Source organism: Phacochoerus africanus, chromosome 2 (genome assembly GCF_016906955.1).
Source record: "Phacochoerus africanus isolate WHEZ1 chromosome 2, ROS_Pafr_v1, whole genome shotgun sequence".
Lineage (NCBI taxonomy): Eukaryota > Metazoa > Chordata > Mammalia > Artiodactyla > Suidae > Phacochoerus > Phacochoerus africanus.
The window spans coordinates 106,080,487-106,152,575 of NC_062545.1; the positions used below are offsets into that span (position 1 = coordinate 106,080,487).

The 72,089-nt window shown below is 37.4% G+C and overlaps 1 protein-coding gene across 1 annotated transcript; it reads left to right on the plus strand.

Annotated features, from left to right (window-relative positions):
- The first annotated feature begins 32,876 nt into the window (after positions 1 to 32,876).
- Positions 32,877 to 60,197, plus strand: LOC125120745 (cell wall protein DAN4-like). The gene is made up of 3 exons (XM_047769185.1): positions 32,877 to 32,963; positions 54,713 to 54,877; positions 57,517 to 60,197. Exons 1-3 carry the CDS (start codon positions 32,877 to 32,879, stop codon positions 58,681 to 58,683), a joined length of 1,419 nt encoding a protein of 472 aa, XP_047625141.1. The 3' UTR covers positions 58,684 to 60,197.
- Positions 60,198 to 72,089: the final 11,892 nt, after the last annotated feature.

Below are 72,089 nucleotides of genomic sequence, written 5' to 3' on the forward strand. Positions count from 1 at the left end.
TGGCTTTCTCTGATTGGTTCTAAGTTGGGAGAGGAGGAAAAATTAGGAAAGCTGTCAGTCATTGGCCAAGTATTGACCATTCTAGGTCAAATATTTATTAAATGTTCTGATGGTAATATTTAGGTATATTAGGTCAAATAAATACATCATTTAAATTAATTTCACTGTTTCTTTCTATCTTTTTAATATAGTTACTAGAAAATCTAAGATGTATGTGGCTTTGAACATACAAAGTGTTGACCCATTTTATGAATATGTTTCCTCTTTAATAAAATAAAGAAAATAATTTTAATAGCATGTCCCCTTTACATTGCCTCATTTACATTACAAATATAAAGGTATTTGAAAAGGCTAGAAACAAATTTGCATTCATTTATTCATTCATCAAAATATGCAATATGTTTACTATGTTTCAGAAATTAAACTAGACACTCCTGAATAATTGTCTGCCCTTGCTTTTGCCAACTTGCAGAGCGAGAGACTTAAAGGGCAGTTTGTTTGGGAAGCATACAAAACTACTTAAACCCAAGAAAATTTCTTGGGAAAATGCTCTTGTAGCCTAATTCTCACAATTATATATCAATAACATTGTAATTCACTTTGCTAAAGCAAATAAAATCAGCATCCGAAATATCTGAAAATTCATTTTAGGAAGATCTTTAACACATTTTCATGAATCAAAACCCCTTTCGGTTCTGATTTTTTTTCCCACTTACAAGCTGTATGACCTTGATAAGCCCCTGAATCTTATGGGAATCACAGTCTTCTTCCCCATAAACTAGATTTACCTCATGAGATTGCTATGAGGATCAAGCAAGATAATATGCATGAAAAGCCAATATAAATATGAAGGGTAATTATAGTTATTATTAGAAACAATTATGACCATTAGGTTAAAATGAGGGTCCTGGGAATAGAGCAGTTTGGGGATCTAAAAAATAATTTTTAGCTTATATAGATTCTAATGGAACTAGAAAAAGCCAAATAAAGAAGCACAAACATGCATATTAAGATCTAACCCTTCATATGCTTCTAAATCATTTTTAAAAATTGCCTTCAAGATTGCAGTGAACCAGTTGATGACAGAAAACTCTTAGGAAGAAATTGTTTCAAGGCTGCATTTTTTATTAAAGTTATGGCCTAAAAGAATAGAAAAGAAAAGAAAATCAGTGCTCCTTGTTAATTCTGGTGGTCTTTGGATAAATTTTTGTTCTGTCTCTTTACCTAGCCATATAAAGATAATAACATACTTCACTATAAAACTGGATTACAAAAGGATAGATGTTACATGACAAGTTTAGGGTGTGTAAAGGGAATAGCTTCTTTCTAGATCTTCATAGTCCATTATGTTAGCTATATGTGGCTACTGAACATTGGATATGTAGTAAGTATAGAATACACACCAGATTTTGAAGATTTAGTATGAAAAAGAATGCAAAATATTTCATTAGTAATTTTTTGATATTGACTCATGTTGAAATAATATTTTTGAAGATATTAAGTAAAATTCATTATTAAAATTAATTTCACTTTTATTTCTGCTGTGGCATCTGGGAAATTTAAAATTACGTGTTGGAGTTCCCGTCGTGGTGCAGTGGTTAACGAATCTGACTAGGAACCATGAGGTTGCAGGTTCGATACTTGGCCTTGCTCAGTGGGTTGGGGATCTGGCATTGCTGTGAGCTGTGGTGTAGGTTGCAGACATGGCTCTGATCCCACGTTGCTGTGGCTCTGGCATAGGCCAATGGCTACAGCTCTGATTCGACCCCTAGCCTGGAAACCTCCATATGTCATGAGAGCAGTCCAAGAAATGGCAAAACGACAAAAAAAAAATTATGTGTTATATTTCTATTGGACAGTGCTTCCCAAGACTCTTCATAGTGCATTTTAAAAGCTCAAGTACTTGCCTGGATGAATTTTGGAATCCTTTCCCCTCTCCCCACATCCATCCTTCCCATTCCTTTCTTCTGGCAGGCATTAATGAAGCTGCCAAAGCAGAGATCTAGGCTAATCACCTGAAAAATAAGACCCTCAAATATTCTTTCCTTGTGGGTTTTTTTTTTGTTTGTTTTTTGTTTTTTTTTGTTGTTTTTTTTTTTTACTTTTTTTTCCTAGTTGGAGAGGAGACAAATTTTGGTTGGAAATAACTTGCGTAGAGTTCCTGTAATAGTTTCTTCTGTTAATAAATAGTTGGAAACCGTATGATGATTTCTTTTTGCAAATCAGTGGCTTTTAGTTTAGTTTGAGATCATCTGTCTCTGTTCATATGTGTAATGAACCCAATTTGTTAGTAGTTTTCCTGGCCTATTTCTTTTCCACTAGGTATTCCATTGAAGTACTTGTCTGACCATAGATCTGCACCAAGAATGGAATCTCATGACAGAAATAGTTATGAACACTTTTTCTTTTCCTGCTCCTTAACTAAGAAAAAGCAATAAAAGTAAAAGAGGAGCAGAGACTTATGGTATTATGTTTAAAAGTCAACAGAAGGAAGAAAGATGTTCAAAGTTATCTAGAATTCCTGCAAGTGAAATTCTCAATTTACTGGGTTTTGTGCACACAGTGTGCCAGGAATGGCAGTAGGCACTGATCTTAACAGACAAAAATTCCTTCCCTTATTCAGTTTATACTCTAAAGTGTGGAGATAGGCAATAAATAAAGTGTTAAAGTATAGTTTTCAGGAGTGTCATATAATGACTGTCTTGCCACCATAAAAGGGACATGTGTCAAAGATTGTATTTACTTCATTAATTAACAAAGGAACAAGTAAGATGTTAAAAGAACTTCAAAGATCATTCTAGAAGTTAGGTATTTGTAGCCAGTATTAGAACAAGTTTGTTTAATTAGAATCAAAACTGGTTAATGACCAAAAGGAACATATAATCAAACCTATAAACATTGGTTTCATCTGTCCCACTAGACCAGAAGTTGTTTGTATCTTTATCAGCAAAAAAATCTACAGTTTAGCCTCTGCTAACAAATTTTGCCTATTTTAAAGTTTTGGTTAATTTTCTGACACAAGTAACTAAGTAAAATATATAGTATTTTGTATGATAGTAATTGCTTTAGAGAAAAATAAAGCAGGTAAACAGATGAGTGGGCAAATATGTGTTTGTGTTCAACTTTAAATCAGGAGATCAGAAAGGACTTCTCTGAGAAATTGACCTTTGAATAAAGATGTGAAGGAAGTAATAAAGTAATAAGTATATCTGGTGGAAAAAAGATCCCTAAAAAAATGGAATAGTGAGCACAATATCCCTGAGATTGGAGTGTGATTGGCATGATCTCCAAGAATCAAGGAGGCCAATGTAGATGAAGTGAAAGTGTAGGAGCTGATGTCAGAGAATTTATGGTAAGGGGCGGGCCAGATCCCACTGAACCTTGTAAACCAATATAGTGACTTCGAGTTTCTCCTTGATGGAGATGAGCAAATAGTGAGTGATATGATTTGACTTCCATATTAACAAAATTACTCTGGCCGCTATACTGAGAATAAACCAAGGAAAGTTAAGAATGAAAGGAGGAGAACCAATAAGAAATGATAGTATCTTGAACCATGGTGATGGTGCAGGGTTATGAGATGTAAGATTGAATTTTAGATGTGTTTTGAAGAAAGAGCCAAAAATACTTGCTGGTGGATCAAATATGGGGGATCAATGATGAAACCAGGGTTTTTGGCCTAAGAACTTGGAAAAATAGGATTGCCATTAGTTGTCATGGGAAGTGATGTCTTTAGCTGAAGGCCATGTAAAGATTCTGAGAAAATAACTAACCAGTTATTTTATTTTTATTTTTTTTGCTTATTCTATCTGAGGAATACAAAATGTAGATTAACAAATTTTGTTAGGCCAAAGTCTTCAAGGGAATTTGTTTTTGTTTTTGTTTGTTCTTCCTTTTTTGTGTGTTTTGTTTTGCTTCACCTAGTCATCTTTCAAAAGCCAAAATGAACAAAGGTCAAATATCAAAGAGTTGATGTCCCTTTTGTCTAGGAGAAGAAGGGGAAAAGGATGAGAGGGAAAAATTCAAAGTCTGTTTACTCATGTACATTACTACATAAGTAACATATTAAAAAACAGTGTATGCTTATTATAATTAGAGAAGATATTCAGAATTAGAGTTCTAAAAAAAGGTAAGGACAACCTCCCTTACTCCCATCCTTTAGGGTAAACTGTTAGCCATATGTTGTATATTCTTCCACACCTTTATCTATCCTTACATTTAAATGCTTCAAATATATACACATTAAAAGTGGAATAATGAGAGTTTCCATTGCGATTCAGTGGTTTACGAACCCAGTGTAGTCTCCATGAAGAAGCGGGTTTGATCCCTGGCCTTACTCAGTGGGTTAAGGATCTGGCATTGCCACAAGCTGCACAGTAGGTTGCCGATGCAGCATGGATCCAGTGTTGCTGTGGCTGTGGTGTAGGCCTGCAGCTGCAGCTCCGATTCGACGCCTAGCCTGGGAACTTCCATATAGGGCAGGTGCAGCCATTTAAAAAAAAAGAAGAGGAAGAATCTAGATTTTAAGCAGAATAACATTTTGTAGTTTTCACTTAATATATCATTGACATCCTTCCCAGGCCATATGTAGGGCTGGACAGAATTGATACATGCCTATGGCCATTGGCGAGCTGGAACCATGTCCTTCTACCTTCTGAGATCTGTCAGCATGTCTTTCCAACTCTGCACTGAATGATATCAGATTGAAACTGACCATGGTGGGAATATTTACACTCTTGAAATTGTCAAATGCTACAAATTGGGTCCCCTTCTTCTAAGAGCCAGTTGTTAAACACACTATCATTTCTGACCAAGATGTCCTTAATATTCCCCTCAGCCAACCAAATTTTAGACATACTATCTCATTCTAGGTCTCTGACCTCCACCTTTTTAGAAAATTTTCTGTAGAGAACATTCTATGTGAAATTTTTTTTTCTGTTCTTTTTGAGATGTTTTCGCAGCCTCTTGCCAGTTGTGGAACACAGAACTGTCTTTTTCAAGGACCTAGGATCCATCCTTTGAATTATAGTCATCAGGAAGATAGCACCTACTACCTCCCAATCTCTGGAGGAGCCTAACTTCAATTTTCACTGATTAGCAAACACAGATAGCCTAATCACATTCATTAGTCCCCCCCCCCATTTTTATGGGAATCTCAGTCCTATATTCACTTTGATCTCCCTGAGGCCATTAATACCCAAGATGATGTCTTCATGGAAGCTGTGACTTCAGGGCCTCTTTTTAACTATCAAATCCTCTTCTTCCACAGCCCCCATCCTGTTTATTACTTTTGGTGTTTTTGAGTGGGAGGGATTTTCTGAGATATGCAGTCCCCACATGGCTGACTCTATACCTCAGAAACCATATGCGTACAAATGGGTGCTGTCCCTCTATTATGTAGGCCTAATATTTCTTCTACTAATTTCCTTGTTTATATTTAACTTTGCAATTGAGCTGATCTATTTTAACATATGGTATATGGTAAGAATTTCATTTGATTTATTTTTCCAAGAAGTTATCTATTGATATAGAACCATTTGTGATTACCTGTCTAGCACATACTAAATTATATACACTTGGGTGTATTCCTGAACTTCATTCTTTTTACTAAATCTGTCTCTGTATTTGGGAGCAGATGACATATGTAAAAGATTTTCTAGATTGTGGCTTCATAATACTTTTATTAACTATTAAAGAAATTTTTCAAAACTTTAATGCTCTTTTCATTCATTTAGTCCTCCAGATATATTTTAGATTTTGTTCTGAATGTCTATCATAAATTAATTTAAAATATTGATATCTTCGTAATATTTACTCAAGAATTATGTTAAAACGCTACTCAAGCCTAAGGAACATTTAAGTGAAGTCATTATTTTAGAGATATATTTTTTAGATAGCTTAACCCAAAGTAACCAGGGTGGTAGGGAAATTTTATAAGGATATGAGTTTTCTACGTCTGCTAGTAAAATGTTGCTTCTAATTTAGTATAAAGATTAGAGAGGAAAAGAGAAGGAGGGAGTGAGATGGGAGGGAAGAAAATAGGTAAGTCACCATTGATTAATGGCTTCTAAATCCTGCTTTTGATTTCTGATTTTAGTTCCATCAAATTCATATAAAAACAGCTTATAAGTATTACATGTGACTGACACTAACATCACAGTCGCTTCTTTTCCCTCTCTTTCTCTGGGTGAGGAGGAGGAATATGGAAACCCCTGAGAAATCATCAGTCTGGCTAGCTGACCCTGCAATTATTATGAATTCACTAGTGAACTAGGGTTTTAATATCCAGTGTGATGAGCTTGTGATAGTTCTTTGGTAGCACACTAATGACAGGAGTCTTCATGACAGCATAGGCTTTTGGTCAAATGATTCATTTATAAATTTGGTATTGATAACCTCTGGGGGCCTTCTAGTAATTAATATGATCTAAGTTAATTTTTGGAAAAAGGTCTTGTACATGGCATTGATTTTTAAGTCATGAGTGCAGTTTGCAGGTATCCTCTTTTGCAGCTTATGATCCATCCCAGGCTATCTGGGAGCTTTTAGAAGCACTAAATACTCATGTTTTTGTTGCTTTACTCTCAAAAAATAACCACCCGGCTATATTCCTTCATTCTATCTCAGAAGTTCAGCTGGTGGTTGTTAAACATGTCTCTTGTTAAAGGTTATTCTATGGTCCTCCAGTGTGTTGGAAATTAAGGGGAATATACATTGCTCTATTAATGCATTATATAAGAGATGAAAAGTGTTCTAAATGTTATCCTCCACTGGCCCTGCCCTAATTTCTCCTACTTCTTTGTATTAAGGTACTAAGACTCTTAAATTAAAACAGAAAGATTTTCATGAGAAAGAAAACATTATCATCTTACTGTACTAGAGAGTGAGAGGGAAAACAGAAGGACCGACTTGGATAGCCTCTTCTTTTAGATCCTACCAGTTCTTTAGAACCCATCTCTGCTTCCCCCATGCCTCTGGCATCTTCCTTGGCTGGTCTGCTTCCTGTGTGTCTGCTCTCCTCTGACTCCTACAGCACTTAGTTCTACGGCTTCATCAGGAGTACGGAGTACAGTAGATCTTCATTATTCCAGGACTGGATATTTGCAAATTTACTTGCTCTCCAAAATCAGTACTGGCTGCGTGTTTGCAGTCATTTGCGGACATGAGCAGAGTGGTGAAAATTTGAAAAAATTGAGTCTCTCATCTTGCATGTTTGTAGCTGAGATCAAACAAGGAGACACTTTGCCTTCCTGTTTTATCTCTCATACTGTCAAGTGTACTTTTTATGGTCTGTTTTGTGCCATACTCTTTTTTACATTTTTGTGCTTCTTGTTGGTGATTACATTGTTTACAGTGGCCTCCAAGTGCAAGGCTTAAGTGCTATCTAATGTTCTATAGCTCAAGAAACCTGCAGTGTGCTTTATGGAGAAATCACATGTTAGACAAGCTTTGTTTAGACATGAGTTAAGGTTCTGTTGGCTATGAGTTCATCTTAATGAACCAATGATATATATTATTTAAGATATCTTTAAATAGAAACACACATAAAACAAGGTTATGTTTTGATCAGTTTATGAAAATACTATGACCAGAGGCTTGCAGAAACCCAACCCTTTATTTTTTCTATGAGCAGTGGTTCAGTATTTGCCAATTCAGTGTTGGCAGTGAGTGACTTTATAGGACATAACTACTGTGAATGACAATAATTAACTGTATGTTTTTATATTCTAGGACCTGAGGAATGTAAATTTCAGTGTGTGTTTATTTAGTGGAATAGGCAGTAGCTACTAAATATTTGTCAGGTCAGTGAAACCTAAGGATGTAGGACAAGGTACAGAACAGGAAAGAGCCCTGTTAGGCCACAGGTTTGGGATCTGTTGGCCAGGGCAATCACTGCATGTCAGGGAGGTCCCATGCAACTAGCCAGGTGAATCCTATCCAGTGAGGCAAGGAGCCATCCATGAACATGAGCACAGACCTTGGATCATCAGATGGAAATGACTCTGGAGTGAAGGGGCTGGGCCCCTGGCTGGGCTCTGCCACTACTGAAATGTGTAACTTAGGTAGAATAATTTGACCTCATTCTCTCAGTTTTCTTCCAAGCAAAATGAGAGAATTGGGCTAGGTTACTATTTAGGGCCCTGTGAACTTGGAATGTGAAAAGAGGGTGCTGGCACTTCCTGGGGGGTACAGTGAAAGCTTAAACCCCACATCATATTCTTTCCATGTTGCTCAAATGCAGAAATACAAATAATCACAGGTGTTTCAGTGTATGAATTTTGCCTTCAACTGAATGCCACCTTGTTCTGACAGTCTCATTGACAAGTTCTGCAGAACATGTGTTCTGATCATACCTTTAGACACAAGAAAGAACCACTTCTGCAGACCTCCTGGCAAGATCTGTGTGATGCTTTCAGTCATATTCAACTTGAAGTTTGTAGTTCGGGTCAAATGAAATATTTTCAAAGCTCAATATATATTCCCAGAACAGCAATAAATCACTCAGAGTGTTATGTGCTCATTTGCACATGGCTTCAAATTACTGAGTTAGCCAGCTGAGGGCACATATTATGGTTTTTCAGCATATGATTTTTTTATTTCTGGTGTTCTGATCATCCAGTAATTAGTGGATACAGATGAAATTACAAGCTGCTGCCATTGCCTCAGATGGTCAGGTTTTCAGGATGCCAACTCACAGCTCCTCTGGAGTTGACATAAATATTATGGAAGCAAAAAATTATAGTCATTTGCAGGGAAATCATGTGTTTAATTGCCAAGTGAAGCAGAGGAAAAATAGCAGAAGCACACATCATGTATCAGTTAATGTGAGCGCATTATTGCATGTTGCAAAGGGGTCTTAAAAGGACTTTTCAATAGCAAAATGAAAACAAAACTATTCTAAAAAATGCCATCTGTGAAGCCTCCAGATATGTCTGACTGGCTCATTTCCTTTCAAAAATAGTCCCTGCATTCCAAAAGCTGTTAATAATGAATGGAAATAACCATGGAGTAAAAATGGACCATGGCTGATGGTGAGAGACTTAATGTTAAGGATTTAGATGCTGTTGAAATCAACATGGAGAGGAATGTTCCACAGACACATTTTGTGCAGATATTTCAATGTTTGCTGCAGATGGCACTTTAACACAACTTAAGACTCCTCAGATCCTACACCTAGGCAGATGATTTTGATAATTTTAAACTCATAATTTACTTGTACAAATTTATTTCTAAACATATCATTTATAAAAAAAGTATTGGTTTTGTCCCTATTTTCCCTCTTTTCCCTCTTTGTTATTTGGTAGACTTGTCATCGTGGGAAAGATAATTGATAATAATGTAAGATTTTATAGCTGGCCAAAAGTTAATCTAACTTGAAAATTCTGTTATATATTTCTGTATTGGGTTGACAGCCAGTCATCACAGAAAATTTAAACCTAATAATATGTTACCTTTTACTCCTCTTTTTAAGTTATATATAAAATTGGAGACTTCATCTATTATTCTTAAAGCAAAGATAAAAAACTCTTACAGGTTCTATCACTGCTAAGTGATCCTCATAGAATAGTGGTCAAGGTCAGATTCTCTGGTTTTCATTTCTGTTCTACCACTTACCAACATGTGATCTTGGGCAAATTCTACATTTATATGTCTTCATCTATAAAAGAGGGATAATACTGGTACCTACCTCATAGGTGTTGCGAATTGTGTGAAACCATATCATATGCATGAAGCAGTTTCTCATCTCTGTCATATATGAAGTGCTCAAGAAGCCCAAGTTCTCACCATTACTTATTTATTTTTGTCTTTTTAGGGCTGCATCTGTGGCATATGGAGGTTCCCAGGCTAGGGGTCTAATCAGAGCTGTAGCTGCCGGCCTATGCCACAGCCACAGCAACGCCAGATCTGAGCCACGTCTGTAACCTACAGCATGGCTCATGGCAATGCCAGATCCTTAACCCACTGAATGAGGCCAGGGATTGAACCTGCACCCTCATGGGTGCAGATTCGTTTCCACTGTGTCACAATGGGAACTCCAGTTCTCACCATTATTTAAGTAGCAGCTGCAAATACATACAGCAGGAAACTAAGTGGTGACATTCTTTGTTATGTAACAATTTTTAGGTAAGATGATGAACTGTTATATTTTGATGGTCTATTACTGTCATAAACCCATTATTTTATCTTTTTTAATCTCCACAATAAATCTAGGTTGTAGGTTTCATTATCTCATATTAGAGGTGAGGAAACTGCTGTTATTTGAGGCTAACAATCATGCCTTTCAAAACAAAATAATAGCTAGTGCTTATTGAATGATGGCTATGTGCCAGGCACTGTTCAGTCACTTAAAATTGTAGTCTCTCAATTCTTACAGTGTTCTATGAGGTAAGAATTCTTAATATCTATTTACATAGGAAGGAACATAGGCACGGGGAGATTAAGCAACTTGTACAAAAGCGCATAATTAAAAAGTGTTAGATGTCAGATATTATTCCATCAGTTTACTTCCAGAATCCTTGTTCTCAACCACTATGCTGAAAGAAAGAAAGAAAAAAAAAAAAACTCAGAGGATTCCCAGCTATGTAAAAAGTTACTTGTAATAAGTAATAAAAGAAATAAATGATACATGTGAGCAAAGTATAGAAACAATTTACAGTGGAAGAAATAATGGATAGTATATCCATATGATATTGCCGTTTTCTTTTTTTTTTTTTACTGGATACATCATATTTATTACTAAAAGAAACAGTTTGCCGTTTTCAATTTCTCTAAAAAAGACACAAATTGAAATTATAATGATATGGTTTTTCACCTATCAGATTTTGTGAAATATGAAAAGATTGATACTGCTATTAATACAAACTGTATAGAGGTCAGTTCATTGAGATCTATAAAAAATGGGAAATGCACATACCATTTGATCTAGTAATTTAACTTATAGAAATATATTTTAAAGAGGAGTTTCCACTGTGGCTCAGTGATAATGAACCCAACTAGTATCCATGAGGACATGGGTTTGGTCCCTGGCCTTGCTCAGTGGGTTAAGGATCCAGCGTTGCTGTGAGCTTGATGTAGGTTGCAGGGGTGGCTTTTTTCTCGCATTGCTGTGGCTGTGGCATAGGGTGGCAGCTGTAGTTCTGATTCGACCCCTAGCCTGGGAATTTCCATATGCTGTGGGTATGGCCCTTAAAAAAAAGAAAAAGAAATGTTCACACAAATATTTGTACAAAGATGTCATTGTATTATTATTTGTAATAGTGAAAAATTGAAAATAACCAAAGAATATAAACAGGGGAATGCTTTTGATAAATTATAGCTTTTTTTCATGCTGTTGAATATTATGTAGCTGCTTAAATATAGGAATGAAGTAGATATATGAAATGCTATTTAAAGATGTCTGTAACATTCTATTCATGGTAAATATCAAATTGCATTATGTTATATATTTGGTATAATTAATTTTTGGGGTAAAAACTATTCATTTAGCTTCTATATTTGTGTATTTATAGAAATAAAAGACCGGAAGGAAATACATAAAATATTAACAATTATTTTTTAGGGTATTCATGGATGGAAATTTATAATAGAAAGATTTCAATTTTACTTAAAATGCTTTGGACTTTATAAATATTTAATATGTATTATAATGACCATGTACTGTCATAATGTAAATAATAAAGTAAAAGTATAATGTAGAAAAAAGTAAAAAAGGAAAGAGAAAGTAAGAACTATGCCAAAGTTACAGAGCTCATAATGGCAGAACCATAATTCAAACCAAGTTCTGTGTGACCCAGAAGTGCTTCGTCTTCTCCACTAACCCATTCTCTAGGATAACATAGAGCATTATTAAACACTACTTCAGCTTTTCTATATATAATATATAATTATATAGAAGTTGTTTTCCTGGAGACCTTTATATTATAACTTGTCAGAAAGGAGTTGAGACCGTTTTCCAGCTTATTTTCATTTTTAGATTCATGTCAAATTTTGACCATGCAGTGGAATGGGGCAGTGTAAAGCTTTTTAATGAAGGCTGAAACAGTTCTGCTTCTTTCTTCTGTGCCCCCAGATAGGGATGAGTTTATAGAAGTTCACTAAGTACTCACTTGTACTTTGCCTTAATTTATGAATGGTAAATCAAAGTGGTAATTTTCATTATGACTTCTTCACAAAGACAAAGATAGTAATAGATCAGTAAAATGCAAGTGTCAGCTAAGTTGTAAGGTGAAGGATATTGGGGGATTAAATTGTTCCTTCTGCCCCATTCATGTGTTGAAGTCCTAACCCCAGGACCTCAGAAAATGTGACCATATTTGGAATTTTGCAGTTGTGATTAATTAAGATGAGGTCACATCAGAGTAGAGTGAGCCTCTAATATGAGTGATGTCCTTATAAAAAGAGGAAACTTTCACAAAGACACATATACACACTGTACCATGTGAAAATGGAGGTAAAATTGGAGTTCTGTTTCTAAAGGCAAGAAGCATGAAAGATTGTCAGCAAACTACCAGAAGCTAAGAGAGAGGCATGGGATAGATTTTCTTTTTTCACATCATTCAGAAAGAACCAACTCTGCTGACACCTTGATCTCAGACTTCTCAAGAATTGTGAGACAATAAATTTCTATTGTTTAAGCTACTCAGTTTATGGTCCCTTATTATGGCAGCCTAACAAATGAATACATTGGGTATCAAAGTAAGTTGTGAGAGAAATCAGTAAGAATAGAGATATATCTTCCTGGGCCAAGTGTGTGGTAGGGGAGAGGTCCCAGGAATGTGGGCAGTAGGATCTAGGCAGAGCCCACACTACCTACCAGTGAGGGAAATTTCAGTTTCTAATACCTGCCAGCCTAGAGAGTGTGAAGTCATTCTGTAGCAGTGCCAATCAAATGAGAATTTCTGTGTCCCCCTTGCTTTCACAGAGGAGTAGAGAAAAGCAATTGACCTCACCTCACACTACTTCCACCCACTGTAGCCCTCTTTCCATAGCCAAACTTGTTTGGGGGCCAGAAAAGGATTTAGCTTTGTACATTTGCTTATATGTGACTGGATATTCTGATTTCTGAATTGCAGCAGTATTTGGAAACTTAAAACAATTCTAAGACATTCTGTTAATCATTTTAAAGTGATTTTAACGGTCATAAGACTGCCTGAGCTGTGATGTAGAGGCAGAGAAAGGGCTACATTTCCCTCAAGAAATGCTAAAAGGCAGAGGGAAGCAAAACGAGCTTATAATATGGTTATAGCCCATAGGTTGTGCTTATTCAAATGCTGATTATCTTGACATACAAATACTTTGAAATGAGTATCTTTGGTAGCTTTAGGTATTAGAATACGTTATTTTTTTTAAAGAATACATTATTATCAGAATTCTATGTCAACAATTGACATCCAATGAAATGCAGCTCTATTCACATCCAGACTTATAAATTCTAGTGTAAAATGACAAACACTGGAGTTGCTTTCAACATATTCAGGACTAGAGCATGGATGAGAAATACAGAGAAAGTTCTATGGGTATAAACAACTGAAAAGACCGTCAATATGTTTTTGAGGTAATATTTAAATATATTTTATGTTTTTGAAATAATATTTAAATACATATTACAGTCTTCTGTTTTTGTTTTCAATATTAGCATTCTCTTCTCTTGCTGTCTCTGTATTTTTTCTTTCCATTTAAACCATAATTCATTTCTAGCACAAATGTGGAATGAAATTTATTGTAGTTATTTTTTCATACAAATGGTTAGTGGAGAGGCAGAGACAAAAATATATTTCCATCTCAGACTAGGTACTGTTGAAACTTGACTTTAACGGTGTTTTTTTTTTTTTCTTTAAATCTGCTCTAGTACTATTGATCTATTCTATCACCTCATCATTTTCCTGGGACCTGCAATACCCTCCCTTCTAGAAAAGGCAGCTATGCTTCTTCTTCTAGATATGTATTTCTTATTTAGTCTTCTTTGTAAGATAGTCATCAGCTTTATACCAGAATTGGTCTCAACAGTGCAAGCAAAGAGCCTGTGGGGTTAGAACAGATGGGGAAGAATTATTTTTTAATTTTGTTTGAGTAGTTTTAGGTTTCTGAAGAGCTACAGATATCATATCATTAAATGTTGGTATTGACCTTGGGTTAACTTCAAACAAAAGAAGTACTGGATTGGATCCTAACAGTAAGCCAGTGCTCAGGTACTTCTAACTATAAGGTTGAACCTAGGCTGTATAATTTCCTGAACAGAAATTATACCAGGCAGTTTTAACAAACATTATTTTATTTAGAATTTCTTCTGATCTTGTGAAGCATGTGAAAGTTTTGATTTTCTTTCTACTCTTCCTTCTGTCTTTGAGACCTAATTTTTTGCATTAGCTTCTACTAGCTCCAAGTGCTTGTCCAGGGGGGCCTTTCCTTGTCAGAACATTTCTGTCATAGGAACTTACCCTCCAACACTGCTAAGTGGTTGAAATTAATTTTTAGAAGTGAATCAATGTTTATGGTAATAATGGGGTGTGTGTGTGTGTGTTATTCTCCTAGGATAATCCATGATATGAAAGAGAGATTTTGGGGCCAGTGTCCTGAAAGGCATCCCCCATTCCCCAACTTTACTCTGAGTACTGCCTGGAATAACAGCTTATCACTCCTTCTCATTGATACATTTTCATCAGCAGACTTCCAGAATGGCCCACCCTCTTGATTTTCTTCCTGCCTCACTGGCTGTCCTTCTCAGTCTCCTTCCTGAGCCCTCCTCCAGGTCCTCTTCCCACTGGAGTCCCTGATCTTCCTCTTTATCCACAGTCACTTCCTTGGTGTTTTTTTTTTTTTTTTCCAGTTTTAATGCTTAAACTTCCATTCATAGGGCAATGGCTCTCGAATGGGTGATTGGCTAAAGCAAAGCTTGAAAGGAGATGAATGAATTCCTAATAGGAATGTCAAATATGCTTATACTACCTCAAGGAAAGCAGTTCAGGAGTATAGATTTATAGGAGTGCAAGTTCCTTTGGGACATTAACTATTTTTGACAAACCGGAGGTGACTTTCCTCCTATGGTAAGAAATTGCAGTGGCTTCCTTAGTACAATATACAAACTCATGTACTGTTTTGAGTGCTTTACATGTATTCATTATATGATACTTGTGCCATGAGGTAGGCACTGTTATTTTCCCATTTTATAGATAAGAAACCTAAGAGACAGAGTGATTAAAAGTTTGACCCGTGTATTTTTACAATGAGCAAATAAAAAGCGGGGATTTGAGCCAAGGTAGCCTGGCTCCAGTCTTTACATTTTTATCCACGATAGAAGAAATATAAGGGAAAGTGGGCCAATTTGGGAAGATTTGCCTTCTAATAGAGGATTGGCTCAGGGAGCATCATTTCAGGTTTTAGTACTAACATTCGTGTTGCATGCTGTGTGACTTGGAGGATGTTCCTTAACCTCACTGAGCCTCAGATTTTCTTTCTAGAAGTAGAGATACCTGTTCTTATTTATCTAGCAGAGACTTAGTGAAACTCTATAAAAACAAAACATGAGAGAATGACTTAACTTTAAAGAGGAAACTTAAACTACTAGGAGAAAAAAATTGCCCAAGGATATTTATTATGTGATTCTTGAAATTAGCATATTTTATTGATTAAAAGTGTTTAAGAGAGAGTCTTTTTGGCTTGTCTTCTTGCATGTGCACTCACCACTGGATTAAAAATACTAGGAGAAATTCTATAGGACTGTGGAAACTGTGACATTCACCAACAACTGATCAGATACCACTAACTGATCTTAATTTGACATCAGCTCCATTTACTGAAACATTTACTACTCTAAGTTCTACAACTTTAAGTCACAGAAAAAGGCACCAGCACAGTGACTGCAACCCCTATCATTCCAAATCAAGGCCTCACTTGTAGTAAAGCAAAGACACAGGCATCCACATACAACTTTCTGGACAAAAGCCACAGATTCCACATCAATGAGTGACATCATGTTTCCCTACTTAACAAGCATAACTTATAAGACAGATGTCATTAGCACTGATGGCACCACTGATTAAATATGCTATGATTTTTGTAGCCTCAAACATAGCCAGTAGCTCAGAATCTAAGCCTACCATTCTAGTGACAAATGCTAAAGACCAGGCATCAAAACCCATCAGCATTAGTACTGGAACCATATACACCACCTCCATGTCAAAGGGCTCTAATACTCTATCTTCTAGTGCAGCAGCCTCATCTTCTGTAACTAAAACTAGGATGTCAGAGACAATCAGCTCTAGAGAAAACACTCCTATGACATTAGCAGTGACAGATGATATAGTACTCTATCATTTGTCACTGATAACATAGCAGCCAAAGCAACTTTTAACACTGGAGAAACATTTTCAGGAAGTCTCGCTGTGACCACAGGAGGTCTCACTGTGACCACAGGAACTAAGACCACAAGGGCCACAGAATCAACCTTCTCTACAGCAGCAAAGGCCTCTCTTGTGAGTCGGGTTACAACGGTATTAACAGGCATATCTGAAGAGCTACATCACTGGATTAAAACTTCACTCCTCTTACTTCAGAGACATCGAGAGTACCCATGGTGTCTGTCATTACTCATTCAGGTATAAAGACTATTAAAACATTTGCAGGAACAGCTGAAGGCTTAAGTTCAAGTGTCTCACCCCTCTCTACATGCAAACATGCAGGGCATCTACAATGCTTGGAAATGAGGCAGCAAGGGAGATGATAATATATACCACAGCGTTCATTAAGACTTATTCCAACAGGCTTAAGAAGTACATCCATGAAGCAAACTGCATAAATTCCACTGATGGCAGTAAAAAAATAATGTCATGTTACAGTCCTAATAGTGAATCATTATGATCCACTGTCCTTCCTGGCTCCAATGAAACTGCACTTCCAGAGAATAAGACTGAAGAGCCCACTCAAGCATTGCCACTAGTGTCACCAAAAACCTACACAACAATTTCTGTTTCAGCAGGCTCTTTTGAGGAAGCTGTGTCTTCTGCAAGAAACAACACAGATCTCATTTGTATCATCACTGCTCCATGAAATGTACCTCCTACAACTTTGTTTTTTTATTTTATTTTTTGTTACTCAAATGAATTTATCACATCTGTAGTTGTATAATTATCATAACAATCCAATTTCACAGGATTTCCATACCATAACCCAAGCACATCCCCCCACACCCAAACTATCTCCTTCAGAGACCATAAGTTTTTAAATGTCTGTGAGTCAGCATCTGTTCTGCAAAGAAGTTCAGTCTGTCCTTTTTTCAGATTCCACATGTCACTGAAAGCATTTGATGTTGGTGTCTCATTGTATGGCTGACTTCACTTAGCATGATAATGTCTAGGTCCATCTATGTTGCTAAATGCTGCTATTTCTTTTTTAATGGCTGAGTAATATTCCATTGTGTATATGTACCACATCTTCTGGATCCACTCCTCTGTCGATGGACATTTAGGTTGTTTCCATGTCTTGGCTATTGCAAAGAGTGCTGCAGTGAACACTGGAGTACATGTGTCTTTGTGAGTCGTGGTTTCCTCTGGATAGATTCCCAGGAGTGGGATTGCTGGATCAAATGGTAGTTCTATGTTTAGTTTTCTGAGGAATCTCCATACTGCTTTCCACAGGGGTTGCACCAATTTACAATCCCACCAACAGTTTTTAACAGGGTTCCCTTTTCTCCACACCCTCTCCAGCACTTCTTGTTTGTAGACTTTTGGATGATGGCCATTCTGGCTGGTGTCAGGTGGTACCTCAGAGTGGTTTTGGTTTGCATTTCTCTAAGAATGAGTGACATTGAACATCTTTTCTTGTGTTTTTTGGCCATCTGTATGTCTTCTTTGGAGAACTGTCTGTTTAGATCTTCTGCCCATTTTTTGATGGGGTGGTTTGGTTTTTTGGTATGGAGCTGCAGAAGTTGTTTGTAAATTTTGGAGATTAATCCCTTGTCAGTTGATTCACTTGCAAAGATTTTCTCCCATTCTGTGGATTGTCTTTTCATTTTGTTTGGGGTTTCCTTTGCTGTGCAGAAACTTTGAAGTTTGATTAGATCCCATTTGTTTATTTTTCTTTTTACTGTCAATACTCTAAGAGGTGGATCTGAGAAGATGTTGCTGTGGTTTATGTCAGAGAATGTTTGGCCTATGTTTTCCTCTAGGAGTTTGATAGTGTCTGGTCTTATATCTAGGTCTTTAATCCATTTGGAGTTTATTTTTGTGTATGGTGTTAAGAGAGTGTTCTAATTTCATTCTTTTCCATGTGGCTGTCCAGTTTTCCCAGCACCACTTATTGAACAAGCTGTCCTTTCTCCATTGTATATTCTTGCCTCCTTTGTCATAGATGAGTTGGTTGTAGGTGTGTGGGTTGAATTCTGGGCTTTCTATCCTGTTCCACTGATCTATATGTCTGTCTTGGTGCCAGTACCATGCGGTTTTGATGACCATTTCTTTGTAGTATAGTCTGAAGTCTGGGAGCCTGATTCCTCCAGCTCCATCTGTCTTTTTCAGGATGTCTTTGGCTATTCTGGGTCTTTTGTGCTTCCAAGCAAACTTTAAAATATTTTGTTCGAGTTCTGTGACAAATGTCCTTGTTAATTTGATAGGGATTGCATTGAATCTGTAGATTGCCTTAGGTAGTATAGTCATTTTGATAATAGTAAGTCTTCCAATCCACGAGCATGGTATATCTTTCCATCTATTTGTGTCCTCTTTTGATTTCTTTCATCAGTGGCTTGTAGTTTTCAGAGTATAGGTCTTTTGTCTCTTTAGGTAGGTTTACTCCTAGGTATTTTACTCTTTTGGATGCGATGGTAAATGGGATTGCTTCCCTAATTTCTCTTTCTGCTCTTTCATTGTTACTGTATAGAAATGTCATTGATTTCTGTGTATTGATTTTGTATCCTGCGACTTTGCCAAATTTGTGGATGAGCTCTAACAGTTGTCTGGTAGAGTCCTTAGGATTCTCTAGGTATAGTATCATGACATCTGCAAATAGCGATAGTTTTACTTCTTCCTTTCCAATTGGATTCCTTTTATTTCTCTTACTTCTCTGATTGCTGTGGCTAGGACTTCCAAAACTATGTTGAAGAGTTGAGAGTGGACATCCTTGTCTTGTTCCTGATCTCAGCGGGAATGCTTTCAGCTTTTCACCATTGAGAATGATGTTCACTGTGGGTTTGTCATATACGACCTTTATCATGTTGAGGTAGGTTCCCGCTGTGCCCACTTTCTGCAGGGTTTTTATCAGAAATGTGTGTTGGATTTTGTCAAAGGCTTTTTCCGCATCTATTCAGAGGATCATATGGTTTTTATTCTTCAGTTTGTTAATGTGGTGTATCACACTGATGGATTTGTGAGTATTGAAGAATACTTGCATCCCCAGGATAAATCCCACTTGATCATGATGTACAATCCTTTTAATGTATTGTTGGATGCGGTTTGCTAGTATTTTGTTGAGGATTTTTGCATCGGTGTTCATCAGTGAAATTGGCCTGAAATTTTATTTTTTTGTGGAGTCTTTGTCTGCTTTTGGTATCAGGGTGATGGTGGCCTCATAGAATGAGTTTGGGAGTATCCCTTCCTCTGCAATTTTTTGAAAGAGTTTCAGAAGGAGAGGTGGTATCTCTTCTCTAAATGTTTGATAGAATTTGCCTGTGAAGCCATCTGGTCCTGGACTTTTGTTTGTTGGAAGTTTTCTAATCACAGTTTCCATTTCAGTTCTTGTGATGGGTCCATTCATCTTTTCTATTTCATCTTGGCTTAGTCTTTGAAGATCATACTTTTCTAAGAATTTGTCCATTTCTTCTAGGTTTTCTGTTTTATTGCCATATAGTTGCATATAGTAGTCTCCTGTGATCCTTTGTATTTCTTCGACGTCCATTGTTACTTCTCCATTTTCATTTCTAATTTTATTGATTTGAGTCCTCTCTCCATTTTGCTTGGTACGTCTGGCTAGGGGTTTATCAATTTTGTTGATCTTTTCAAACAACAAGCTTTTCGTTTCATTGATCTTTTCTATGGTTTTCTTTGTTTCTCTTTCATTGATTTCTGCTCTGATCTTTATGATTTCTTTCCTTCTGCTAACTTTATTTAGGTCTTGTCTGTTCTTCTCTCTTGAGCTGCTTTAGATGTAAAGTTAGCTTGTTTCTTGTTTGCTGAGGTGGGCTTGTATTGCTATAAACTTTCCTCTTAGAACGGCTTTTGCTGCATCCCATAGGTTTTGGAGTGTTGTATCTTTGTTGTCATTTGCTGGTAGGTATTTTTTAATTTCCTCTTTGATTTCTTCAGTGATCCATTGGTTGTTTAGCAGCATGTTTTTGAGTCTCCACGTGTTTGTGGTTTTTGCAGTTTTTTCCTTGTTGTTGATTTCCAGTCGTATAGTGTTGTGGTTGGAAAAGATGCTTGATATGATTTCAATTTTCTTAAAGTTACCGAGGTTGGATTTGTAGCCCAGGATGTGATCTTAGAGAATGTTCCATGTGCACTTGAGAAGAATGTATATTCCGTTGCTTTTGGATGGAATGTCCTATAAATATCTATTAAGTCCATCTGGTTTAATGCTTCATTCAGGGCCTGTGTTTCCTTATTGATTTTCTGTCTGGTTGATCTGTCCATTGCTGTAAGTGGGGTGTTAAAGTCCCCTATTATGATTGTGTTATTGTCGATTTCTCCTTTTAAGGTTGTTAGCAGTTACCTTATATATTGTGGTGAACCTATGTTTGGCGTGTAGATATTTAAAATTGTCATATCTTCTTCTTGAATTGATCCTTTGATCACTATGTAATAACCTTCTTTGTCTCTTAAAATATTCATTTGAAAGTCTATTTTGTCTGATATGAGTATTGCTACTCCAGCTTTCTTTTGATCCCCATTTGCATGAAATATTTCTTTCATCCTCTCACTTTCAATTTGTATGTGTTCCTACAGGTGAAGTGGGTCTCTTGAAGACAGCATATATATGGGTCTTTTTTTTGTATCCATTCAGCCAGTCTATGTCTTTTTGTTGGGGCATTTATTCCATTAACATTTAAGGTAATTATTGATATGTATGTTCTTATTGCCATTTTATTAATTGCTTTGGATTTGTTTTTGCTGCTCTTTTTTCTTTACTTCTTCTCTTGTTCTCTCCTCTTCTGGTTTGATGACTATCTTTAGTGTTTTATTTGAGTTGGTTTTTATTTGTTTGCATATCATTTGTAGATTTTTGGTTTGCAGTTATTCTGAAGTTTTGATATGAGTCTATATGTATATGAGATTGTTTTAGGTGTTTCATCTCTTAATTGCAAGTGCATCTGCAGTGTCCTGCATTTGTACCCACCTCTCCTCATGATTTCTGATTTTGGTTGTATAATTGTGCATGGATGATTTTGTATATTTACTATATATATACCTTTATTGGTGAGCCTTGTCATTTGTGGAATTTTTGTTTCCTGTTGCTGTCTCCTCCTACAACTTTGGATGTTACCAGTTTCTCCCATACTACATTACCTGCCACCAGCAACACAGCTGACAATATACTGTCTCCCACTTAATGGAAGAAATCAAAAGAAGTCTCACTGTAACTGCAAGGGACAAGGATACAAGTTCTTTGGATACAGCATCCACTAGGATCCCAAATTCAAGTCAGACAATTATTTAATGATAAGGACAATTGGTCTCCTGCCTCACTTGCTTGTAGCAACGTAGGAGTCAATGCAAAACCTTTACTTAATGAATATCTACAGGATATGCAGCTGAAATTACAGATACTGAAGCTACCAGGGCTACACCAATACCATTCACTACTCTAAGTCCGTCTGCAGGAAAACTCATTGCAGCCACAGGAGCTTAAAGTCTCAATTGCCTTAGCACATTTAATATAGCATCAACTATGTTTCCATCTCCAAGTCAATCTATGCCTGTTGTAATGAGAATAATCCAAGAAGGTAAGAACTAGTGCCACTGTGATAAATTCATGCTTTTCTATTTTTCTCTAATCTTGGGATATTTTGCTGTTTCTATTGTTACTGGCTCAAATATAAAAATTATTTCTAGTCATCAGTACTGAAGGCCTCAAATCAAGCCCTGTTGTGGAACCACTATGGAAAAATAGGAGGTTCCTCAAAAAATAAAAAATAAAACTAACATATGATCTAGCAATTCCATTTCTGGGTATTTATCCAATGAAAATGAAAACTGTAACTCAAAAAAATGCACCCCCATATTCATTGCAGCCCCATATCCATTAGATATGGAGACAACCTAAGTATCCACTGACAGATGAATGAATGAAGAAAATGTAGTATGTATACACAATGGAATATTATTCAGCCATAAAAGAAGCTAATCTTACCACTTGCAACAATATGGATGGACTCTGAGGGCATTGTGCTAAGTGAAATAAGTTAGAGAATCTGGAATCTAAAACAAATCCATCACCAAAGAAAAAAACAAAAAAAAAAAACGTGCTCATAGATATAGAAAACAGATTGGTAGTTGCCAGAGGCAGGGCTTAGGAGGTGGGTAGAAAGTGTGAAGGTGATCAAAAGGTACAAACTTACAATTATAAAATACATCATGGCTAATATTATTAATAATACTGTATTGCATATTTTAAAGTTGCCATGAGAGTAGACCTTAAAAGTTTTCTCATCATAAGAAAATAATTTTTATAGCTATAGATAGTGATGGATATTAATTAAATGTATTTGCAGTATATACCATTATTGAATCATATGTTGTATACCTGTAGCTAATATAATGTTATATGTAAATTACATCTTAATAAAAAATTATGCAAATGAACAAAGTGCAGATTGACAAGGAGATACAACTATGTGAAAAAGAGAGGCAAAAAGGATGGTAAAGGAAAGTTATGAACAATTCCAAACTAATAGCCTAGATGAATGGGTATGTTTATGGAGAAATATGAAATGATAAGAATGGATCAAAAAGAAAGGGAGGAGTTCCTGTTGTGGCTCAGTGGTTAACGAATCCGACTAGGAACCATGAGGTTGCGGGTTCGGTCCCTGCCCTTGCTCAGTGGGTTAACGATCCGGCGTTGCCGTGAGCTGTGGTGTAGGTTGCAGACGCGGCTTGGAGCCCCCATTGCTGTGGCTCTGGCGTAGGCCAGTGGCTACAGCTCCGATTCGACCCCTAGACTGGGAACCTCCATATGCCACAGGAGTGGGCCAAGAAATAGCAAAAAAAAAAAAAAGAAAGGGAAAATATGACTAACCCCCTGCTATTATGGAAGTTATAAATGTAATCAAAGGCCTCTCCCCTTAAAAGGCTGGACTAAGGCAGTCTTATCAGACTTCAAGGAGTAGATCATTACAATTGTAGAACATTTATTCCAATAAATAGAGAAGAAGAAAATCTGCCAAACTCATTTTATTGGAAGCTTGAATCTCAAACCAGGTAAATATAGTATCTGCAAAACAGAGTATTTTCCAATCTCACTTATAAAAAATAAATACCTTCCTTAAATAAAACATTAGCTAAATAAACCTAATTGTATATTAAAAATAATATATCAGGTAAGGTCAACTTTACTCCTGGAATGCAAGGATGCTTTAACATCTGACAGTGTATTAATTCATGTTAGTGGGCTAAAGAAAAAAAGTAACCTATAGTTATAACAACAGATGTAGGAAAAGCACTGGATGCAATTCACCATATATTTTTTTTATTAAAAGTAGATCTCATGAAACCATAAATATAAGGTATAGGGAGGTGCTTTTGTGCCCTATCTAAACCTCTGTAGTGCTGTTCCTATACATACCAATAGCTTCTTCTTTTTTTTCTTTTTTTGGCTGCCTGTAGTGACAATGCTGGATCCTTAACCCACTGCACCACAGGGAACTCCGCCAATAGCTTCTTAGTGTATGCACTGAGGCTTTACCTCTGGTTACTGGAGTATGGTTAGTTTGTGTGGGGCAGGCTGGAAATGTTGGGGAAGAATATGGCTCTAATAGTAACCCTTAGTCAGTGACAGACAGGACGTGGTGGATAAATACTCCAGCTTCCTTATCCCATGTTTTGGCAACTCTGAGGTGTGTTCTATATCAGGGAATGGTTTTTTTTTTTTTTTTTTTTTTTGGTAACAGGAGAAATAGTAAATATTTTAGGCTTTGTGAACAATGTGGTCTCTGTTGCAACAACTCAAAACTCTGCTATTATAATACAAACACAGCCATAGATGGCACCTATAAGATGAGTATGGCAGTTTTCCAACAAAACTTTATTTATAAAAACAAGCTGCAGTTGGATTTGGCCCTTGGGTGTAGTTTGTAGAGCCCTTTCTAAGTAGTTTCCCAGAAGTTCTCAGCGTTATTGTGTCCCAGGTGCCCACAATATACAGTAACTTGATCATTTACATATTGTATTTAATTTTTCCCCCTTTTTAAATTTATTTATTTATTTATTTATTCATTTATTCATTTATTTATTTATGTCTTTTTGGCCTTTTCCAGGGTCACTCCCGCAGCATATGGAGGTTCCCAGGCTAGGGGTCGAATCAGAGCTATAGCTGCCGGTCTATGCCAGAGCCACAGCAATGTGGGATCCGAACCATGTCTGCAACCCACACCACAGCTTACGGCAATGCCGGATCCTTAATTCACTGAGCAAGGCCAGGGATCGAACCCACAACCTCATGGTTCCTAATCGGATTCGTTAACCACTGCGCCATGACGGGAACTCCAATTTTTTTCCCTTTTCTAACGTCATTTTCTCACTCTTTGTGCTTCCTGGGATAACTTCCTATGTTGCCTACTTATCAGAGTCTTTTGTCAGTGTCTGCTTCTGGGGAAACCAAGACTAGGGCAGTTGATATCAGAAGTGATCCTCAGAAAGAGAACCTCAGGATGGGATTCTGGAAACAAGAACAACAGCAAGGACCTGGAAGGCCATGAGGACCCCATTGCTGTCCCAAGTGTGGCAGTGACAGCCCTCAGCACTCTGTAGCATTATAATTACTAGGACTCTTACCTCCAGTGGGTTTTAATGAGATGCAGGTGGAAAGGGATGGACTGGCTAATGTAAACTCTTGTGCTTGAAATAAATGAAGACCGTGGTAATTCTAAGGCACATGTCATTGGTTAGCTGTTATTAAAGTCAGAGAAAGCCCTAAATGAAGAAAATAACAGACTCAAGAAAGCCAAGTGTCAATTTGGGCTACTCTGAAAATCAGAAGGCCTCCATGGCTGTGGATGATCATCTCCTAAATCCAAAGGACTACTGAAAGTCTCATCCCAACAGCCTTCAGTCAGTGATCTGATGTCAGTCAGATCTGATTGTGAGAGTGGCAGCATAACAAATAAGGCTGAATACAGTGCTCTCAAAAACATCTCCTGTAGAAAAGTTCAGGATCTAAAAGACAATGAATGGGACTCTTAGACTTGGGATGGATTTATCTGAGGATGTACTTAAAAACATCAAACCCCAGATTTCACTGAATATCTAGGTTGCCTTCCATTTCATAAAGAGCAACCTTCCATTTCATAAAGAGCATACAAAGGTCTTCTTGAGGTAATTTTTTGCTTTGTTTTTGTTTTTTGGCTGCGCCTGAGGCATATAGAAGTTCCCAGGCCAAGGATCAAACCCACACCACATCTGTAACCATAGCTATAGCAGTGACAAGGCTGGATCCTTAACCTGCCAAACCACAAATGAACTCCTTGAGGTAATGATACTTTTGATCCTTGAGGTAACAAAATGATACTTTTCCTTCACAAGATCAGTTCCCACTTTTTCTTAATACTTATAGGTAAGTAACCAAGGTCAAGTCTCAACATGGACCGACTGAGCAACTCTTGTCCCTGTATTGGAGAAAAGGGGTTATTCACACAAAGAGCTGAGGGGCCTGGCAATAGGTAGCAGCAGAACTGGTAGAACATGCCTGGAAATGGGACCTGAGGGTGTTGGACCAGAGAGGGCAGGCTCTGAGGTTGAAGATGATGGGTGTGAGGACACTCTGATGACTTAGGATTTAACATCTTGTTGAGATACCTGGAGCCAATCCTGCTGGAAGGTCTCCTTGAGAACATTGAGGCATTATCAAGGCTTTGTAAATTTGTTCACTGAGCCCAGTGTTATACCATAAATACATCATTTCCTTTATAAAAATTTGCTCAATTTTCTTTTTATGGCTACACTTGTGGCATAAGGAAAGTCCTGGGCCAGGAGCTGAATCAGAGGCCTACACCATAGCCACGGCAACACCAGATCCTTAACCCACTAGGGTTAAGCCAGGCCAGGGATGGAACCCACATCCTCATAGAGACAACATGATCCTTAACCCACTGAGCCACAATGGGAACCCCTGTTTTATTTTCTTATAATAGCAAAAAGAAAAGGACAACATACTGTACAATCTAAATGCTTGACAACATAGAAATAGTTTAATAAAAATTTTTTTTTTTTTTTAGCTATTTCTTGGGCCGCTCCTGCGGCATATGGAGGTTCCCAGGCTAGGGGTCGAATCGGAGCTGTAGCCACTGGCCTACGCCAGAGCCACAGCAACGCAGGATCCGAGCCACGTCTACAACCTACACCACAGCTCACGGCAACGCCGGATCGTTAACCCACTGAGCAAGGGCAGGGATCAAACCCTCAACCTCATGGTTCCTAGTCGGATTCGTTAACCACTGCGCCACGACGGGAACTCCCCAGTTTAATAAAATTTTTGTATGGACAGTACTGGAAAGTTGTCTGTTATATTGTTTAGAGTGAAATAATGAAGCTGTTTGCTGATTCTCCTTACTCCTCTCTGTGTGGAAGGGTATCTGTGAAGCTATTGTCAGTGGTTATTAAAAGTAGGAAGAAAATTGCAAGCAGAAAAGGATGACTTTCAATTTTTTACAGTCTTTAATAAACAAGTGAAAGGAAAGTTAAGAAAATTTGGCAGAATAATCATTTTGCTTGTTGTTTTTTCCCATTTCCAAATTTTATGTAATGAACATTTATTCTTTCATAATAAAACCCCAAAAGAAACAGAACTGGTATCACTGTTGAAATCAATGCTTTTGTATTTCAAATGCTCTTGGTATTACTGCAATATGTAACACTTTCTTGAGGGCAATTGGGCCTTACTCGTAAGATAAAAATACTGGTGCTCTTTGACCCAGGAAACCCATTTTGTAGACAGTTAACCTACTGAAATCTCATACATGTTTTCCAAGATATACGCTTAACTGATTTTCGTTATAGTATTGCTTGTAACAGCAAAAATCTGGAAACACTCAACTCTCTACCAAAAAGTGATTGGTTAATTACCTATTTGATGAAATACTAAAAGGCTGCTAAAAAGAATGAAGTAGATTTATATATGCTCTCATAGGGGATTGTTCTACATATATTATTGAGACATAAGTCAGCCTCAGTATACTGAGATTATATTACCATAATTTTACAAAAATGTCCAAAAGAATATATGGTAAATTGTAAATATGTTACCTCTGCAGTTGGGATCAGGACAAGATTTTCACCTTCTGTGTGAAATCTTTTCAGCCAGCATGGTTTTCTTTTATAACTGAAGAAAAAACAAAGAAAAAAATTAAAGTAAATTAGGGTGAGGAAATAATAAAAGAATGTATTAATTTCTCAGAAATTAAATAGAATAATCCAAAATCTCTAGGAACAGATGAAACAAGACAAGTAAATAAGCTTACAGTGATACCTAAAATAGCAGGAAGATGATAATAATAGCAATAGTAATAATAATAATGGCTATGTTTATTAATTACCTTCTAGCGTCAAGTATTTATTGAGTAGTTTTCATGTGTTGCACCATTTAATCCTCAAAATAAATACTATGAAGCAGATATTGTTATCCGCTATTTTACTGATAAATCCATAGCTTTTAAGAGACCCAGAAATTTGTGATCCAGTTAATAAAGACAAAACCACACCTACACACGTTATTGTGAAACTATCAAAATTCAAAGATGAAGAGAGAATCTTAAAAGCAGCCAGAGAAAAAAGATAGCAAAATAATAACACTAAAGACAGACTAAAACTGAGTGCACTGGTTACTCACAGATCCTCACAAAAGCATTTTCTGAAGGATGTACTTCAAGCAGAAGGTCAATGATTCTAGAGGGAAAGTTTGAGATACAAAAAGGAATGAAAAAGAAAGTGGTAAATAGGAGGAAATTGTAAATATTGATTATATAAAGAGGGGTGATAATATACAGGGAGATTAAGAAACATCCCAACAAGACAGAATTAAATACCAGAAAACAATAGTATATATGTCAAGAGAGAGGGAAGTGGAGTTAATGGGTTCAGCATTCTTGCCTTTTCTTAGATAAGGCAAGGATTTGAATAAGCTTACATTTTGAAAAGTTGTAAATTCTAGGATAAATGTAAAAAATTAAAACTTATGAAGAGATAAATTGAAGTAATAACATTGTTCAGACTTGCACATGTATGTGTAAAACTACAAAAAAAAAGCAGGAAAATGACTACCATAAAAATGAGAATACTGATTGCTTTTAGGCAGGCGAATCCCTATGATCTGGTAGAGATATAGAGGAGTTCTGGGATACTAGCAAGTTTTTTCTTTTTTTTTCCTTTTTTTAGTTTTGAGTTCTTTAGATAGCACCTTAAAAGAAGTAGGCAATACATGGACCAAAAGGCAAGAATCTATCACTTTATACATGACACAAACTGTAACCAAAATTGACAATAGGAGGAGCAATGTCATTAGTAAAGTTTAAGCCAATATTCTCCTAAACCATAATATTTTGCTAGTATTTCTCCTCAACTGGGAAGAGGATAAGTCAGAGCTGAAATTTGGTCCTTCATATGTAGCATAAAGTGAGTTACATTAGAAGACATCTAAAACTACACAAAGCCCAACATTCAGTATGTATCATAGTACACGTTCTCCCTCTGGAAGCTGTTAGAATATCTAGGGCCAGGTGATTCTGTAGGACTGATCTTCTCATCATGAAGATTTTTTTTTTTCTTTGCTTTTTAGGGCCACACCTGCGACATATGGATGTTCCCAGGCTAGGGGTCGAATTGAAGCTACAGCCCATAGCCTACACCACTGTCACAGCAACGCTGGATCCCTAACCCACTGAGCAAGGCCAGGGATCGAACCCGAAACCTCATGGTTCCCAGTCGGATTTGTTTCTGTTGAGCCATGAAGGGAACTCCATGAAAACTTTTGAATTGAGCAAACTAATGACTTGATTACTATCATTCAGAGTTTGCTTTTGTTAAAGCCTCCATGTGGTTAATGACATCTACTCCAAACGAAGGACAAATATCCCAGCCAAATGGTCATACCCTAGGAAAGCTGAGAAAACCTGATGTGCTCCTTTTAAAGGCAGATTGGCAGGACTGTTTGCAAATCTTCCCGTAGGTGACCTGGAGCCCAAGGGAGAAACACATTTGGTTCATGAGCCAAAGTGCGAACCTATCAAAGTAATTGGTATGTAAGCCTAGTCCAGCATCTTGGGTCTAGTTCTGCATCAGATACTGTCGTCTTCTCGTCCTGGTCTGGTGGACGTGGTCTTAGTTGAAAGAGGGTGTCAGGAGTTGCAGTTCATTCAGGAGAGGCCTGATAGAGTCCCTTCCCACCTGGCTGTAAGGACTTCTTTATCTGATGCCTTTTCCAGTGGGCGGAATCTCCTGGTTGCCCATTACGGGGCATCTGACCTTCCTCCAAAGACAGTACTATGATCAGTTCCAGAAACAAACTTAGAACGTCCTTTTAATTGGGAGTTCCCGTTGTAGCTCATTGGTAAAGAACCCAACTAGTATCCATGAGGACACATGTTTCATCCTGGGCCTCGATCACCGGGTTAAGGATCCAGTGTTGCCCTGAGCTGTGGTGTAGGTCCAAGACACAGCTCAAATCTGGCGTGGCTGTGGCTGTGGCTGTGGCTGTGGCTGTGGCTGGCAGCTACAGCTCCAATTCGACCCTCAGCCCGGGTGGAACCCCAAAAAGAAAAAAAAATAATGACTATCCTTTTAATATAATTCAATTAAACTTAACGATAATGAAACACAGCAACAAGGACCTATATGAAAAGTGATTCTTAGGCAGTAAATACAAAACAACAACAATCTTAAAGACAATAACACTAGAACTTAATGTCCACTGAAACAATTTTTCTCTAAAATTACTCTCAAAAGAGAAACAAAAGAAAAAGTTCCTGTTGTGGTGCAGTGGAAACGAATCCCACTAGTATCCATGAGGACTCAGGTTCGATCCTTGGCCTCGCTCAGTGGGTCAGAGATCCGATGTTGCCATGAACTGTGATGTAGATGGCAGATGCGGCTCTCATGTGGTGCTGTGGCTGAGGCTGTGGTCGGCAGCGCAGCTCAGATTTGACCCCTAGCCTGGGAACTTCCATATGCTGCAGGTGTGGCCCTAAAAAGCAAAAATAAATAAAATGACTCTCATATGTGTCAAATAGAGCCCAATTAAGACTAATTGATTTGCAAAATCAATAAGCTTGGCCTGGTTTTTTTTTTGTTTTGTTTTGTGTTTTTTGTCTTTTCTAGGGCCACTCCTGCGGCACATGGAGGTTCCCAGGGTAGGGGTCCAATCGGAGCTATAGCCGCCGGCCTAGGCCAGAGCCACAGCAACGCGGGATCCGAGCCACATCTGCGACCCCCACCACAGCCCATGGCAACACCAGATCCCTAACCCACTGAGCAAGGGCAGGGATCGAACCCGCAACCTCATGGTTCCTAGTCGGATCTGTTAACCACTGCGCCACTACGGGAACTCCTTGGCCTGATTATTTACATAAATGTAACTGATCTTACCAGTCATGATATGATGAAATTTTTTATAAAGAATCTCAAACTGAACTTTTAAAAGGCCTTTCAGGGACAGGAAAGCCTCACCAAGGGCTTGTCATCAGATTCCATCTGTGATATCTGTGGATTTGGGTGGATTCTTCTCTCCTAGAGAGCTTCCCAAATATCTTGAGATTCTTGCACCTGTCAAGAGGTGGTTATCCTTATCCACCTGGAAAGGCTGCTGGGAACTTAAGCATTTCCAGTTTCTATCCCTTTGTCTTTCGCTGGCCTCGCTCAGTGGGTTAAGGATCCGGTGTTGCCATGAGCTGTGGTGTAGGTCGCAGACGCAGTTAGGATCTGACGTTGCTGTGGTTGTGGTGTAGGCCAGCGGCCGCAGCTCGGACTAGACCCCTAGCCTGGGAACCTCCACATGCCTCTGGGGCAGCCTTGGACCTGGAGGCTTTGTGTCAGCCCTCGGCCTGCCGGGGTCTCAGCCGCTCCCGGCGCCGTGGCCGCTCCCCTCCCGCCCGAGCACCTGTGGCCGTGGCACGTGGGGCGCGGGGGCCCCAGAGCCTTTGCCTGACCCTTTCCCCGGGGCAGAGGCCGGCAGGCGGGTGTTAGGAGGCCTCGCGGCGGCTGGAACGCGGCCCCCCTCCCCTCTCCGCTGTTTTCCGGCTCTGCTCGGGGGCCGGCGGGCCCCCGACACATTTGGGAAGCGTTTGCGCCCACGGTGTCCAGGCGGTTGTGGCCTTGTGTTCTCTGCCTCTGTGGTGCTGGCCGGATTCGGGTCCTCGAGGGCGTGACCGCTGGGCGTGGGAGTGAGGGCGCGGGGGCAGGGACCCTGCAGGGGGAGGGGGGCTGGGCCCCCCCAATATTGCGCATTTTGGGACAACGGACAGAGCTCGTATCCTCCCCCCGGGGTCCTCCGGGTTCTGGCGTTGGGTGGGTGCCCCTCTGGCAGGATGAGCCGGATCGCTCCTCAGCCTCATTCTGGAACCTTTTTCCACTCCTGCTGTCCTTGAGATACCAGCAAGTTTTCACAGATCATTTTGGGTGGTGACTAGGTGGGTATTAATTTTATTGTTATTTGTTAACATGTACATGCATATTTGATGCAGTTTATATAAGTGTGTTATATTTTTAAAAAATTAAATTCATTTTAAAAATATAATAAAAAGCTAATAAATAACCCCAAGGTGGAAATATGCAGATAACAGGAACTTTCTTGAGTTGACAACAGGCAAGAAAAAAAATATTAAAGGAGTTGAAAACAAAGTTATCTGCATTTAGCAACCAGTGTTTACTCAGTGCCTGTTGTTTGCTGGGCATTTTTCTAGGACTTCAGATGCATCACTGAACAAAACCAATAAAGATCCCTTCCCTGGGGATTCTGGGTTAGGGAGTAGGGCCAGAAAGTGAACAAGAGACATAAAAATTGGTATATCACATTTTCCGTTTTTTGTGACAAGTACCAACTGAATGTAAGAGGGAAAGCATAGAGGTTTTTTAGTAATTCAGGCACTAGTAGACTGTGAACTGAGGCAAAATTGTTTTGAGAGAAATAATTTATACCCACTATTTATGGATATGGTACGTATAAATTAATAATAGAGAATTACATCTATATAATAATCACTTATTTAGAATATCAGATTCTATGATTGGTATAAAGTTTGTGACAAAAAAGTGTTATAATAATAAGAGCAAGTATCAACCATAACCTGAGATTTCTGAAATGACTCACTTCATCTCAGAAAAAACTTGGCAATAAAACAAAGGCTATACATATCAGGAACGAAAAAAAAATCACCCATAGAAAGATTTTATTTCTTTTAGTAAGAAGCAGTTCAGAGCTGCAGCAAGAAAAAAGTTTTGTTAGTAACACAGAAAACAAAGGAGAAAATGTGCTGATGGAACAGAAACTGCATTTCATATGTTCAAGAGGATGTCAGAGAAAGGGTGTGGACTGCTGGAATTTGGGTGAATTTTGGGTCAGCTGGCGTCCTATGGAGCAGAGTAACTGAGGATTGTTCCTGTTCTTCCAGGCATCTGGGCACATCACCCTTCCAAGCAGATCACAGGTGAAGTCCTGTCCTGACTCTGTCATCCAGCAAATTGGTAAAAGAGGTAATGGCAACAGAAAAAGATTTCCTCCAAGTTGACTGGAATAGAGACAGTTTAGGGGACAAAGAGGAAGACAAAACAGTGGGGCAGAAGGTACTGCCTGTCAGTGAATCCAGATGCAAAGGAGGCATGAAAATTCAGTTCTACTTTCAGGACCAGCTGGCCCACTATGGCACAGCCCATTCATTCATTCTAAATTATCATCTCCCATTATGCATACTGTATTTAAATATAGCTATGTGCTAGAAATAACTTTGGATAATAACTTTTGTATAAATTTTAGAACATGATGGTAATAAATTACAGTATATTAGACAACCAAATTTACTTATTAAGGGTGTGTTATAGGAATTTTCCTGTGGCACAGTGAATTAAGAATTTGGTGTTGTCACTGCAGTGGCTTGAGTTGCTCGTGGGACATGGGTTTGATCCCTGGCCTGGGAACTTCTACGTGTCATAGGCATGGCAAAAAAAAAAAAAAAAAAAAGGTGTGCTATAGATTTTAAGATTTTTTTAAAGTCTCAGTCAACATGAGTTATTGCTTATGAATATGTAAGCTCCATAATTTTAACTTTTACCCCAAACTCAGTATAAGAAAATAGTTAATTGGAATTTTTGCATATAAAACTTAAGAGAGAATTTGATTCAGAAAATAAAATATTTTTAAAAGCCTGGACAAGTTTTATCTTCTTTCATTTTTTAAAAAGTTAAAAAAATTTAATTATATTTGATTTACAATGCTGTGCCGATTTCTGCTATATAGCAAAGTGACCCAGTCATATATGTATATACATTCCTTTTCTTATATTATCTTCCATTATGGTCTATTCCAAGAGATTGGATATAGTTCCCTATGCTTACAGTAGGACCCCATTGCTTATCAATCCTAAAGGTAATAGTTTGCATCTACTAACCCCAAACTCCCAGTCCATCCCACTTCCTCCCCCCTTTCCCTTGCCAACCACAAGTCTGTTCTCCATGTCCATGAGTTTGTTTCTTTTCTGTAGATAGGTTCATTTTTGCCATATATTAGATTCTAGATATGTGATATCATACAGTATTTGCTTTTCTCTTTCTGACTTACTTCACTTAGTATGAGAATCTGTAGTTCCATCCATGTTGCTTCAAATGGCATTATTTTGTCTTTTTATGGCTGAGTAGTATTCTATTGTGTATATATACCACATCTTCTTAATCCGTTCATCTGTCCATGGACATTTAGGTTATTTCTATGTCTTGGCTATTATGAATAGTGCTGCAATGAACATAGGGTTGCATTTATCTTTTCAATGAAAGTTTTGTCCAGATATATGCCCAGGAATGGGATTACTGGATAATATGGTAATTCTATATTTAGTTTTCTGAGGAAACTCCAAACTGTTTTCCACAGCGGTTGTACCAATTTACATTCTCACTAACAGTATAGGAGGGTGCCCTTTTCTCCACATCCTCTTCAGTGTTTGTTATGTGTAGGCTTACTAATGATGGCCATTCTGACTGGTGTGAGGTGGTACCTCATTGCAGTTTTGATTTATATTTCTTCAGTAATTAGTGATGTTGAGCATTTTTTATGTGCCTTCTAGCCATCCATATGTCTTCTTTGGAGAAATGTCTATCTAGGTCTCCTGCCTGTTTTTTGATTGAGTTGTTTGGTTTTTTGCTGTTGAATTGTATGAGTTGTTTGTATATTTTGGAGAATAAGCCCTTTTAGGTTACATCATTTGTAAATATTTTCTCACATTCTCTAGGGTTGTCTTTTTTTATGGTTTCCTTTGCAATGCAAAAGCTTGTAAGTTTGATTAGGTTCCATTTGTTTATTTTTGTTTTTATTTCTATTGCTTTGGGAGACTGACCTAGTTATCTTCTTCCATTTTGATTAACTTTGTGTAGTGAATGGAAATTACTGATCGAATAGCAATACTTGCCACAGCTTAATATCGAACACAGACTAATGTTCATAACTGGGAGGAATCATTGGCAAATTCAGGACTGATTTTGATTGTATTGATTTTCCTTTTCCAAGACGAAATTGTTGAACAAGAAACTTACAACCTCATTATTAATTTGAGAAATGACAATGTTATTGAATTTGGTTTTAAGGGTTTGAAATTTAAGATTCTGAAATTTGCACATGAGTATAATGCAAAATTTTGGTAATGTTTAAATTATATTTAGAACAAAACCATTTTTCTCAACCAGTATTTATCTTGGTGAAGAAAAATTGTCTTGTGGGTGATTTCTAACGTAAGCCTCAAGGGAAGAATGTTGATTGCTCATGTATATTCTGTCCCACACCTCATGTTCAAAAGATTCAAAGATGAGAAAATTCAACTTCTAATTCCAAAGTTCAGATTGAGGACTGAGACAGAGAGGCTGCACTTTAGGGAACAGTCTCATTTTTCAGTCCCCTGTGAATCTGTGGAATTGTTGGCTTCATGTCCATGCTTGCTGACATCTTGAACTCTTCTTGTATTTGCCATTGTGAATTTGGAGTCATGTATTTCCAGCTCTGACACATCAGAAAAAAAATCCTGAATCAAAACATTGTCACCCTAGTGCTTTCAATATTCTCAGTAATTAACAGTCCAGATGATCCAGCAAACTATTTTAGAAGAACAACTTCCCTGTAGAAACATTGCTTAACTGGGGTCCATTTTGTCTTTGACTCTCATAAGATCCTTCATCTCATAGCTGGGTTCTGGTGAAGTTTAAGAGCAAGGAGAGAAAAAGATGAAAGCATTCTCGAATTTAGCACTTGTCAAACTTGCTTCTTATTGAAATCACCTGGGAGTTAAAACTATCCTGATTCTTGAGTACCATGTCCAGAGATAATTATATAGCTGGGGTGGGAAGCAGCACCAATAGTGGAAGTTTTAAAAGCTCTCCATGTAATTCTGATATGAAGCCAAGAGACCCATGCTGGCTTACAGGACTGATGTTATTAAAATTTATATCTCTTTAATCGACAAATTGGTTCCAGAGACATAGACAACTTGATGCTTAAGTGCCACTCTGATCCTTTCTTAGGCTCACTGGTTTTCTCGGACCATTGAAGACCTTATTATCCCAGAAGCATTCATGCTCCTGGTGTTTCCACTCTACCTCATATTACATTAAAATGTATCCACATCCCACATTCACTGTAATTGATACATAATTATGTGAGTCAAATTGTAGTTTGAATTGTTAACTTAAAAAAGGTTGTGGTCATTTGGGGACAGGTCTCAAACATCACTGTAGACCCTTGCAGTTTCTTGGCATCAGTGAATAACAGAGCTAGAGCCCTTAGTACACTTCCTTAAGAGTACAGGTAGAGAACAAAGACGTGAATCTTGCTTACCTGCACTGCCTCCATGAAGTACAACCTGATTCTGAATCTTTGAGCATGTTCCCAGACCCAGTCTCAGATGTTAAGCACCTTCAAAGCCCCAAGCTATCAGGCTTAGCTGCTGGCAACATGAATGAAGATAATACCTTTGCCTTTGCCAGCTCACTTGTGGACACCCAGAATTCTAGCTGCAAAGCTGGCCCAGCAGCTAATTACAGAACTCTGTGACATGCCTGGGTGGGGACAGTAACTGTCTCTCATCCATTGCCAGTCAGTGATGACAGCAGAGCTTCTACCGTAATAGCTGTGAGGCACATCTCCAAGTGGCTGGCCCTGGTCAGTCAGCCAGGGCAGACCAACTGGCCAAGAAAGCACTGTCTGAAGGTACAGCCTGTACAAACCTGTACCTCATTATCATTTAAACCTACTTTAACTATGCAAATGCACTGGAGAACAATTTTACTGAAGAAGAAACCCGAATGTTAACAAGGATATAAAGAAGTACTCAAAAACACAAGTAAACAGAGAAAATGGCAAATTAAAACAGTAAGGTAACCCAATCCTGGCTGTGCTTTAGAATCACTTGGGAAGATAAAACAAGCAAACAAACAAAACCCAATACCCAGGCCCTACCCTAAGAGATTTGGATATAAATGTACTGGGTGGGGCTCCAGCATTGGTTTTATTTCAAAGTTCCTGAGGTGTTTCTCCAGGTATTACACACCCAGAATATAAAGGCCTATTGCCACTGGTGGTAAATACAAAACTGGGTAAGTGCTGGTAGGCATAGCAGTGATTCTTGAGAGAATCTGGCACTACTTGGTTGAATTAAGGACATACAAATCTCTGCCTCAGCAATTCTGCTTCTAGCTATATGTATACCAAAGATGTTTTTCCTTGGATCCATCAAGGGACTTGTACAAGGTATTTATTGCAACATTGTTTGTAGTGACCAGAAGCTGAGGACAGCCTGAATGTCCAGGTGGGAGAGTAGATGGGCCAATGAAGTGGCTGCACAAACAGCAGTTAATGTACCAAGTGCACTATCAATGGGTCTTGAGTGCACAGTGAAAACAGCAAGAATCTAAGACAATCATACTCATTTTGCAAAACCATTCATAAAAAAACACATTAAGAAGTTCCCTTTTGGTGCAGTGGGTTAAGGATCTGGAATTGCCACAACTGTGGCGAGGATTTGATCCCTGGCCTGGGAACTTCCACAAGCTGCAGGATGGGCCAGAAAAAAAAAGCGGGGGACACATTAAACATATGAGATGGAGGAGAATGAGATCAAGATGTAGAGATAAAGGTGAATAGAATGAGAGCCATGCCAGGATCAATGATGATGTGCTGTGAATTGATAAGCAAGATTAACTTGTCCTCTGCACCTATGTTAGAAGAAAAGAAATAAGTACTTGGGAATAGCAAGGAGGAGTAGGGAGAGCAAAGGAACTGAGAAACACAAAGAGATCTGATCTCTGGACAGTTCAGTTTGAGGCTCAATGCAGGATACACATTTGAAAGAAGCAGGAGTGAACAGTTCAAGTCAGAGTTCATTTGTGCATAATTGAAAACTCTGACCCTGGCTCAGAGGTGGAATTCAAGTGGAAGGAAACTTGAAGTTGAGACTTTTGAGGAAGTCCCTCTGGGATGATCTCCAGGCACTGAGCAGATTGATTTGGCCGAAAGATACACGTTGTAGGAGAGGGAGGTCATGAGAAACAAACACAATTGAACAGGTGAGAGATGAGACCACTGGGTTTGAAAGCCAGACAGGAGGAGTCAGAACTCAGTAGTCCATCAGGAAATAAAAAGCTGTTGCTAAGGGACAGACCTTGAAGTTTAGGAAGCAACATGTTAGCTGAGTGGGGGATAGATTGTTGGCAAGGTGGCCCTGGTAGCTGCTGCAGGAAACACTCTGGAGAACTGGCTAGATTTAAAAGATTGTTAAAATTGTTGCTAGTGTTTCAGGATTTGGGACATTATTTTAGCATGAAAATATTATGCTGTTTTAAAATATGAGGCAGCATGGTGTAGTGGTTAAAAGAATGGACTCTGAAGCCAAACTGCTTAGGTATATATTTTGGCTCTGTTGCTTCCTAGCTGTATGACCCTGACCAGTTGCTTAACCTCTCTATGCCTCAAAAATGGTGCCTTGTCTGTGAAATCAGGAAAATATCTGCTGGGATTGTTCTGAGAATTAAATGAGCTAATGTTCATAAAGTGGTTAGAAAAATTGCCTAGGACTTACTAAGTACTATTTAAGTGTTTGTTAAATAAATATAAGTGAATGACTCTCTTTTCTTAAGTTTGGGATACAGATGCCTTTTTTTCCCCCTACTTCAGGAGTGGTGCAGGAGGGCTTCTTTGATGGAAAGATGTCAGACTCTGAGCATCATGGGATAAGGATGGCTTCATGGATTTTAGATCCAGGGCCTTGAAGCCACTAAAAGACTGAGCCCTTATTCCAGGACCAACAACCTGAACACCCAAACCAGGTAATTCTTACATGCTGGATTTTCATCTCTCCACAGCTCCTCCCTTAATCCCTGGAGCAAGGTCCTTTTGTGTGGCTGACCTGGATTTTACGGTGAGTGCAGTTACCTGGACAAAGTGTAAAGACACAAGGTGTCTTTGGTCAATGGGGACTTTGAAGCAGGATGGCCTGGCCCTGTGAGTGGGCTGGACTTTGAGTGAGGCAGCACTTACATGGGGCCTGACACCTAGAGAAGAGAAGACATGGCCATGGGTCATTCAATATTGAGCCTGGTGAGGAAGACTTTCTTATTTAATTGAATTAATTTTCACATGTTCTTTTTTTTTTTTTTTTTTTTGTGCTATTTCTTTGGGCCACTCCCGCGGCATATGGAGGTTCCCAGGCTAGGGGTCGAATCGGAGCTGTAGCCACTGGCCTACGCCAGAGCCACAGCAACGCGGGATCCGAGCCGCGTCTACAACCTACACCACAGCTCACGGCAACGCCAGATCGTTAACCCACTGAGCAAGGGCAGGGACCGAACCCGCAACCTCATGGTTCCTAGTCGGATTCATTAACCACTGCGCCACGATGGGAACTCCCAATTTTCACATGTTCTTTAAGCCTAAATTGTTATCATCAAAAATGAGAGAGAGGAAAATGTCCTCCATTATACATTATGACCTTATGACCTTGTGGACATCAAGTTCTTTTCATCTTTGTTTAATTTCCTAATTTTTTACCTAAGAGATAATGGTGAAAACATACCCCCCCCAAAAAAAAAGATTTCTCTATCATTCTTTTCCTTAAGAAGCTCAAATTTCTGAAAGAGATATGGGAAAATAATTACAAATCCTTGACTTGAGAGTCATTTAGAGACAAGACTGAGGGGAAGGAGCAGGCAGGGGACTCTGCCTGAGGCCATGTGGAGAGACTGTGCCTAAGGGGTGACAGTCAACCTGGGATTTGAAAAAAGAGTAGTTTCCAGAAAACTGAGGCTCAGTTACCCACTGGTTGTGTGACTTTAGGCAAGTTACTTACACTTCTGAAGCTCAGTTTTCTTATGAGTGAAATAGGGTCACTAGTATTCACCCACTTGTAAATGTAATCATGAAGATTTAATGGTAAAATGCTTATGAAGTGCTAACACAGGCCTGGCACAGAATAAATCTAAGTGAATACTTGCTGGATGCATGAATGAATGGATTAGTGTGTATTGCATAGTCCTGAAAGGTCATGGCAAAGCTGGCAATACAGCATCACTGCCTAATTGTTGTTAGAATACTGTCTAATTTCACTTCATGTAGAATCTGAAAATTTCAAACTCATAGAAACAGTGTAGAATGGTAGTTGCCAGGGGTGGGTAAATCAGAAGATGTTGGGTAAAAACATCTGAAAGGGTAAAAGCTTACAGCTATAAGGTGAATAAATTTCTGGGCTAATGTAGAGCATAGTGACTAGTTAACAATGTTGTATTGTATATTTGAAAAATGCTGCAAGAGTAGACCTTTAATATTCTTTCCTAACAACAACAACAGAGTGAGAATTATGTGAGGTGAAGAATATGTGGACTAACCTTTCTGTGGTAAACATTTCATAATGTGTATGTATATCAATCATCACATTGTACACCTTAAATTTATACAATATTATATGCCAATTATATCTCAATAAATCTGGGGGGGGAAGGTACACACAAAAAAATGAGAGCATTTTTTCATCGATCATTTATTAAGTTCTTGTCCTGGTCACTGTACCAGATACTGGATTGAAAACTAAACTCACTTCTGTGAATTGTCTGAAGTCTAAAATGTGAAGTTTGTAAACTAACAGTAAAATTCCACTATATATATAGACACAATGAATCTCTGACCTTCATCCTTTCACTCAAAGGTGAAAATTAGAGACTAAGATTCTTTGTTGTCCTGTATTCAAATGTTCTTTTATTTTTGAATACACATGGGATTTTTTTTTTTTTTTTTTGCCTCAATGAGTTTTGGCTCAAGTTTAGATGCTGTAGTCAGTAGGTCTCAGTCAATTCTGGAGGATGTTGAGTGTGAGCTGCAAAATTCCTTATAGCTACTTTCAAGGCATGAGCTATTGAAGAAAGAATTGCACACCGAGAGAAAATAACTCAATATGAGTTTCCTCCAGAGGTTTGTTAAGAAATGGAACATGAATGACCCAGCCACAGACCTATACAGGGGTCACCTGAGTCTCAGGATCATATCTCTGGTGTTCAATTTCCAAATCTGTAACATAGTTGCTGTGTACCTTAAGTAAATTACCCAACCTCTCTGAACTTCAGTTTTCTTTTTATCTCCTTTTCTACCTGTAAAATGCATTTTGGTCATGTGGAATTCTTCTAAGTATTTATTCAGTAAATCCTTATTAAGGGCTGACCTCCAGCAGAGCACTGTGCCAGATGCTGGGGATACAGTGATGCTAAAAACTGCACAGTCTCTGTCATTGTGGAAATTCGAGTTCAAGAGGGATGATATATATTAAACAGACAACCATGCTCTATCTATCTATCCATCCATCCATCTATCAACTATGATAAGTACTAAGAAAGAGCACAGTGCTAGGAAGATTATAAAAGTAGAGTGATAAATTTAAATCAGAAGGGGAGATTTAAACTGAAACGATGTGTATTTGTTTTCAATGAGCATTATAAGAAATACTAAAAACTTTGTGGTTTAAAAAAAGCACAATTTTATTATTGTACTGTCCTGAAAGTCAGAAGTCCAACATGGGTCTCCCTGGGTTAAAATCAAGGTACTGTCAAGGCTATGTTCTGGAGGCTTTAGCAGAGAGCCTGCTTTCTTGCTTTATCCAGCTTCTAGAATCTATCTGCAGTCCTTGGCTTGTGGCCCCCTTCCTCCTCTTCCAAGTCACCAAAACTACATTTCTCCATTATTTTCATTGTCGCATCTCTCTCTCTCTTTTTTTTTGTCTTTTTTTTTTTTTTTGTCTTTTTAGGGCCGCACCCACAGCATGTGGAGGTTCCCAGGCAAGGGGGCGAATTGGAGCTGTAGCCGCGGGCCTATGCCACAGCCACAGCAACTTGGGATCTGAGCCACATCTTCGGTCTACACTCTACATCATAGCTCACAGCAATGCCAGATCCCCAACCCACTGAGCGAGGCCAGGGATTGAAACCGCAACCTCATGGTTACTAGTCGGGTTCATTAACCACTGAGCTGCAATGGGAACGCCTATCACATCTCTTTTTCTGACTCACTTCTGTCTTATTCTTCTGCTTTTAAAGATTCTGTGATTACACTGGACCCACCTGGATAATCTTCCTACTTCAAGGTTAGCTGATTAGCCATCTCAATTGTATCTATAACCTTAATTTCCATTTTGTCATGTAACCTAACAAATTCATGGGGATTAGGATTTGGCCATCTTTAGTGGGTCATTATTTTGTCTGCCACAGATGGGTAGAAATGAGACTATGGGTTTTTTCTTCTTTTTTTTTTAGGGCCACACCTGTGACATATGGAAGTTCCCAGGCTAGGGATAGAATCAGAACTGCAGCTGTCAGCCTATGCCACAGCCACAGCAACACCAGATCTGAGCCATATCTGAGCCTTAACCTACTGAGTGCGGCCAGGAATCAAACCCACATCCTCATGGATACTAGTTGGGTTCTTAACCTACTGAACCACAATGGAAACTCCCAGAAGAACATGTTTGAAGGGTGGTGAGAGTGGGGAGTAGTGATGCAATGTAAGGTTTTAGAGTAGGTGCAGTTAGAACTTGCAGGATCTTTTTTGCCTTTTTAAAGATTTGCGATTTCTTCCTATATGCAGTGGGAATCCTTTAGAGTACTGAGCAGGATTTGGCATGATGTGATTGGCATTTAAGAATCACTCTATGTCCTTGGAGGAGAGTAGACTGGGTAGGCTAATGATGCAGCTACTGTAGTTACCAAAGGAAGAGATATGTATGAGAGTCTTTAATACAGAGCCTGGCAATCAGTAAGAAGTCTCATGTCTTTAGTTCTTCTCCATTATCAGGCTGTTTTCCAGAGTCTCCCTCACAACACAGATTGTTTTTCCCCACTTTGCTTGTCTCTCAAAGGCTTTCTTCAGTTATGATGTACACCTTCACTTCTTTTTGCCAACCTCCATTATCACTTAAGATCTTGTTCAAGATTCATACTTCTAAGAAGCCTTCAGTGACTGATCTGCATTAGTCACTGCCTTTGCTTTATGCGTATTTTTTTTTTTTTGTCACACCCATGGCATATGGAAGTTCTGAGGCCAAGGATCAAACCTATACCACAGCAGCAATCCAAGCCACTGCAGCGACACCGGTTCCTTAACCTGCGCCAGAAGAGAACTCTGCTTTATGTGTATTTTGAATATCATTCTCTGCATGTTTATTGTCAGTTTTACCACATTCCTCCTAATTGAGTCTACTCCAGCATCTCACAGCAGCTTCTGTCCTGACCAAATTCCAGAGCTACTGTAAGTGAGACAGACCAGATAGTTAAAGCTCAGTTTCTAACACTAGGGTCCTGGGGTCTTAAATCATCTACTATGCCCTAATGTACCTAATAGTTCACCCTTGAGATGAGATATAACAATCCAGTGCTGACCACTTGGAGGCCTGCTTTATTCAGGATACGTTAGGTTTTGCTGCAGTAACAAATAGCATGCGTATTATAATGGCTTATGACAACAAAGACTCAGGCTAATGGAACCTGGCCTCTTTGTGGAACATTGCCATTAACCATGACTTTTGACCTGTCTCAACCTTAAATGCTCCAGCCTCAAAGTGATATGCCTCTCTTCTACTGACTGTTCTGGCCAGAATAAACTTGACCTCAAGGAGACTGAAAAGAAATAGAGGAAGACAGAAAGTGTAATTCTATCATGTATTGGAAGAGCTTGTATGACTGATACTACTTTCATTGTGGTCTGGGCATCAGAGCTCATCAACATTTTTCTTTTTAGGGCCACTTCTGCAGCATTTGGAAGTTCCCGAGCTAGGGGTCGAATCAGACCTGCAGCTGCTGACCTATATCACAGCCACAACAACGTGGAATCCAAGCAGCATCTGTGGGCTACACTGCAGCTTGCAGCAATGCCAGATCCTTAACCCACTGATCAAGGCCAGGGATTGAACCTGCATCCTCACAGAGATGATGCTGGGTTCTTAACATGCTGAGCCACAATAGGAACTCCCAACATTTAATGCTGTCCTTGATTTGAGACCCAAATTATGATAGTGGAGTTTACAAGTCAAAGTCCTTTCTCTATGATGCATTCTGTAGGTCTAGAGATCCCCCTGAATCTCCTTTCTGAGGTCCTATTCTAGAATTAGCTTGTTTTCCTTGGGTTCATGAATAGGGCTGGTAGCCTTGTCCCATCCCTTAGAACTAGGGTCTCATCTACCCAGGTGCTAGAGCCCTGATTCCTGTAGGCAAATCAAGACAGATGACAATGAATGCTCAAACTTCTGATCATTCTCTAATTGAATTGCATCTATGGGGAAGCCTTGATATTTTACTTTGGATTATCTCATACTCATTGTTTTCCTGAATGCCAGACAGAGATTCAGTCTTGTAACTCTTTCCTTCTGCATGGGAATTTCAAAGACTCTAATGTAATTTGGGTCTAAATTTCAGCATCCTTTCCCTGGTAGGCAAGTCTGCTTTGGGCATTAATGACACTCCTTTCTTGCTGCTGGAAAACAAACATGCTGTCTTGATATATCCTAAGGTATATCCCAAGAATATCTAGGTTTTTTAAAAATATTTTTCTATCCATAGAGATTGTCTCTAAATATTTTCCCTCTCCTTTATCTCCCAAAATTTTCTCAGCATTTGAAGTGCCACAGTGAATGTAGTAAGCATTTAATAACTAGTTTTTGCGTGAATGAATGCAGAGCCACAGACTTATCTTGAAATTCATGAAATATCACTAAATTATTTAGTATTTCATCAGGAAAATGAGGTAATGCTACTTAATTCAGGAAGGTATTAGGAGGATTAGATATGATCAGTGTGGTATGTACTAGAAAGGCACCCCTTCACAAGAAATGTCAGTAGTATTAATGACAAAATATGGCTGAGTCAGAAACCACGGGGTAGAACAGCACCCATTTAGTGTGGCATTTTTCAACAAGGGACAAAACTTGTTTTCTTTCTTTCTTTCTTTCTTTTTTTTTTTTGTCTTTTTGCCATTTCCTGGGCTGTTCCCGCAGCATATGGAGGTTCCCAAGCCAGGGGTCTAATCGGAGCTGTAGCCACCGGCCTATGCCAGAACCACAGCAACTCGGGATCTGAGCCTTGTCTGCAACCTACACCACAGCTCACAGCAACGCTGGATCCTTAACCCAGTGAGCAAGGCCAGGGATCGAACTTGCAACCTTATGGTTCCTAGTCGGATTCGTTAACCACTGTGCCACGATGGGAACTCCCAAAACTTGTTTTCTTATCTCTCCTGTAGCTTTCTCTTTACGTGAAGGAAAAATAACCTCTTAATTTATTTAAATTTTTATGGTTTTTTTGGGAAGGGCAAGAGAGGTAGATTCTCAAATATGCAGATGGTTTTAGTTTGTTCACTCTCTCGCTTGATCATTTTTTTGCATGTTCATTGCATTGGTTTGATTTTGACTTCATACCTAAACATTTGTTTTACAACTTCTTTGTATTTTGAATGATTATCTTATCAAGTTTAAATTAATAGGAAATACAGATCTAAATACTGTACTGAAGCCTTTGAAATCTTCTGTCTGTCTGTTTGGTATCGTTTTAATCACTCAACCCAACATAATGAACTGTAATAATGTCCTGGCCTAAAAAATTTGCTAAAGATGACAGAGCTGGAGCTGTCATGTTAGTTGTCACCACACAGAAAGACCAAAGCAAAAATACAGAAGTGTTTTGATTAGTATCAGATCATGGTGAAATTTCAGTCATGGAGGTATTTGAGGTGGGTAACTTTATCAATAAATTGTTTTTGTTGTAATCTTTAAGAGTACAGCGTATTTCATTTTATAACAAATGATATTTTAATGGGCTCTACATTCTTTTGGCTAAAAAAATTGCCAGTTGTTAAAGGTCTGTCAACCACTCCAATTAATATAGACTTCTAGATTTTTTTTTTTTTTTGGCTTAAAATTCTGCAGATATCAACGAGCTTTTTCTGGGAGATATTCAGCATTCCAATGAGAGTTACCTATATTTCTTTTTGTGTTGTAGTAATCCAGGTGTGCTTCACTCTATTGGTCTGAGATGTGGAAAAAGCACAGTGTTCTTTAGAAAATAAAGTTTCAATTTTACTGAAAATTTCTTTTACAGCTATTTAATTTTTTATTCTTACTTTGGCTCTTATAACAGTTCATCAGTTAAGGATAGTGAGGGTGAGACTTTGATTTTATTTTGCCAGTGACTTATGGTATACACTATGGAATTTTACCAACTCAGTGGTTATGGAACCCCAGGGCAGAATTTAAATATGTCTTAGTACCATAAAGCCATGCTAGATATTTTAAAAGCTCAAGTAAAATATGTATTCTATTCAAATGAAATTTGTTCACGAGACATATTAAATTGATTTTAAATTTATTGACTTATCCAGTGGTCATGGTCAGTACTAGTGAATATCCTAACTCACATGGGTTCCTTATAGCTAAGTGACTAGATGTCTTGGTTTGCATGGGATCCTGTTGCTTCTGTAAAATTAATTGTTAATACTGCTTTCTTTTGTTCTCAGAAGTATTTTCGGTTTGGAGTGATAAAATATATGATCACTCTACTTATACTGTCACAGAAGCCATAGTTTCATTGCCTTAGTTTCATTATGGAGGGGTGAATTGTTGTCTCTTCTTAGAACAAATCCCTTTCCTAGCTTTTTCATGCCTTTTATGTTCTGTAGATCCCAAGACTGTTTTACTTTGCTTCTGTGGACTCCAATGGAAACTTTTAGCTAAAGGAGGCATATGTGAGAGAACTTTAGATATGATAAAAAAAAAAAGTTTTGATGTATAACGAGTATGTGCTTTACCACAAAAGAGCAGGAATTTTTGCTCTTTTGTTCACCACTGAGCACTCAGCATCTTGCACAATGCTTGGATATAGTAAACTCAATAGTGCTTAATGAAGGAAGAAGCAATTTAAAAATTTACTCATTTTTTAATTTAAGAAAATTCAGGTTTCTTTACACACACAGTTTTCTTCCCTCAGGATATGAAGACACTCCATAAACACCCTTGGAATCATTATTTAGTAAAATATTCCTCAAACATTGTTTGAATAAATATTACTTGACTTTCGGCCAGAAAAGTCAAGCTCCCAGACCCTGCTGCTAAAATTCTGGTTCAGTAAGTCTCAGATGACTCCAGGTCTATAACAGGCATCGTATTTAGGATCCTTTCTAAATCTAGGTCTTTGAAATATTTGTTTTACTTTGTTTTCAAGAGGACCTTTGTGTGACTTCCTACTAGGCTGTCCATCTTTCTACAAAGTCATTATTAATAAGCTAATTATAGAGAGAGTATTAGACAGGAAGAAAACTGGGTTCCCCACACAACTGATTTGATCACTTCTCCTCTTTGGACACAAGTTTCCTCACCCTTAAAATGACAGGGCTTTTTTGTTGTTGAGTTATATGTTGTTTTTATATTTTAGAGATTAAGTCCTTGTCTGTTGCATTGTTTGAACCTATTTTCTCTCATTCTATAAATTGTCTCTTTTTTTATGGTTTCCTTTGCTATGCAAAAGCTTGTCAGTTTGATTAGGTGAAATTGATTTATTTTTGCTTTTATTTCTGTTGCTTTGGGAGACTGACCTGAGAAAACATTTGTAAGATTGATATCAGAGAGTGTTTTGCCTTTGTTCTCTTCTAGGAGTTCGATGGTGTCTTGTCTTACATTTAAGTCTTTAAGCCATTTTGAGTTTCTTTTTGTGCATGGTGTGAGAGTGTGTTCCAGTTTCATTGATTTACATGCAGCTGTCCAGTTTTCTCAGTAACACTTGCTGCAAAGACTGTCTTTTCCCCATTTTATGTACAAGCACATGAAAAAATGCTAATATTATTGATTACTAGAGAAATGCAAATCAAAACTACCATGAGGTACCACCTCACACCAGTCAGAATGGCCATCATCAATAAGTTCACAAATAACAAATGCTGGAGGAGGTGTGGAGAAAAGGGAACCCTGCTGCACTGTTGGTGGAAATGTAAGCTGGCACAACCACTATAGAGAACGCTATGGAGGTATCTTAGAAATCTATACATAGAACTACCATATGACCCAGCAACCCCACTCTTGGGCATATATCCGGACAAAACTTTTCTTAAAAAAGACACATGCACCCGCATGTTCATTGCAGCACTATTTGCAATAGCCAAGACATGGAGACAACCTAAATGTCCATCAACAGATGAATGGATTAAGAAGATGTGGTGTATATATAAACAATGGAATATGACTCAGCCATAAAAAAGAACAAAGTAATGCCATTTGCTAGAGACTCTCATACTAAGTGAAGTAAGTCAGAAAGACATACAAATGCCATATGATATCACTTATATCTAGAATCTAATATATGGCACAAATGAACCTTTCCACAGAAAAGAAACTCATGGACTTGGAGAACAGACTTGTGGTTGCCAGGGATGGGGAGGGAGGGAGAGGGATGGACTGGGAGTCTGGTGTTAATAGATGCAGACTGTTACCTTTGGAATGGGTAAGCAATGAGATCCTGCCATGTAGCATTGGGAACTATGTCTAGTCACTTATGATGGAGCATGATAATGCGAGAAAAAAGTATGTATACATGTATTTGTAACTGGGTCACCCTGCTGTGCAGTAGAAAATTGACAGAACACTGTAGACCAGCTATAATGGAAAAAAATAAAAATCATTATACATGAAAAAAAAAATGACAGGACTGAACTATGAGACTTCTCAGACCTCTTGCAGCTCTATATTCAGATAATTCTTATCTTTGAAAACTAATAGATATTTGGCCAGTTAAAAAGTACTACATAAGACATTTTCATCAAAAGAAGTGTAAGTACTTTGTTGCTTTATTTGTAAGAAATTATCTATGGACAAATTACAACTGAAGAGGTATTTTTAAACTTTTAGGTTACTTAAGCATCATTCTTCATAAATAACTTTCCACACTAACTAAATTTGGAATTCCCTCTATACATGTGTTGAGAGCTGATTGATAACTTTTTAATTTGAGGTCAAAAATGATTTCTTAACTTTTTCCAATTGTCTTTTAGATTCTGCCAAAGATATTTCTACAGATAAAAAAAAGTCCTTTGCTTTTGAGTGTAATTTACAAACGCTAGAAAAGTACCACATACTTAAGTGTCCAGTTACTGAATTTTAAGCAGAAATAGAACTAATCTTCTGGGTAATTGTGCCAAATAGATCTCACAAGATAGAAAGAGAAAGGGACCCTGTCGATATGTTCCCAGAAATTTGTCCATCAGATTAACTATCTGTATTGAATTGGGGCTTGGAGAAGTATAAGTCAACTTATTTTTTTTGGAAGTGTGGACCAAGTTAGATTAACTTTTTTTTTAGAAACAGAGAAAGAGAATATATTGAGAAAGTGCTAATACTGAGGGGGAACTCAAGAAGATCAAGACTTGATGAGCAGGGGAGCACAAAGGCCTAAAATTTTTTGCCATGGAGTTCCTGTCATGGCTCAGTGGTTAATGAATCCGACTAGAAACCATGAGGTTGCGGGTTTGATCCCTGGCCTCGCTCAGTGGGTTAAGGATCCAGCATTGCGGTGAGCTATGGTGTAGGTTGCAGACGCGGCTTGACTCTGGCATTGCTGTGGCTCTGACATAGTTTGATGGCTACAGCTCCAATTAGACCCCTAGCCTGGGAACCTTCACATGCCCCGGGTGCGGCACTAGAAAAGACAGAAAGACAAAAAAAAAAAAAAATTTTTTTTGCCAATAAGAGGGCAGAGATGTTCTTGTCTGGTTAGTCAAGAAGCAACAACAACATTCATGTATTTCAGAATTCTATCTTGGGCTATTCCTGAAATTAGAAGGAAGCGTTTGGTGAAATGATTTGACAGGAGAGAGAAAAAAGAATTGTATAACTGCAGTTTTGTTCTACCAGGCGGGCTGCCTCATGATGTAGTTTTGAGGGTATAATCACAGAGGTGGGATTGATTTTCTTGTATCCTTGTGTAATTGCTTAACACCCCACTTCTTCCTCTAAGGTGTAGCCCATGTAAAGAGTAATTATTTATTGTTTAGTCTAATCCACACTAGCACTGATGTCTCATAGTAGGTATTAACTCAATTATTTCTCAAGGTTGCAGGTATAAAGGGCAAAGAACAAGCTGAAAAATGTTTCTGGAGCTAAGCTTGTAACATTGGTACTTCAAGAATGGACAGAAAACATGGGAAATACATAGTGAATACTGAGCACTCTGGAAACCAGCCAGTGAGTATTGGTAGAACCATGGTGGTATGTTCTGATAGCTCAGAGTCTTGTTTTCAATAATAATACAACTCTAATTTTTTTTATTACAGCCTGGTTCTTCCCCAAAATAAGTTCTTAATCAACATTGTATGTGGAAGACAATTTTTAGCTATTCTATTGTTTCTTTTTAGTTAAAAAACTTGTATTTTTTTTTCTGTATATCAATACTGCATTATTGAGGATTTTTTTTTTTTTTTGGTCTTTTTAGGGCCACACCTGGCATATGCAAGTTCCCAGGCTAGGGGTCAAATCTGAGCTGTAGCTGACAGCCTACACAATAACCACAGCAACGCCAGGTCCAAGCTGAGTCTGCGACCTATACCATAGCTCACAGCAATGCCAGATCCTTCAATGGGAATCCTTAACCCATTGAGTGAGGCTAGGGATCAAATCCTCATCCTCAGGGATACTAGTCCAGTTTGTTACCACTGAGCTATAATGGGAACTCCGAGAAATTTATTTTACTACTCATTAATCTAAGATATTAGCAATTTGGGGTTAACAGTTTAATAAACTGTTCAAATAATTCTCTACAGTTATCATAATTCAAGTACAATGAGCCTTCAATTGATTGTATTAACACATCATGTTTTTAAAATGTGTATAGATTTTTATGTTAACCTGGATTTTTAGTGTAATGTGTAGATTTGTCAGAACTCAAAGATTTCATATATTCTTGAATGTCAGAAGTTAATCTTGTAAGTGGCCTAGAAAGCAAATTATCTAGCAAGTCCTTTAGCTTAGCCTCTACGTAATTGCCTGTGAATTTTTTTTTTTTTTAGTAAAGAATTGTATTCAAGTGAAATATTAGAGGTCAATTATATACAATGTTATTTGACTATTGCTTATGTTTTGAGAAGAAGCAATTTAGTACTCTGTGATTTGAGACTGCCTTTTATGTAACCATGCATCTGACTAGAGCCCTTGATGCTAGAAACAAATGGAAATGTATTGAGAGAAATCAGCATAAGTTTGAATGGACAGTTACATTCTGTAGGTAAAATATTTTTGTTCTCCTGCACTAACAAGGTAGTTATAAGGCAGAGAAATTGTTCACTTGATTTTAGGTCAGCATTCTTTTCCCCTAAAGATGTTCTTCATGGTTTTTCTAGTCTTGCAGCCATGTCGCTGTATCTTTACAGTGTCAAGATACTCAGATAAAAAGGTCCCTTTAGTAAGGAGTTTGTCATCTTGAATATTTCCCCAGACAATCCTGAGAATTTTCGAATAAAGGGCACATATCTTTGTCATTGACTATTTCACTTTACATCTGGATATTTAGATATAGTGTAGAGAAATTCTTTTTTTTTCATTGAGAATCATTTTCACCAATGGATTAAAAAGCAGTTGAAGGCTACATAAAAAAATTAAAATTTAGGAGTCTCTTTTTCCCTTTTATTAAGCATGAATTGGTAATCTCTTTTAAGTTACAGTGTAAAATTTAAAATTTTATTCCATGAACATAACTAATGCATATTAGATGTATATCATGGAGATTATTGGCTTCTACTAAGAGCTAATTAACTATAATTTATAGCTACCCAGCTGCTCAAATTTTAACTTTAGAGACTCTGATCTCAGTATAGTCATCCACCATCTTCCTTCTCTTAAATATTTTCAATTCTGATAAGTTTGGCCAGTGAATTTTTATTTAATTACAGAAGTTCAAAAAATACTGAAGTTCATCAGCTACAAGCAAATTGAATACCTGAAGAATAGTGATAGTAATAATACACAGAAACACAAAGTTTTATAGAATATAAATATTTATGATTTTTTCAAAGTTACCTGTTTAAAAAGATGGAAATTCATTAAAAGTGCCTGTGTGAACCATATCTTCTCTTAGTATCACTGCATAGCTATCTTGTTTATTTCTTTGGTGTGATAGTGTACCTTTAGAAAAACAGAATTTTTTGTGCCCAAGTATATTACTTCTTGACTGTATTTACTCATAATATACCCCCTTTTATTCTTAGTTATAGTTGCTCAATGGCCAGTATCTGCCCATCTATTTAGCCTGATTGTTTTAATAGAAATTAGAGATTAATTGAACTAGCAACCTCAATAGCATTTTTTGGGGGGGCAACGGTGGCATATGGAAATTCCTAGGCTTTTGAGCTGGGGGTCAAATTAGAGCTGTAGCTGCTGGCCCACACTGCAGCCACAGCAACGCGGGATCTGAGCCTCATCTGAAGCCTACACAAGACCAGAGATTGAACAGCGTCATCATGGATACTAGCTGGGTTCTTAACCCACTGAGCCACAATGGGAATTCCTCAATAGTATTTTTAATAACCATTTAGGATTGGGTATTTAATCAGTGTAATTGAGAGAGTATAGTTAAATAATACTTTCATTGTCCTATGAGAAAAAAATTTAGATAAGCCTATAATATTTTTTGGCTGTAGCAAATTACATTTAACAGTTTATACCTCCCGTAAGTTTGTAACACAGATTGCTCTCCTTCTTTTTCTTAAAACTGTATCTGCAGTTAATCTCGCTTCAAGAAAAACCTAACTGCCAAAACCTTTCTTATTTGAACCCAACCTTTTATTCATTTACTTAAAAAAATTCAACATGTGTTTAAAAGACTTTCATGTAATAGGCATACATGTACCAAACACCAAGTATAAGCATTAAACTACTACAGATATAGTTCAAAACTTTGTTTTTCAGGGTTTTTTTATTGAATACATTTGACACATAACATTGTGTAAATTTAAGGCGTGCAGTGTACTGCTTTGATATTGTTATATATTGTAATATGATTGCCACTGTAGTGATAGTTATCACATTACATACTTATAGTATAAGAATGTTGTCTATATTCATTATTCTGTGTATTAGATCACTACTCATTGCAAGTTTGTGAAATCTTTTGTTTATATCTTCCCCAAACTATTCCCTTCTTCCTTTGTTCTACCTACTCCATAAAGACTGTGGTTGATATAGTTGTACTCAAAACATTTTCCAGCTTCCAGTCTTTATCATATTTATCTGCACATATTTTATCAAATTCAAACAAGTCAGTTGTGCTTAACCAATGAAGTATAAGATCTGTTAAGAGTAGAAAAATTAAATAAAAACTAGAAAATGCATGTTGAGAGACTGCCAAATGGTTTGTCTTCCACAGGTCTTTCATGGACTGCCTAGTTCCACCGAAAACAGAGGATGGTATTAATAATATTAAGGCTACAGGACCCATTCTGGTGTGAGGAATTTTAGTTAATGGGATATGCACAGATGGATTCTGGTCTTACTAGACTTAGAAATCCTGGGTACTAGAACCTGAATGTAACTTTGTTATTATTTTGAAAACTTCATTTTAAAAACTAGTTATAGCCTTGTAGAAAATTGCAAACATAGTACAGAGAGCTCCCATACACATAGCATTCAACTTCTTCTGTTTTTCTTCCAGTTTTATTGAGATATAGTTGACATATAGCACTGTATAAGTTTAAGATACTTGGCATAATAATTTGACTTACGTACATTATTAAATGATTATCACAATAAAGTTAGTGAACATCCATCATTTTATATAGATATGAAATTAAAGATATAGAATTTTTGTGATAACTCAATATTTACTTTCTTAACTTTTGTATATAACATATAGCAGTGTTAATTATATTTATTGTATTGTATATTACCTCCCTAGTACTTATTTATCTTGTAACTGGAAGTTTGTTCCTTTTGACTGCCTTTATTCAGTCCCCCCTCTCCTCCATGTTCCCACACCTCTGGTAACCACAACTCTGATCTCTTTTTCTATGTGTTTGTTTGTTTTTGAAGTATAGTTGACCTACATATAGCATTACATTAGTGATTTGGTATTTGTATACATTTCAAAATACTCACCACAGTAAGTCAAGTTATCACCAAAGATATTACATAGTTATTGACTATATTCCACACACTGCCTATATTATGCTTATGATTCATTTATTTTGCAACTTGAATTTTTACCTTGTACTCTCCCTCACCTATTTCCCTTACTAGTTCCCTCTATTATTAATAGCTTACATTAATATGATATATTTGTTACAATTAATTAACCAATGTTGATACATTGTTATTTTAAAAACTCTGTACTTCATTCAGACTTTCTCAGTTTTTACTGATTGTCCCCTTATCTGTTTTCCACAGCAGTGGCTGCACTAACTTACATTCTCACCAACAGTGTATGAAGGTTCCATTTTCTCCACATCTGGGGCTTTTTAAAATAAGATCTTCCTCCATCAGTTTGCCATCTAATGCTGTTTAACAAATCCATTAAATATTGATGAAGACAAAAGATAATGCCTGAATTTTAACATGAATAATTATATAAAGTAATTAAATGTAACTTATGATGACCCAATTAGATTCTCTTGTTTTGAGAAGAAATATAATAAATGTATTTATTTATTCCTCAGTCAGGTTTCAAATAATCTTATTTGATCAAATATGCTGTAATATGTCACAATCTGATTTATATTTGTCAGAAGTATATTACTTTAGACATAAAATACAATAGTTTCTTATTTTCCTCCCATTCTTTTCTGCATACAGCCATTCTCGAACCTTAGAAACCATGAGGCTCACAGTTCACCATGTGGTTTTACAACACCACTTGATGTAACTGGTGATGCCGGTATCAATTTAACTGATGTCTGCACCAACAGAGAGACTCTTGGACCCTTGGAATTTCCAAACAGCGAACTCCAACATTGTCAGGTAATGTTTAGGGCAATACTTCTTCTCTGGGTTATGATATAATCCATGTGGAAATGCTCTTGATCTAATATTAGAGAAAAATATTCAATTTCAAATCATTCTTTTGAAAATCTACAGCATTATTTGAACATGTCAGATCACTGAGATGGAATGCAAAAGAGGTAGATTTATGGGCTCTTCATTTGAACTAATAATCTTGATGTAAAGAAAAAATAAAGTTTAGGAAAAATATTATAAGGGTCAAAACAAAAAAAAGGGCAAAGATTGAGGTTCCTTTGTTTGCAGAAATGAGTAGGTGATGACAGCAAATACATTGCCAATGACTGACATTGTAACTCTTGCTCAGTGGAGGATGAAGGCGTGTGGTAAGACCTTGGGGCCCTAGTCTGTGGGTGATCTGCCTCCCTCTTTTCCCTTCTTGCTTCTAAGCCTAATTGTGAGCCTTCCATTAGCCTCCTGTTTCTGACTCTGTGTTTTCAACCTTGACTTAGAAACTGTTTAGTGCCCAGAAGCAATTTCCTGTATTCTTTACCTTGTTTCTCATTATTCTATTTTCTTTGCCTTAAGATCTGATCTCTGTTTTCTTCTCATTACACTCCCCACTGCCCAGTGAAAACTTGAATTTGATTCATTGCTAATAATGCCTGCCAGTTTGGTTCAATTCTTCTGGCTCTGGACTACACTTCTTCTCTGATTTATCCTGCTATAGAGACAGTTTGGAAAGACTTTGATAAAATAAGAGAGGATAACCTCTTTATGACAAGAGATTTTGTGCAAGAATGCTTTGCTAGGAAATTATTTAGTGAATATATCTCTGATGACCCCAAACAAACCAAACCAACCAGCAAACTGAAAATTATTTCAGATGCTTCTACTCAGCTATGGATGGAAAACAATGCAGTCTTAGAGGTTTAGGTTGTTTGCAGTAATTCACACTGCTAGATAGCAGCAGTAATCACACTTGAGCCCATGTCTGAGGTCAGGTTAAGAGGAATATCTATCAATCTTGCTCCTCTTTTTAAAAATTGAAGCAAAAAAGTGAGGGTAATTTTGCCTTTGGTTGTGGGCATTGTCCTTCCTCTCTTCCACCTTTAATTTCCTTTCTAAGGCTTAGATGACATGGGTATTAGTCTTCAGGCTCTCTTAGTTGGTGCCCTGAATTCCCTTAGCCTTGGTACTCAATGCCCTTGAACTGTCTGATTGCCTAGTGAGTATCACTCTCAACACCCAAGTGGAGGTTATTATCTGAGATAGTGTCCCATATTTTGAGATACCTAAGAGCTACCCTACATGCTCCAAAGACATATGCACTCTTTAGCTACTTTAGTGATCATTTTAAGTCATCAGAAAAGGGATAAGAAAGAGCTAATTAGAAAAATTAAGTGTTTTTGAGTGCTTAGAAAGTGCTAGGAAAACATTCTCCATACTATTTTATCTACTGTTTACAACAACCTTATGAAATAGATGATATTATCCATTGCAAGGGAATCAAGGTTTTGCAAGACAATTCAAATTTTCAAATGTCGTTATCCAGTAAAAGGTGAATTTAAAATTTAAATCTAAATCTGTTGGATTTCAATCCTCATGCCCTTAATTACTATAATGCACTGCCTTTTGCAGAAATCTAATTTGGAGGATGTTTCTTATTCTATTTTTCTCAGTGGCAGTTTGAGGTAGATATTATTAACCCCACTTTTAATATAAGGTATGTTGAGAATCAGGCAAGTTAAACTTGCTCAGAATATTAATGGTACGGAATACAAATTAAAGACCTGATTTCAAGGCTAACATGTTTTATAATATACGATATTTCCTCTACAATAACAAATTATAGATAAATAGATAGAGGAAGAGAGACAGAGACAGAGAGAGCTTACAAAGTAATTTTACTAAAATTCATCTCTATTTTAATCTTATCACATATATTTTGATGGACGAAAGAATAGGATCAAAGAGGTAAGGCATCTTATCCAAGGAAAAGAGCTGGTAGCAGCAGAAGCTGGATTTCAGCAAATGTTTTCAACTCCAAATTTTATGCTGTCAAATACTAACCTCTATGAAGAGTTATATAGAATATTTGATTAACTATTAATTAATGCATTTAAAATGGAAGGCTACAAAGCAGACACATTTCTGATAGTTGATGGGCCAAAAAGGGGAAAATTTAATCAGATGATCTTTTGAGTCCCTCAAATCACTATACAGCAGTGAGCTACACATCTATAGATAATTCTTCTGATAGAGGGAGGAAAAAAGTGTTTTTTATTATATATGTTTTAATGTTAAATACAGACATATAAAAAGAAAGCAGAGATATCAGTGAAAACTTCTTTATTCCTAGTACGAGAACCAAGTCTTTAAATGAAAACTTAAATTTATGTCAGTATTTCTTTTCTTTTTTTTTCTTTTTTCTTTCTTTTTTTTTATTTCCCCAATACATTATTTTTTCTACTGTGAGAAAAAAGAATGTATACATGTATGTGTAACTATGTCAATATTTATTATCACAGGTTATTAAGCTATTTTATGTCTATATATTCTTTCACTGAAGTAGTCTATTATAAAAGGATTATTAATGGCATTAATTTTACTTGTAAAATTTGGTTTCAACTTTATAATTTTACTTAAATCCTTGCCAGGTGACACGGTATTTCTTCAGTGGCTGGTCTCTGTGGAGAATATTCCTGGTTTGTCTCTTAGCTTGTGTGATAACAACAGCAATTGGAGTACTCATAGTGTGTTTAGTGTATAATGGGAAAAATAATAATGCTTCCATTGTTATCCAACTTCCTGAAAGCCATGGGACAACCTCATCAACAACTGCAACAACCTCATCTGCTAGTTCTGAAACTACGCTTGCTGCCACAATAGAGTCTGCCACAACATCCATCTCCACCCCCATTACTACAAACACTGCTAGCACTTCAACAGAAAATACCAGTGTAACACCGATGGAATCAACAAAAAGTACAGTAGCAGCAGCCATCACTTCATCTGAACCAACTACAACAAACACGGGTAGCATGACCACCAGGGCCACAACCATGAAAACCACTGCTGCTCCTCCCATTTCTACTGAACCTACAACTACCACAGTTCCCACCAGTTCAATTGTGCCAACTACCACAACAACTGCCAGCACTACCCCTGAGGCTTCAACCACAAGTGCCGCCACCACTGCTTCCCCCACTTCTTCTGAACCTACAGCCACTACAGTTGCCACCACTTCAACTGTGTCAGCTACAACAGCTGCTAGCACTACCCCTGAGGCTACAACTGCAACAGCTACCACCACTGCTTCTCCCACTTCTTCTGAACCTACAGCCACCACAGTTGCTACTACTTCAACTGCACCAGTGACCACAGCTGTTAGCACTACCCCTGAAGCTACAACCACAACAGCCACCACTACTGCTTCCCCGACTCCTACACAACCTACTACCACTACACTTGCCACTACTTCAACTGCACCAGCCACCACAACTGTTAGCACTACCCCTGAAGCTACAACTGCAGCAGTCACCACCACTGCTTCTCCCACTTCTACCCAACCTACCACAACCACAGTTGCCACCACATCAGCTCTGCCAACCACCCCAATAACTGCCAGCACTACCCCCGAGGCTACAACTGCAATAGCCACCACCACTGCTTCTCCTACTTCTCCTGAACCTTCAGCCACCACAGTTGCCACTACTTCAAGTGCACCAGCCACCACAACTGTTAGCACTACCCCTGAGGCTACAACCGCAACAGCCAGCACTATTGCTTCTGCACCTATGACCACCAGTTTACCTGACCTATAACCATTGTTGTTACTACTTCACCTGCACCCAGTACCACAACAACCACCAGCAGTACCTCTGAGGCTACAACTGCAGCATCTATCACTACAGTTTCTCCCAATTCTACCTAAACTATTACCACCATAGTTGCCACCACTTCCAGTATTTCAGCTACCACAACAACCACCAGCTGCAACTGCAACAGCTTACCACTACTGCTTCTCCCACTTCTACTGAACCCCCAACTACCAAAGTTCCTACCACTTCGATTGCACCAACTACCATAACATTTAGGACCATTCTGTAACCTGAACCTACCACTGTAACTCAAGTGTTTTTTCTCAATCGAAGTCAATTGTAAATACCCTTTGAATTGTATTCATCGCCACGGCTATCTGGTTCAATTTAACTGAATCTGTGACCATGATTACTTTTTTGAATCTACTATTACTGTATTATAATACAAGTTCAAGCCCTTCTGTTCCACAGTGGTAACCCCTCTCTCTCAACTGAAGCTCCAACTATATAAAACATTCAACAACTTGGCCTCAATTATGAAATTTTTCATTTTAAATGCACCTATAGAATTAGGTTAACACTGTCTCCAGACACTACTACCTTCTTTTCCACTGAATTTGCACTACTGCAATACCTACCTTCATTTCAGTGAATGAATCTAGTCCATATTTTGGCATAATATACCCATCATCTTCAACTCATTTTGTCACCTCCTAAAGTAAAAATAAAGTCAACAAAGATGCTACCAACTCACCTGACTTTTATGCACAATACCATCATGACCTCAACTGAAATTATCTTCAAAATCTTGTAATAGAAACAACAATACCTGTTAATAGGAAATTCAAACATAGCTAAGTGATTTACTGTCTCAATATAGTTAGCAATTTCACTTCCTCTTCAGATGAATCCATAGCCACAACGACATTGCATCAACAATATATGTTAACACTTAACTTCTATGGAGACTTTGTGATAGGGACCACCACATCATTTAATCCTATACTCTCTCTACCATTTCTACAACACCACCATTTCTACTGTACAAACTACCACACCTACAGACCTCACCAAATCCTCCAATACTGAATCTATAAGCTCTGTGACTTTTACTGTATGTTATTCAAAGCTATCCATTACTTTGTCACCTGACTCTATGCTTCCTCTGTTTATGGTATATCCAGTACGTCACTACGTAACACACACTCAACAGAAATGGGAAGTTCATAATGATCCCTTCCATTGGAACTACAGTTAGGATGCTTGCAAATTAAATCCTAATATTCATTCTCATGACTCCCACCCCAGAAACTATACCTTCTATTTATACCATAGGTGATTTCAATTTCAGTAACTATGAGCATATAACTAAACAATTACCAAAATCACTTCTAAAACAAGATTATCTAATATCTATTTCAGTTGTCATGAAAATGATAATTTCATCCCCAAACAATATTTAGATTTAACACAACTGTATATTAGACCTGATCATTTAATGTGGATAGTCTCTACTTTGTGAGGTTTTAGATAATACAATTTTCAGACGAAGTAAGTCCAGTCCATTTTCTTGTGTTTGAAAAGTGTTAACGATTAAATAAAAAGTTATTACATGTGAATATTCCAAAATTTTAGTCTCTAATACATGAATTCCATATATAGTAGGGAAAATTCATTCTATATTGTAAGAGTGTATTAGGTATGTTTACTTATTACATAATTTTTTTAGATTGTGCCAAAATTATTTTCATTTCATTCTCTTTAAATCATTTATCAAAATACTTATATATCAATATAAGTAATATTTTAAATGTGTTATCACTATTTTCAACAAAGAATTTTGTTTTCTACTACTTTTTTGCAGTAATTTTTTTTTGTCTTTTTGCCTTTTCTAGGGCTGCTCCCGTGGCATATGGAGGTTCCCAGGCTAGGAGTTGAATTGGAGCTGTAGCCACTGGCCTATGCCAGAGCCACAGCAACGCAGGATCTGAGCCGCATCTGCAACCTACACCACAGCTCACGGCAACGCCGGATCCTTAACCCACTGAACAAGGCCAGTGATCAAACCCTCAATCTCATGGTTCCTAGTTGGATTTGTTAACCACTGAGTCACGATGGGAACTCCTTTTTGCAGTAATCTTATAAAGGCATTCAAGAAATGCTTTGAATAACTATTTACTTATGCCTGCCATCTGCTGAAATATAGGAAAATTCAGAAAGATAAAATAGCAGTCCAGATAGTAGTAAACTCTTAAATCTGGACCCTGTTATTTAGGATAGTTTAAATCAATGCTGATGGTATATGTACTCCATTGCAGTCTTATTGATCAAAATCATCAAGGATGAACCAGAAATCTGCATTTTTCAAAAAATGCAGAAACAGGACAATCAGTAAATATTCTTTTAAAGCATTAATAAAAGTCAGTTCCCTCTGTTAATGTTAATTTTACCTATAAACAAAGGATGTTGCATAGTGTAGACACATAAGCACATGGTTAGAAGAGGGTGTGAAAATGCTTTCCCTACCCAAAAGGAAAAATGTGTTTGCAAGCAATTTAAAACAATTATTTTAATAGCCACTATGCTAATTAGAAATAATTTTTAACTGTCCTTTCAGGTCAGTCCTATAGAGGTACTTTCCCCCTGTGTTGCTGACCTGCTTACTGCAATTAATATAATAAAACTATTAGAGCCCTTTAATTCTATTTCTTTCCTCCATTATTTTTCAATTAGTAATATTTGTTTTTATTAAATGTATCACTGACTGAACTTTTCATTTTTTGTTAAAGACATAACTTTTACTATTTTATTATTTTTTCTTTATTTTTTTTTTTTTCATTTTAGGGCCACATCTGCAACATTATGGAAGTTCCCAGGCTAGGGGTCGAATTGGAACTGAAGCTGCTGACAACTTTTACAATTTTCCAATTCTATATCTCTGCTTTTAATCACGATGAGAACTGTTCTACTGTAGATCTATTGTGTAAATAAATACAAGTTTTCTTTGTAAAAGATGGAAGATTTTCCCAATTTAATGTATTGTAGGTCTCAATAGATATTTGTTTAATAAATGCATAAATTCATCACAGCAATGGTATATTAGGTAAGCTTCCTTAAGATATGGACCTGGCCTCTTTGTTTGACCAGTGTATGTACCTGGAAACTAGTAGGTAATAAATATTTGTTCAATAAATGAAAATAGAAAAAAAATAAGAATTTATTATTCAATGAAGATTTTAGAATTGGAATTGTACTGTTAATCATTTTTAATATACTTTTTAATGTTAAGCTTTTCTAATTAGTATTTTTTCTAAAATGTTTTTAAGTTGAAGTACAATATATGTGCAGAAAATGCACAAATCATAAGGTACAACTCAATGAGTTATCACCAAGAAAACATACCCAAGCCCAAATCAAGAAACAGAACTTTCCTAGCACTTCTGAAGCCTGCCATGTATCCACAGTCAAACACTCCTTTTTCTTTCCCCCAACGTAAACACTGTTCTGATTTCTAACATCACAGACCACTCTACCCAATTGGGAATGTAGTAGGAATGGAATTATTATAGTATGTATTCTTTTGTGTCTGACTCTTTTGGCTCAGCTTTTTATTTGTGTGATTCATGCATGTTTTGTAATGATTTGTCTCTGAGAATGGGTGGTAAGAGTACATATATGTGTTCAATGTGAAGTTCTTCAGATCTCTCTGTATTTTTGAACTACTTCCTAATTTCTCCAAAATAGTATGGTTAGGACATAGCAAGTATCTTCTACATGAGTGCACAGTGAAGTCAGCAGGGGCTAGCTTACTTATGATCTTATAGATTATGCTAAGTTTTAGTAATTTTCCTTTCCTCAGAGGAAATGCCTTAGTCCCTGTCTTACCCCAGCTTCTGCCTTAGTTCCAGAACTGACCATATCAGAGAAAAAAGTTAAGTTCTCCAGTGTTGGGCAGGCATGGTTCATATGCTCATCTCTGCTAATTTCAACTCAGATGAGGTGAGCAAGTGTCAAATCTCAAGCTCTGAACACTGTGACAACAGGATCCTGCAGTGACCACTTGCTGCAACCCTGAGCAGGGGGTTGATGCTTGCTTCTAATCCCTTGTCTATGAGCTGGTTTGTAGCTTCTGATAAGATGCAGGTTCCTTTTGAGTTACTGATGTGTATCTATTTAATTGATTCTCTCTTATTTCCCAGTAGGGCTTGCAGTTTTACCTTGTTCTTTTAAGACCCCATTCTTCTTTTTCGGCCATCCCTGTGGCATATGGAAGTTCCTGTGCCAGGAATTGAATCTGAGCCAGAACTGCAACCTATGCCACAGTTGCAACAATGCCAGATCCTTAACCAAATGTGCCGGGCTGGGGATCAAACTGGCACCTCCACAGAGACAAGCCAGATCATTAACCCGCTTCACCACAGTGAGAACTCCTAAGGCCCCATTATTGAAGACTGATTCTTTCCCAGGAACTTCAGCTCCAGGGGCTAGGGCCCTGCTGACTCTTGGCAAACCTTGACAAAGACTACAAAACTGCAGAGCTCTTGTTTTCTAATTTCTGTATTCAGGGCAGCTGTTGGGAAAAAAAAAATTATTCTCAAATAATTCCAATGTGGACACTCGAGTGCTAATCATCTATCTTCCTGAATTCTGGTCAGAGATCATAGACTTTGCATGGACAGGAGGCAAGCAACCTTGACTGCATTTGCCAAGCCTTTTCTCTTTAGAGATAGATTTCTGTACCTACTGTCCCCATGGGTGATCTATCTCCACCCCCCAACACCACTCCTGTCTTGTTAACATCCAGGCTCCCTGATGCATTTTGAGGTAAGTCACCAGCATCTTTATTCTTTTCAAAATTTTATTTGATCTGTTTGACTGATTCTCCTTCTACCTCCCTGCTATTAATCTTTTTTCTAAGATCGTTATTGAGATATAATTCACATTGTAAGATTTATCCATTTAAAATGTACAATTCTCCTCTTCCTGTTATTCCTAACAAAGTGTACAATAATTACAGAATGACCTTAATTAAATGATTGATGGATGAATGTCTGGGGCAACCTCAACTTCACACACTAAACTTAGTTTGGGACTCATTAAGTGTTTTTTTTTAAATTTGATATTTAATCAAGTTTCTGGTGATATAACACAATTCTTGAGAAGTTATGAAGATTAAATTATGCTCAGAGGAGTGCACCCACTTATAAAGTCACGTTTGTCTATAGTGAATGTCAGTCCTGCAGAGGCCTTAACATCCAGGTGTTAAGACCCATTTAGGAGGCTGCAGTGATATTTTACAACAACAGATGGTGCTATGTTGCTATTTTTCCTTCCTCTCTTTCTCGCTTCCTTTTTTCTTTCTTTCCTCCTCCCTCCCTCCTTCCCTCTCTCCCTCCCTCCCTCCCTCCCTCTCTCTCTCTCTCTCTCTTTCTTTCTTTCTTTCTTCCCCCTTTCTCTCCCCTTCCTTCCTCCCTCCCTTCCTTTCCCCCATTAAAAATAATAACAGGACTTAGGTAATACTCAAGTGCCTAACTTTTGTCTTTTAAGAGGTAGATTATTTTTTAAAATCCTGAATAATAAGGGACATGGTTGTGGCCCCCAAACAATTAAGGCTTAGTATTTAAGAGAAGAATTGTATTTATGCCATATCTCTTTCTAGAAAACAGAACCCAGGTAAACAGGTTGAAGTTACTGAGATGTAGTCTTTGACCCAACAAAGAAAAGAATAATCTAGCAGGAGAGTCAGCCGAGAAAGGAATACTGAACCTTAGAAAATGGCACATGGCACGGAGTGGCTGAGATTAAAAGTTCACTTCATTTACTGTAGTCTGACCTGAATGTCCAGGATCTTTTTAACTCAAACTAATTACATTCATTTGTGAAAGCATTTATTGTATTTCCCACAATAAAACACAACTACTATTATTTAAATAATCTTTGAAATGTATAATCAAAAGTAAAATGTTACATGTATTGCAAATTGTAGTAAGGCTAGAATGTAAACTCCAACAGGAAAAGTGCTTGCCTGTTTTATTTATTGCTATATAAATCCCCATTGCTGAGTTCCCATTGTGGCTTAGTGGTAACAAACCCGGCTAGGATCCATGAGGATGTGGGTTCAATCCCTGGCTCCACTCAGTTGGGTTAAGGATCTGGCGTTGCTTCAAGCTGTGCTATAGGTCGAAGAAGTGGCTCAGATCCTGAGTTGCTGTGGCTGTGGAGTAGGCCAGGAGCTGTAGCTCCATAAGACCCCCTAGACTGGGAAATTCCATATGCTGTGGATGCAGCCCTTAAAAAAAAAATCCCCATTGCCCAGAAGAATGTCTGATACATAGTATGTTCTCAATAAACATTTGCTGAATGAATTAAAAACCCCAATATTTTATCAGTAAGAACACGTTTGACATTTCTTAGTAGACTTTTAATGGAATTTACTGTTAATGTGGAATTAGAAAAAATCACTGGCGTGAATCAAACAGTTGCTTGTTTCCATCACATTTATAATGATACTCATTATTGTTGGTCCAAGATGTCACCTAAATAATCCTTCATTATTTTAAATTTGTTGAAATGACTTTCTGTCATAGATATTGGAAACTGAATTAAGTAAAAGGGATAACTATCCTTATATTTTACAATCACATAAGAAAATATATGAAATTTTCCTTTTTTTAAACTTGTTTTATCGATTTTATGCAAAGCACTAATTGAATAAGTACCAATTCTGAATGGGCTTTTGGAAATTTCTTTATACCTTTGCATATTTTTTATGATGATTTTTCTTCATGCATTCAATTTAGCTGAATAACACTAGAAATATAATTATCACTAACTGCACTGTATTTTTAAACCTCTTGTCTGGCTCATTAGTTATTATGTCAATCAAACATTAAAGTGATTAATTAAAAATAATCCTGAAGTTCCCACTGTGGTACAATGGAATCAGCAGCATCTCTGGAGCACTGGGACACAAGTATGATCCCCAGCCCAGCACAATGGGTTAGGGATCAAACCTTGCTGTAGTTGGGGCATAGGTCGCAACTGTGGCTCAGATTTGATCCCTGGCCTGGGGACTCCATCGCAGGGAGGCCAAAAGAAAAAAAAGAAAAAGGAAAAGAATATAATTCCTTTGGCAAAAAATTGCCCAAAGTTGCAGAAGACTAGCTATCTTAGTGGTCTCAGCAAAATAGTGGACCAAGGTGATTTAAATGTCATTAGACCGTAGTGCAATTTAAGCCAAGGAGTTTTATTGTGTGGAGGGAAGGGGGGAAAAAAAGCAATTCGACCTAGCATTAATAGGTGAATTTGAAAGAGACCACCAAATTCTTTTGGGTAAAGAATGGCCAAATACAAAGCACCTTTACTACTTCATAAGCAAACTTTTCCAAATTCTTTTGGCTAAGAATCCACCAGAAGCCGAAGAGCCCTTATGGAGAATCCTGACTTAACTGTACAATATACTCAGACATAAGTGTGACTATGAAGATAGTTGGAAACATGACCACAAGAGTCCTCATTTTCACAACCTAGGATGCAAAAAGCTACCCCAGTTTTGGACAGAGTGTCAGTCTTGGATTTACTCGTACACTCTTTGCACTTTATATTAATCCAGGTGTGTTCTACTCTGTTTTGTTGAGTAATGTAGTATACCTGCCCATAAGGTGTTCCTTCACAAAGAAAGATCATATAAATTTCGCGATAACATATTTTCTTCAGTATGTTGAAATTTAGTCTTGCAACTCTTTAACTGATTAGGTATTTTGAGAGTGGAACATTCCAGTTATTGCAGAAGTATTTATTTATCCCTCTGTAGGCTACCAAAATAAGGAGTCGATGCAAATGAATGCTTGTGAAATTTTATCTACTGTGTGGTTATGGTGCTCCAGGACCAAATTAAGATAGTGTCTCCCTACCATCATATGATAATATATTACCAAAGATGCCATTCAGCTGATACAGGTGGCTAGGTGCTACTGTAGCTCTTCATTAGTAGGAATTTAAGAGGTTCAGACTTCTTCCAGCTGGCTGCTTTTCTGTTCCTAGGATATTGCCCTGAATCTCTTATGTTACAGGATGGCTCACTCACTCACCTTCATTTGAACAGAAGGGAAGGGAAAGTAAGGGCATACCCCTTGCTCTTAAATACACAACCCAGAAGTTGTGCACGTACCTCCCTCTCTCATACCAGGGGCCAGGATTTAGTCATATGACATCTTTCTACATGGGTGGTTAGGCAGGGAAGTATTTGTTGTTAGCAAGCATGCACCCAGCTAAAAATTCTGGAGTTTGCTTACTATGAAAGTGAAGGAGAGAATAATTTTAGGGATAACTAGTAATATGTCAAAAATGCAGCCAACCTGGAAAAAAGCCCAGTTTGTAGTCATTTCAAATGTTGTTGATGCTAATCTTATCATCAGTGTTCAATACTATTGAAACATTTTATTGCCATTTTCTCTTATAGCCTATAGGCCCAAGAGTCATTTCTTGGCAGGCATTGTGTTGTACTGCTTATTGAAACAAATCACTTCCCCACCTTCCCCTTCCTCCATAACTTTTTCATCACCTATTTATTTTAGACACTGAGGCAATGATGTTCTGTTTTCATTAATTCTAGTTAGAACTTTTAAGCTAAAAATGATGAATACATTTATAAGGAGACTTTTGAAAGAGTTAAACTTCACAAAACACGTACACACTGCACCCCTCTGTATAGCTTTAAGAGGGCAGAAAGGTTGTTCACTTAGCCTCTACCATAATGTCTGGTGTTTGTTGAACAAATAAAGATTAGCCAGATAATTTGAAAAGTTAGGGTTATTTTTTCACACACACACACAATATCTCTTTCAAATTATATCAGGGAATTCCATCACTTTTCTTTAAAACATGTTCTAAGATAGTGGTTCTCAGACTTTGATGTGCATTAGAGTCATCTAAGCAGAGTACAGACTGCTGCCCACCCTGATTTAGTTGGTCTGGTGTGAGGCCCAGGCATAAACATTCCCAAGATGTTTTCCCATCCCTTTCCAACTCTGGAACTTACTTTACCTGCTTCTCCTTGTTTTCAAAAAGAGATCCAAGAACTATTTAATGGGCTATCTGCTTTTTCTTCACCCTGAGCTGGAACAGTGGGTAGCTACTAGCTTGAAAAACAGCAGGAGGTTTTGATCATGATGATTAAATTGGTTGTGTCACTTCTCCTCTTGGGGCCTCAATTTTTTCATCTTCTTTTTTGGCCACACCTGCAGTATGTGGAGGTTCCCAGGCTAGGAGTTGAATTGGAGCTGTAGCTGCCAGCCTACACCACAGCCACAGCAACATGTGGTCCGTGGGATCCAAGCTGTGTCTATGACCTACACCACAGATAAAGGCAACAGCGGATCCTTAACCTGTTGAGTGAGGCCGGGAATCAAACCTGCGTCCTCATGGATGCTAGTCAGATTCATTTCTGCTAAGCCCTGATGGGAACTCCCTCAATTTTTTCAATTGCAGATTGGCAGAGTAGGAATAGATGGTCCACATGTTATTCGTAGACTGAGAGATGTATTAAATTAGATGAATCTCTAACTAGTCAATTAGTGGTAATGATACATCTATCATAAAAGAACATTTTTGGTTTTGAATTAGTTTTGATTACTCATTGTATGAATCATTTTTTTAAAACTGTTAATGTTATTTAAATACCATTCTTTACCAAGAATGTTCTGTGCCACTTTTATGATGGTTTCTCTGGATATATGTGTTGAATACTTGTTAACTTCTAAATTGACTCTTATTTCTAAACTCCAGTTAGATTTTGCTGAGTCACAGGGACATTTCTACTTATGTAAAGCAAAGGCTGCATCAGCAGTTAAATATGAAGACGTTGGAAGATCCTTGTTTAATCTAATTCCCTTAATGAAATTTCCTAGTGTCCTTCTGAAAGATAGAAGACCTTGGTAAATATATTAACAATTACCTGTATATCACATTTGCCAGTTTCCAGAATTGGGGCTCAAAGGAAGTAGACTCAGGATAGACACATTTTTCTGGACACTGGAGAAGGAGGACCAGAAAGTCCTAGAGTATGGGAGGAGAGTCCAAAAGTGTCAAGCCTAGGGAGGAGAGAGCTATGCATCCATAAAAGGAGGTGCCAGTAAGGGGAGAGGTGATCATGCTTAGTTGGAAGGAAAGCAATGGCTATTATCACCTGCTCCAGAATTTTATCATAAAGATGGCCCCAATGTCAGAAGGAAGAATAAATGAGAAATGTTGCTAGAAGTTAAGAGAATGTAACATGACCTATAATTTGAGATTTTTTTTTTTTTTTTCTGTTTGGAGGGCCAAGAGGGAAGTCACAATAGCTCTCAGAGGCAAGATTGGCTTTCTTGTTCCTTGTAATAATTACTCCCTTACTTTTTCCTCTAGGGTGGATCCCATGTTGGTGAATGATAGCTTATTACTTAATCTAGTTCATACCTGCATTGATGCATTGTAATTGATAACATGGTAACATCAATTAATTGAATTATGTCTCAAGATTCCATGTATAGAGGGAAATGTTCAAATTGAAAATTGTTCCTAGAGTTAAGTGTGGTAGTCAATGTTCAAGAATTGAGAAAGAGCATGGAAAATATATAGTGAGTATTGAACATCTTGGAAAACAGCCAGTGAGTATTTATTTTTCCATTTTGATGGATTGCTTATATAAGTGTTACACGTAGTCTTTATGGAAAATTCTAGTAATCTTCAAAAAAGGGATGAATACTTCCAGTTATTGAGGAAAAGTCAACTTATCAATTTTTCAACCACTCATTGTCAACCACAAATCTAGTATTTTTATTCAGATAGTATGCACTCCATACATAGTTTAAAAATTATTTCAAATATTTATTAATCTCCTAGTGCAATTTTCTGCCAATATGACGTAATCAAAATTTTAAATAATGTTCTACACTCATAATTCAAAATAATTATGTAATTTTGGCTTTAATTTCTTCAACTTTATTTAGTTGTTTTTAAAAGTTAATATCCAGGTTGAGGTATGTATCGCATAGGTTTTTATTTTGGCACAAATTTTAGACCTATCAGAACTCAAATGTTTCCAATATCCTTGAAAATCAGGGGCTAATCCTGGATATGGTCCTTAGATCTAAGAGTGATCCTTTCTAAAAAATTCTGTTTTATTTATGTGCAATTTGTTAGAATGATTGTTTATGTTTTTATACCAGTGTTAACCATTTGCTAGGTAATATCTAAAATAGCATTTTGGGAGGGTAAATAGACAAAACTAATCAAATTGCTCTTGATATTTAAAATTTTTTAAACTATTTAGAATAATACAAGTGCAGTTTGAAATTAATAGACCAAAGGAAAAAAAGTTTGGAGTAACATATTTCTGCATTGAAGAGACAGATCAAAGAAGAAGGTCCTATCGCTCAATAAATATTTGCGGAGTGTACAGTTTTTAAGGAAGATACTTCTGCCTCAAAAGCAAGAGTTTTTTTCCTCTTAGTGCTGGGTAATGAGACTGCCCCTCCCCTTACCCCATGTGCAAAATATCATCTCCATATTCTTTGTAATATTTTTACTTCACTATGATGCCAAAATACTCCAATTAAAATAAAAGAAAAAAATTTCCCTTTATGAAGCTATTCATTAGTTAATATTATGATTTCTCTAGATAATGCAAAACTTACAAATGTTTTCAAATATAATTTAAAATAAAATAAACACATTTTTCTCTTTTCAACTAGATTTGGTTTTTTGTTTTGTTTTGTGTTTTGTTTTTGCTTTTTAGGGCTGCACCTGCAGCATATGGAAGTTCCTAAGCTAGGGATTGAATCAGAGCTGCAGCTGCCAGCTCTGCCACAGCCATAGCAAGCATGATTGGAGCAGTGTCTGCAATCAGTACCACAGCTCATGGCAACACTGGATCCTTAACCCACTGAGCGAATCCAGGGATTGAACCCACATCCTCATGGATACTATTTAGGTTTGTAACCTGCTGAGCCACAGTGGGAACTCAGCTAGATATTTGAACATAGCTACGGAGAGAGTTTTCCACTGGGGTAAAGTTTGACTAATGGAATAAAATATCAGTTGAAGATTATAGGCAAAAAAAATGCATGAAGATGGTTTAGGTGATTTTATTTTTCCACCTAGGGAAAATATGAAATATTATGTTAATCTTCATAAAGGTATAAACAGGATATAAAACTTTATTTAATAGACATGGTATTAGTTTTATTTTGTGGCCATTATTTGTGAACACTAATGAGCTAATTAGTGTTATATTCAATGCTGCAAGAGCTGAAATTTAAAAATTCAGCTCCAAAGCAACCTAACACACACATATTACTTCCTGTACTTAAGTATTTGTGATTACAGCCACAACCAATAGTGAGGTCTGACCCCAGTGTCACAGTTACTCATCTTGGAGTAGACACAACTCATCATCTTCCTTTGAAAGAACTGGGTTTCTAACAATGCAAGAAGACTGGTAATTGGCCTGATGAGTCAGTTTTATTCTGCTTTAAAGTATATTCAAATAGCCTCAGCAAATAACTGAAGACCAAGTAAGCAATGATATCAACACAAGGGAAACTATGTGAAATCAGATTTCCTCAAAATTTTCTAGTGAATAATAGATGGAATTTTGTTGAAAATGCAAGGATATATCAGACCTTCTCTAATTCAGTGACGATGTATAACTGCTATCTCCATTTCTTTCAAGTAGTACTAAACTGTATGAACATTTACATTGTCTAATTGTCCATAATTTTTGTAGCATGTTTTCTTTAATTAGTTGTAATTGCTTTTACTCTTAGTGATGATCACTCAATGGGCCAGTGTTTACACACATAGCTAGTTTTAATACAACTGGTTGTTATCTGTTTTAATACACTGATTGTTATCTGATCAACAAGGCAGTAGATGTAAGGAAACTTTTCTCCTGAATTTCTAATAAACTTCCTGACTTTAACACCATATCTCAGGTTTCTCCTTTCTTTAACCTGTTTTGAAGAAGCTTATTCTCTCAAAACTTTCTTCATTGACCCCTCCCTTTTATTACTTTAAAAGTTATTTATGAAATATTTCAAACATTCAAATATAAAGGGTAATCAAATTATCATACCATGCATTAAACACCCAGCTAAGATATAAAACATATTGAAGGGTGTCATTTCCATCCTCTTCAGCACTTTCTTATTCAGATTTCAGCCACCATTCTCAATTTGGCTAAACTCAGATTTCTTCGCTACCCTTATCCATACTTCACTCATAGCAATGCTTTGTTATTTCTCTTTTTACATAATCCTATTTATTGTATGCAGAGCTCCTTGAGGTGAGATAGTGACCAAGAAATGCATGTTAACAGACTACATAATACTTGATCTTTCTTAGCTCTGTTTTGGACTCAGACTCTTCTG

Excerpts from the sequence above, each read along its gene's own strand:
- LOC125120745 (XM_047769185.1), top strand. The coding sequence starts at position 32,877 with ATGGCAACAGAAAAAGATTTCCTCCAAGTTGACTGGAATAGAGACAGT. Across the intron at positions 32,964-54,712 it reads ACAAAACAGTGGGGCAGAAG|CCATTCTCGAACCTTAGAAA; the intron begins GTACTGCCTGTC and ends TTCTGCATACAG. Across the intron at positions 54,878-57,516 it reads GCGAACTCCAACATTGTCAG|GTGACACGGTATTTCTTCAG; the intron begins GTAATGTTTAGG and ends AATCCTTGCCAG.